Raw genomic sequence first — 72,089 nt, forward strand, 5'->3', positions numbered from 1 at the left:
CACACAGTTATAAAAAGGGTCAATCGAAAAAGCAAGTTGATCATGTAGAGAGCTGCAATTCTACTTTCTACGTAGATTGTGTATCAGTAATTGGAGAAAAGGTCAATGCAGTAAATTTGACACTGTCCAGGTCAATGGTAAATCCACCCAGCTTAAAGTGGACACGGCCTCAAAGTAGAATGTTGTCAGCAGACACATTTGCTAAGGTGAGCACTGGTGAACAACTCAATGTGGCTAGTTGAGTGAAACCTGTTACTAATAGAAGTGAAGAAATTCAAACCAAAGGCTCAGTATTGCTTTCATGTTATTTGGCTAGGAGCAGTTACAGCTTTTTTTCTATGTAGTCCGAAGACCAGTACGCTCATTATTGGGTCTCAAAGAAAGTCTGAGAATTAATTTGCTTTCTTTTACCAAAGAGGTTCATCATACAAGCACATATCCTATTTCCAATTTTACTGAAGCTATTTTCTGAGAGTATGCTGATGTTTTTGATGACAAGTTGGGCAAAGTTCCAGTTGTGTATTCCATGGAGTTAGACCCAGACTTCAGTCCAGTAGTCAGACCAGCATGAAAAGTTCCAGTAGCTATGCAGAATAAAGTCAAAGCTCAGTTGTATAAAATGGTGAAGCAAGGTGTAATTTGTACTGTTACACAACCAACTGAATGGGTGTTGTCCATGGTAGCAGCCCACAAAAAAGGCTCAAATGAAATCAGAATATGCACTGACCCGAGAGATTTGAACAAAGCATTAAAGATACTGCATCATCCAATGTTTATAGTCAAGGAAATCGCAGCTCTAATGCCAAATGCCACTGTTTTTTTTCTGTCTTAGATGTAAAAAGTTCATTTTGGCAAGTGATCCTTGATCGCAAATCCTCATTACTGACTACTTTCAGGACCCCATTTGGCAGATATAGATTCCTCAGGATGTCATTTGGAATAAATTCGGCAAGTGAGGTCTTTCAGTGTGCAATGAAGCAAATTTTTTTCAGGTTTTCCTTGTGCTATAATAATAGATGATTTATTGATTGGAGGTAGTGGTGAAGCAGAACATGACAGAAACCTTAAGGAAGTTCTAGACAGAGCATGTGAAGTGAACTTAAAGCTCAATTCTCTGAAGTGCAAATTCAGGCTAACAGAAGTTACATATGTAGGTCATTTATTTACTAGCAATGGCTTGAAACTAACCCCATTCAAGCAAGCAATATTCTTGAATTGCCAGCACCAGATAATATTCAGGCTCTACAACGTTTTCTTGTTATGGTCAACTATTTAGGCAAATTTATACCTGACTTCACTGAGTTGACAGCACCTTTGAGAGAGCCGACATGCAAAAAATGTTACATGGTCTTGGTTGGAATAGCACTAGAAGGCATTTGAAGACCTTAAGCAGAAAATTGTCACTCCACCAACATTAAGGTACTATGATGTCAATAAACCAGTAACTCTTTCCTGTGATGCTTCAAAATTTGATCTTGGCAAAATTATTCTTCAAGAGGGCAGACCAGTAGCCTATTCATCTAGAACTCTTACCTGAGCTGAAATGCAATATGCTCAAACTGAGAAAGAACTATTGGCAATAGCATTTGCATGTTCAAAGTTTCATGATAATATCTATAGTCAAGCTATTCAGATTGAACCTGATTACTGACCTCTAGTTACTATTCTAAAGAAGCCTATGCATTCAGCTCCAATGAGATTACAAAGAATGATGCTCAAATTGCAAAAGTACAACTTCAAAATGGTCTATAGAAAAGGCAAACTTCTTTATCTGGCTGATATCTTTTCCAGATTACCCCGAAATATAATGGAACATCTTCTTTTAGAGAATTTTGACTTTGACATCATGGAAGTGTGTAATTTTTCTACCACAAGACTTGATGAGCTGAGAGATCATACAAAGACTGATCCAATTTTGCAAAAGCTCAACCACTACATTAGTGTTGGGTGGCCATCAAAGCAATCTAGTGTACCACCTGAAGTGCACATTTATTTTCCTTACAGAGATGAGATGTTGATGTAAGATGACATTGTTTTCAAAGGTCCTACAATTGTTATTCCTGCTTCCTTACAACAGGAATATATACAGATTTTGTATCATGGTCACCCAGGTTCCAAATCTGTCAAAAGAAGGGCAAGATAACTAGTTTGTTGGCCTTTTCTAGTAGAAGACATTGATAAAGTACTTTCTTCTTGTTCAGTATACAATAGTACTAAACCACATTTGCAAAATGAATCAGTTCCTCTAAGTTAAGTTCCTGAACTACCTTGGTCAACAGTAGCCACTGATATATTCGAGTGGAGCAATCAGCATTAATTAGTGTTGGTAGACTCTTATTCAAACTGGTATAAGATTGATTTAAGACCTAACCTAGCATCCACTGCTGTTACCTCCAAGCTGAAACATCAATTCTCAGTCCACAGTAGTCCACACAAAGTTATTTCTGACAATGGTGCCCAATTTACCAGTCAGTTGTTTCAAAAATGTGCAGAAGAATGGGAATTTGTATATGTTACTAGTAGTCTAGAATATCCACAGTCAAATGCACTAGCTGAAGATGCAGTACAGAGTGCAAAGCAATTACTTGAAATGTCAAAGTATGATAATACTGATGTCTTTTTGAATTTACTCAATCTCAGAAACATACCCTGTTATGATATACTTGGCTCACCTACTCAGAGACTTCTATCTAGGCAAACCAGAACAACAGTGCCTATTAGTTCCAGTTTGTTGAGGCATAAAGCTAAGAACAACAGGAAAGTTAGAACCCAATTATTCAGAAAGCATTCTATCCAGAAGTCCTTCATTGATAAATCGAGCAGATTTCTTCATCCATTGAAAGAAGTGACTGTGAGGATAGAAAGGTGAAAGGTTTTGACTGAATTGGTCAAGTAACAGGTATATGTGCCAAGCCCAGATCCTACTTCATAGAATCTGAGGGTGTGGAGTACAGGAAAAATTGCAGACATCTTCTTCCTGTACCAGAACTGATCTCACAGCATTGTTCCTCTAGATCTCAGAGCAATCCAGACAATGTTCCTGTTGCAGATTGTGTCTTAACTTCTATGTCCATTCCTGATGATGTTCCTGTTGTCCCTAAGGTTGAACATTCAGCAGAGACAGTCCCAATTGCTAGACCTAATTCTAATTTCTATGTCACATGATTTGGTCATATTTCCATAACTAGTATGAAATAGACAGCAACCTGGACATAATTGTTTATATGTATTTAGTTGTTTGTAATTACATCACAAAGAATCATTTGTATTTATTGCATGTCAATTAATGTTGTCAACATTGCATGAATTTATTTCTCAGAGAGAGAATGTAGAATAGTGTGTATGTGTTGTACCTTTAAGAAGCATTTCTAAGTCGGCATGTGCATATAAATAGCAAGCATGTGCTAGCTTCAGTGCCATTTTGAGAGTGCAACCAGAGAGTGAGCATGTATGAATGTAATAGCTAGTGTGTTAGCTTCAGTGCCATTTTGAGAGTGCAACCAGAGAGTGAGCATGTATGAATGTAATAGCTAGTGTGTTTATAAGTTTATCTAAGTTATAAGCCTCAATTCTGATGTGTTTGTACATAATAAAGCTGCTTGAGCAGAACCCCCAAAGACTCATCTATTTTATCCTGACTGGATGAGTGACAGGTCTCTTATTCTGATGGTCTTGGAATGGTCAGTCATTGTGGGGTGCACGTTTTAGAGGTATTAATGATTAGTCTATTAGTTGCTACCATTTCCAGAGCAGGAAGATGATTTTTTTGTAAGTTGTTGGATAGTAAATGTGTTGCTTTGTTAAAACTCATAACAATCATGCATTAGAGTACAGTATACAATACAACTGAAGAATGTCCCATGGAGAGTCATTGATGTACTCTGAAAAAAGGAATCATCTTAGTACTGAGCCGATTAAGATGCCAGTATTAGCTGTTCAAGTGTTACATTGTAGAATATCTTGTAAAACAAAAAGTGCTGCCACAAGACCTTGCTCCAGCAAAAAAGTCTCTCCGTACACAAAAGTAAAAGCTGAACGCAAATTTTATTACTAAGCGTTTTCGCCTTGCTAAAAAGCTTGGCTTCTTCAGAGATCAAATAACAAAGCATAAAATGCAATCAAGGAAGCTTAAATACTCTAAGGAAATGATGTCACTGAAACTTTTAAAGAGGAAACACATTTAAAACATTTCTGTGTATATAAAATATTATTATAAATATAAAAGCATACCCATTATACAATACTGTAGGTAAGTACTAGTAAATCTAATCACCCTGCCTACCAAAAACATACTAATAATAATATAAAATATATATTAATACGTATATGTACATAAAAAATATATATACATAGGATTTTCCACGTCCAAAAACACTTCAATGAAAATGACAATACAAAACGTGTCAATTCATGGTGGCCAAAGTCACGAATGATAACTCCTTAATTTTAAAACAGGTGTGATGTTACAATTATCATTTAGCCCAGGGGCATGGAAGGCGTCCGTTCTAAACTGCCATTCCAATTCTTTCAGTTCCAACAATAATGGAAAAGGGCCCCCTCTAATAGATGGAACAATTTGATCGATCGCCATAAAGGAGAAACTATGACCCACAAAATCTACTATATGCTTAGCAAGGGCATTAGTCACATTATTTGTTCTTATAGCATACAGATGCTCATATATTCGGTCACGCAATCTGCGGTCCGTCTTTCCAATATAGAAAGACGGACAGCAGTTACAAAGAGCAATATAAACAACTGCTTTACTATCACAGTTAAGATGCATTCTAATAGTGAATTTCCTGTCCCTCACTGTAAAGGTTTGTCCCACCTTTATGACTTTACATCTGTTGCAAAACCCACACAAGTACATCCCCAATTTTCTATTAAAACTTTGGTGCGAGTTATTAGTCTGCAATAATTCCTTTAGGTTCTTATTCCTCTTAAACACAAATTTAGGAATAATACCAAACTTTTTAACTAATAGGGGATTATCCAAAATAAAAATCCAGTTTTTCTTAATAATAGAAACAATCTCCCTGGAATCAAAACTGAATGTAGTGATATAACTAAGAGATGGATCTAATCTTGTTCCTTCAAAGGGTATGTTGTTGCCATTATCAGGCCTCATTTCATAAAGGGACATATTTGTTAAATCCCCTTCGACCAAATCTATTGACAAAATAGCTCTATAAAAACCATTCTCTCTTTTTATAGTAACCTCATCCAAGATGTCCTGAACAAATTTCAAAGGATAATTTCGCTTTGAAAACATATCAGCTAGAACACTACACTCAGCATAGAAAAAGTCCAACGTACTGCACATTCTCGCTGCCCTAACAAATTGGCCTTTAACAATGGCCTTCTTTTGACCACGTGGATGGTGGCTGGAAAAATGCAAGAATGAATTGCAGTACGTTGGCTTTCTAAAAATTCTTGACCGAAATACTCCATTTTGTAAATCTTTCTCAAGTTTCACATCAAGGTAATCAATTCCTGTTACCGCAAAGGTGTGGGTAAATTTCAAAAATTGCGTAGTAGAATTAATTTCTGACACAAAGTTATCCGCTGCTATTTCATCTCCCTCAAATAAAATAAAGATATCGTCTAGGTATCTCGTATAATATTTAATAAACCTAGACAAATCTTTCGAACCAAAAAGAAAATGTTTTTCCCAATAACTCATAAACAAGTTCGCTACCACTGCTCCACAAGGGGAGCCCATGGCGACGCCTTTTTTTTGCAAGAAGAATTTTTGGTCAAACATAAAATAATTTGAGGACAACACTATATCCAACATTCCTATGATTACGTCTATTTCCCTATTAGGTACCCCTAATTCCAATAATAACAAAGACAACCATTCAAGTGCTTCATTGTGGGGGATAGAGGTGTATAAATCAACCACATCAACAGTGAGAAAATTTAACTCACTGTTGAAGGGTTGATTACTGATGGCCTCTAAAAAACGCCAAGAGTCCTTACAGATAAATGGGAAGTGCCCCAAATATTTAGACAGCATTTGATCAATCAATTTAGCTGAAAAATAAGTAATGGAAGACCTCCCATCTATTAATGCTCTCATTGGGGGGTTCAACAAATTTTTATGTATCTTTGGAATACCGAACATTACCGATATTTTTGGTAATGTTCTATCAATGTAATTGTATGTATCATGATTAATTTTGTTTTCAAGGAAGAAGTCACGATAATACCCTCTTATTCTATTGTATGTACCGTGGACTTCGTTAAGGGATGCTTCAACATATGCTTCCGTTTCCAGAATTTCTAACATCTTTTCTTTGTAAGTGCTATCATTTAATACGACAAGACCTCCCCCTTTGTCCGGTTTGAGCAGTCTTATAGATTTATTACAAAGATTACGTAACATGTCCGTTTGAGCTCTAGTAATGTTGTATTCAAATTTAAATCTATCCTTAAAATTGTTAGCAAATAAATGTCTCAAGTCAACCTCACATGCTTGCTCAAAAACTAGGAGTGCAGGGTGAAGAGGTGGATTAAACACACTTAGGGGTTTTAAACATGACACATTACTAGAATCGTTGATCTCTTCATTAAAAAATAATCTCAAATTCAACTTCCTAATAAAACATTTCAAATTAATCAACTCTGTAGATACATCTCCGGACCTGCTAGGAACAAAGGTGTAACCATATGCTAACAATTCAATCAGTTCCTTTTCGAATTTACAGTCCGTAAAATTATAAATTTTAAAGTCTCCTGTTGAATTAGTCAGAATAGCAGGGCCTCCAGGTCCGGAAAGTGAACCCTTGTCAATGTCCTCCATAAAATTAACCCCTGGTAACTGTTCTTCCAGAATGTCAACAGGGGGACTGACCAATTGGAATTCTATCTCTTGTTGGGTCGTTGGCGTGGATTCCGTTGTTCTAAAAAATTATTGTTATTATTATGCCAGTTATTGTTACCTCGTTTATTATTTGCATAATAGTTCTTTATTCTATTACTACGTCTTGGACCGGTCACAGTAGTATATTCTCCCTGGTCAGGTACATCATTGTTAGAATTAACATCTACTGAATTATTAACCTCCAAGGCATTACTGGAATCGGACCGCAGATTGCGTGACCGAATATATGAGCATCTGTATGCTATAAGAACAAATAATGTGACTAATGCCCTTGCTAAGCATATAGTAGATTTTGTGGGTCATAGTTTCTCCTTTATGGCGATCGATCAAATTGTTCCATCTATTAGAGGGGGCCCTTTTCCATTATTGTTGGAACTGAAAGAATTGGAATGGCAGTTTAGAACGGACGCCTTCCATGCCCCTGGGCTAAATGATAATTGTAACATCACACCTGTTTTAAAATTAAGGAGTTATCATTCGTGACTTTGGCCACCATGAATTGACACGTTTTGTATTGTCGTTTTCATTGAAGTGTTTTTGGACGTGGAAAATCCTATGTATATATATTTTTTATGTACATATACGTATTAATATATATTTTATATTATTATTAGTATGTTTTTGGTAGGCAGGGTGATTAGATTTACTAGTACTTACCTACAGTATTGTATAATGGGTATGCTTTTATATTTATAATAATATTTTATATACACAGAAATGTTTTAAATGTGTTTCCTCTTTAAAAGTTTCAGTGACATCATTTCCTTAGAGTATTTAAGCTTCCTTGATTGCATTTTATGCTTTGTTATTTGATCTCTGAAGAAGCCAAGCTTTTTAGCAAGGCGAAAACGCTTAGTAATAAAATTTGCGTTCAGCTTTTACTTTTGTGTACGGAGAGACTTTTTTGCTGGAGCAAGGTCTTGTGGCAGCACTTTTTGTTTTACAAGTTTGTCTTCATATTGTAGAATATCTGCCAGCTGCAGTGGTGCAGCAGTAGGTTGTCACCTCACAGCAAGAGGTTCTCCCATTCGATTGTCAGCTGGTGCGCCTTCTATAAGGAGTCTGCATGTCCTCTCTGTGGTCGAGTGGCGTTCGACAGACATGCGTGAATGGGCGTGCCTTCGTTGATGGTTGTTCTTCGGGCTGGCATCTCAGCACCATAAAAATCGACTGTCAATCATTAGCGGAACGGAGTTCCACTGTGGCGACACCTAACCAGGAAAAGCCAAAATAAAAACAACAACTCATGTAAGGTAGTTTTTAAACCACTCTGTCACCTCACTTGAGAAGCCTACACCTGTTATTTTTTTCATCAGCATTAATTATTCATGGTTGCAAATGCGCATTTCATACATAGGAACTCTGCACTTGCTAATAGTCCTGTGTCCATGCCATAATAAACATGATTTGATAGTTTATAGACTGGTATAAGGGTGCAGCTTTTTGGCCTGGAGCTATGTTGCATTTGAGTATGTCATATTTTGATATATATTCCATAATTTACTTGATGCAGTGGATGATGGTATTTTGGGTAAAGGATTATTTACTGCATGTTTGAAACGATGTGGAATAGTGTTGGTAGATAGGAAAAGGCTGTAGAGGAAGGATAGGGTCTACTAGAAGTATTGGCTGATATACTGTAGCATTTTAGGGTGCTTAGTATGGAATGAAGCACATGGCTATGTTCAGTGTTGTCCAGGAGGTCCTTCACCTGTTTTTTTTTTATTTCTTTCTTTTTTTTTTTTTTTTGATTTGACTGATGCAGAATGGAGGGCATTTCAGATATTTATGCCATTAGGAGAGCTGATGGTGGCACTGCTGGAACAGGAGTAGGTAGTAGGTAGTCAGTGGATGGGGAAAATTATCCGTTATACGTTTGATGAACTCTGAGTTGACTGGTTTATTGTTAGGAGGTATTTCTGGGGAAAAGTTATCTGTGCTTATATTTTAATCTAATTGCCAAAATTGTTTGCTGAAAGTATTTTGTTTGCATTTTTCTCATGTGTTCTATTTTAAGTGTGCTAGAAGTTATTTTTACTTCCTTTTGTAGTCTCAGATACATTTCAAGATTAGGTTTGTTGACATTGTCTGATTTCCATTCTACTTTGTCTGGCTATATCTGCAGTGAAGCCCCTTTTTCTCTGAAAGTGCTAACTGTATAAAATTGTTGTCCCTCACCTTCCCCTTCCTTGTACTGAACTACTGCATATGTACAAGTTACCATTTAGAACCAGCCTCTCACAACACTAGACTGTCTGCATTATCTGTTGTTTCACTAAAGTCCTTGTGAAGGCATAGTGAAACACGCTTTACCTATCTCTCTTCTTCAATTTCATTGAGTCTGCCAGTATTTTTACTTATTATCACACTGGACGGGTTTACCTACAACCTATTGCAGCACAGTGTTTCAACATACCACTCTAAAGGCAGAATTAGAAAATTATGAGTAAAAAATAACAGAAAATAAATATTTTTTTTTGGGGGGGGTAATCCTCCCTGCACTCCATTGTGAGGATCTCTGATCCTTTACCCCCTCAGTTATATGTACCAACTCCATGGCTGCATCACAAGGAAAAAGGGAACAAAACAGAAACATGCTCCAATGGCTCATGTAGTACAACACATTGTGGTGAATTTTACCATGAAACTCTTAGTTGGAAAACTCACTCATGGCTTGTAGAATATCAGGTTCCTCCATCTTTGTCACCAGTACTTCATTAAGTAAACCCAGCCAGTTCAGTTTCATGATTTGTACATCATCTTTTTATTTATGTCTTAGAACCTCACCGTTATTTTCAGATACAAACAACTCTTCATTGACACATTCTCCATCTAGAGGACATTCCTCCTCCAGGTTGTTACCCGAATGCTCCGTCCAGTGTCCTGTCAAAAGCAGGAGAGGAATTTTTCCAATGCCCTGGCCAAACTTCCACTAGACAATATGACTACCACCTCAGGTATTCCCTGAAAATAAGTTGTTGGCCTAGTATGATTAACTCAGTCAAAAGAATATGTAAAAAAAAAAATATATATATATATATATATATATATATATATATATATATATATGTGTGTGTGTGTGTGTGTGTGTGTGTGTGTGTGTATAGATTGATAGATATAGATATGTAGACACACAAACACATACATGTATTTATATACAAACATATTTATTTATTTATTTATTTGTTTATTTTAGTTTGCTAACTGGGGTACAATACTGCCCTCAATTGATCATTTTAATAAATGTGACAGAAGTTAGAAATTTATAGGGACAGAAGAGATAAACATAAAAGTGCAATGCGGCAATTAAAATTATACAGTAAAACTGAATGTAGTCGTTACAAAAATATAGAGGTAAATAAATAAATACATTTTCTTGTCAAGTCTGCAGACCTAGACATCTCACATAGCATATCAGTTCAAATAATGTGGCTTAACTACACAGAAAAGTGAGTAAAAGTATATGTACAATTATATGTAGGGGTGGAGCCAATAACTATGAGTTAATCAGCATTTTTTGCATATTCTGACACTAGTTGTTTTTCAGCCCATATTGGTTGTTTTTGGTTAATTTTGCCCTTATTGACTGGAATTACTGTTCATTGTAAGTAAGGGAAGTGTGCACCATACAGATTTGCAACACCATATGCCAAATGAGTAATAGTTATGTCATCTTGTCCGAAGATGGACCAACTCAATTTTTTCTTAACTGTGAAGTCATGAGAGAAGTTTAGCACTGCCATCACTAGGATGTTTAAAGGTGATGATTACAATGTTGCATTAAACTCTTGCCTAGCTACAGCTTAGTTGCAATCAGAACATCATATTAGGTCACAGAAAATGTTAATTAATTTCTCTGAGGAGGTGGGTCTATTGGATATCTGGAGGACACTGTAACCAGAAGATGGGGAATTTGTTCTCATATCCCCTTCTACTGTAAAATGTAGTCATATAAACGTGTGGCTTGGAATGGGGAGATTTCATTCTGATGTACACCAGACAGAGGTATTGCCATGTGGTTTATGGTTTTACACACCATTACTCTGTACTGATAGAGCAGAAGCCTTTAGATGGTTCCTGTAGTTAACACTCAGGTAGATCCCTTGTTGTTATTTAGATGAAGAGATGAAAGTCATGTTATTAGAAGGGCAACAGAATGAATGGGGTATAGTTCTGTCAGATTCCTTCCTCCTAAAACCTGGGAGAACCTTTCAAGTTATATATGTATTATTAGCAAAGGAGCTAAAGGTTTCATACTGGAAAAATGATACACCATAGTCATGAGCTTGCAGATTACAGCTAATGATTTTTTAAAGAAACGTTGAATGTCACACTTTAAGGACCTACTATAGTTAGAAAGCACAAGGACATCCACAGGTGATGGGTGCTGACATTGTTAAATCATATCATTTTTTTATTGTCCCACCCTTCTTACATTCAACAATTAACACCTCTTATCCCCCTATCCTGCTTTAACTCTGCTAAGATTTCATGTAAAACTGTAATGTCAACCCTGTGTTATTTCACATTGTAACAAATCTAACAGGAATATGCACCAATTGATTTTTCTTATTTTAACTGACTTAGTTATGTGTGTGTGTGCATGTGTGTGTGTAATTTTACCTTTTCCTTTTTTGAGTGTATTTTCACTGCAGTTGTGGATTGTTTGTCATGTTGTGTAATACCATCGTTCTTCAATAGTATTACATAAATGTAAATGCATTGTCTTCATATTATATTGTTGTTAATGGAGCTTTTCTCCCCAGGACTCCATTGAAAATGAGCTCTTCTTGGCCCAATGGACTATCCCTGTAAACAAACTCTAAAATAAAATAAATAAAAAAATAACAAAATGACTTAGACTAGGAAGCTATCAGAAGGTGGGGCATGGAGATGTCATATTACATGGGATGTGAACATATGACAAAGTGCTATACTATAACTTTCTTCCATAGGTCTTTAACTCATCTCCTCCAGTACAGTTATCTTGACTGAGTACTTTTAACTCCCAGTGGGCGTGGCTTGATCCTTTAAAAAAACAAAGTTATCAGTTTACAGCTGAAACAAATATTCATCTCTGGAACCATGAGTGTTACTAAAAAAATGTAAATGGCAAACTCTTCAGGACAAATGAATATTTACATTAGTGGCATTCATTCAGTTTGATGCTTCAACATGAATTTTATAAGCCCCAAAAAGGCAGTGAGTATTAATTTTGTAATGTTGTATAAACAGCTTATGATATCCCAGTAACTATTTAAGAAGACAGATACTACCAGCAGGATTGTCTTCATGCAGCTGGGAACTTTCATATGAGGCTATGCAGTTCTGTCTGTGTTACCAGAATGTTGAGATATTTAGAAAAATATGAAAACTACTACAATACAATACAGTATACAAGTAATACTCAATATCTCTCTAGTTGCATTAGACAGAGTTCAAATATGAATATAATTTTGTTTGCCATCACACATGCTTTCAAATGAAATTCTCTGATGCCTTGTGTTTAGCATGGTTTTGGAAATATTCATGCAAATATGAACAATCAATATGTGATGCCTAGTGGCGTCAGTAGGAGGTAACTGCAGAAATGCATGGAGGCTCACTTATGTAATGGTATTTGAATAACCCTGTCTGGGACACTTCTTTCTGAATATAAGTGGTGAGAAATGTAAATGACTAGACTGGTTTGTAACTTTATTCCTAGAGTAAGGTATTTATTTGCGGTGGTACAGGATAATCTTGTTTTGACCTCCTTCAATCCCTCCAAGGACAGCATTCTATAGACTACTAGAAATATACTAACTTGTAATGTAATCACTAAATTAGATCAGCAATATCGGCCAAAGAAGAGCACTCTACCTCCTGGTTTTGCTAGATGACAGCTCATCTGGCGAGCATGATACATCTAGACTATTCAAAGCCTCACCTTAGACTGGACTTCTTAGAGCATGATAGTCAGATAGCATTTTTAGCATTGTCAGCATTGAAATGGCATGAAGGAGATCTTGTAACAACTCTGCATTTTTAAGTTTGTCTCGAATTTTGAAGCCTTATGCATTACCATGAGAAATGGATAACCTTTGTTATTCTGTAAGAGGGATACTAGACCCCTGCATTAAGCTTGTTAGTGTGTATAAAGAGTTTGTCCATGCAGTGGTATGTATGACTTGCAAAGCTTATATTCCAGACTCAATACATATATATTTAGATTTATGTGTCAGTCTAAAACTTTTGGGTTAAAACAAGGATGTTGCAAACATAGTGTTAGAAGAGCCACTATTAAATGGCAAGGTACAATGGATGTCACATACTGATGAACAGATACGCTGTTTGTCACATGTACAGAAGGTATGTCTGTCACAGCTTAGGGAGTTAGTTCATTCATTCATTTCTAGCATACAGTAGGATTCCACTAACTTTTCCATGAGGACTTTTGTAAAAAAAAAAAAAGGCTTTGTGTGCATGTTTGATATTTGCAGCATACGAGTCTCAGGAATGATGTGTTGTTGGATGACTTCCTTGGTGAGAGTTACACCTCATCACAGTCAGAATTATGGATGTAAGGTTTGTATTATGTTATGCCGACATGCTGTGTAATTAGACGTTTATACACGATAACTTGTATTATCTCACATACCTTGTTAATCCTTCTGTTTTAATTGTCTGGTCTTTGCAACCTGTCTCCATTAGTGATTAAAGAAACTATAAGCAGTAACTTTGATGATTATCAGTTGTGCAGCTGTCATATTGTATGACATTTGCATTTGTAGTTTGAATAAATAGAATTTTGTTTGAAAAGTTTTTTGTTTCTTGTTTACACAAGTGTCATTTCATCAAAAGACTGTTTTGCTCCATCAGTGCATATTCTCTAAGCATATTATATTTAAGGGGTAGTGTAAAGGACTTGCATCCCTGATTTTAACAATAACTGTTTTTTTCACACTTTAACATTCAAATTTCAATGAAAAGGTTTGCCAAATGTGCTATAATGTATCCCCTTTAAATATAAAGTACAGTGTTTTGTTAATTTGAGGTTTATTGAATAAATACATTACTTTAACATGTTGGTCTGAAGTGCTTTAATCTCTTTCTTGTTTTGACCTGTCACACCATGTGTCTTTGTTTCTATGTAAGGGCACAGGCTATTCCATTTTTACCTAATAATATTTGATATGAATTTGTTTTATGTTTCCTTCATTTATTACTTCATTATTCTGACATACTCTTATAATAAATATCATTTCATCCTTTAAGATCTACCAGATTTGCTTCTTGCATTGTTTTCTCTAAGGCATCAATGATACTTATCTAAATATTTGCTTTCACTAGATGTTCCTCCACCCCCCCCCCCAAAAAAAAAATGTCTGTGGCTTTGATTTATTGAAGATTTCTTTAACGCAGTTCTAAACTAATACCACTTTTGTTAACAGTAACTTCTACTCTTTTGTTCATTTATCATATTTGTTTGTAACTTTTCAATATGTTGCAACATTAGATCTAGATGTATCTTTTTTCTTCGATATAGTGCCAGATGACCTGATGCAATGTCTAACTTATTATCACTTGTCTCAGGAGATGGTGGTTAACATGACTCATACAAGTTCATTTAACTTGGTCTGTCATATGTGGTTGTATTTGAATGTTCACTTTTATGAAATTAACTCCAGTGCAAGACTGCTGCTATGTCCTAAGTTTATTTTAGACTCTCCAGAAGCAACATTAGCATCAAGCACTGGGTCTGCTTTTCTGCAAAGATCAAGAACACCTGCATAAATTAAAAGGGTTCACAATCTTTCATTTTAGTTGAGGCAACATTCATATTACTTTGATAAATTATAATGCCAACACTATAATTTACTGAATCTCTCACTTGCTAGACATATTACCCTGTTACTTGATATGCGTAGAAGCAAAAAACACTTTTCTGGTGAATGGACATGTTTCTATTTGTTGTTTACTGTTAAGGCAGCCTTCCCCAGTAGCCAATGTACCCAAGTAGACTAGGAAAATGCAAAAAGAAACCATCTACCCCTTTGAACTTTGTAGCAATGCAAATGTGAACTCCAGCAGTACCTGTCCATGTGTCTTAGTGCTACAGATGCTAAACTAAACCTTGCCATACCTAATTATTCCCCTTGAATGAATTAAATAAATTCCTATTTTGTGAGTTTCAGATGATTAATGGAACTGCAGGCACACATATAGGAATGAACCTTTTTCCCTATTGCATTCTTATTGATTGCAATCTAGAAATCTTGTTAGTAAATAATGATTTTAATAGAGATAATTTTTAATGTCAGCAAGTTATTGGCATGGGAGGGCTCATTGGAAGAAAAATGACAAAGAATCTTCTATTACTTGACATTGTGTGCAGCCAGGCTTGGAAAGAATACCACAATTTTCATTATGGAAAGCTTCTTCAATTTGCTGCATCAAATTTGAATCAATAATCTGCTAACAATAACAGATGATGATACAGCATCAGAGTGACATTCCTCGAGTTAAATATCTAACATATAGCTGGATGCAAGTTTTAGTATTGTTCTAGTTAATAATTATGCATTAGCAGGACACTATTTTTTTTTCACAACAAGATATGTTTATGCATTTGTCTATATTTCACATGCAAACTTTCTTGTCAATGAATATTCTAGTTGTGAAAATTTTAAGTCAGTATTGCTGCTGACTGCATGATTTCAGGAAAAGTGCTAGTCTTCACTTAAGTGTCTGGTGTAAGTACAAGCAGCCATGCTGTCTTAATTTTCCTTTAGAGAATATAAAATTATAGAAAATTATATTGTGAAATTAAATTTGCACACGCTCTGCACAGTGATAATTGATCTTGCAGTCTGTCTGAATGAATTATCAGCTGGTGGAAAGCAACATATCATACTTTTGAAAATGCTTGTCTCAAAATGCAAATGTAACTAAAGGATTTATTTGCATTATGACACCAACTGCAGAGCCGCTGTTTGTGATCAGCATAAACGATATTGTGAAAGGATCGCATGCTTTGCTCACTGCATTCGATCTTGTAAATGAGTACTGCAAATAGTGATCAAGTAGTGATGACATTTCTGCTGACATATTTAGGTAACCAAAACAAAAGGGGAGAGACTGCTTGGCATGGCATCATTTGGTTATTATGAAGCTGTTCATTTTACATTTCAACACACTGACATTTTTTTTTCTCTGCTGAACATTACCAAAAGTGCAAAATATAAATATGTTTATTTTTATGGATCTGACTGTGAAATCATTATGATTTGTGCTGGTGATTCTGTTTCTGCCTTATATGTACAAACAACATCTTTCTCTTTCTAGAAATGCCTGCAGACTTGCTGGGATTTACAGGAGAAATGTTACCATCTGTGTGTAACAGTGTCTGTTAAATCATATACAGCACAATATTAATTGGTGTTATTGTTTCTAGTCAGCTTTGGTAGAAGGGACTTTATGAAAAGCCCTGGTTAGTCCTTGCATAGTATAATAATATTCTGTTTATATATTTTTCAAACCATGGTCTAAATGAGATTCTGTGAAGAAATGGAATCATGTTTGCTTTAAAATATTAGTTTATAAAAGAGCAAATACTATCAGTCTTCTGTAAAAATTGCAGGATTTTATAGAAAGGCTCTTATAACTTCCAAGAATCATGCCCAGTATTGACAGAGGGCATTCAGTAGACAGGTACATGTCTCACTGCATGTTAGTGGCATAACAAGGTGGATTAAGTTGCTGAGAAAAGAAGAAAAGAGATTTTTTTTTGCGGGGAGAGGGGGTAAAATATTAAGGTGTGGATATTTAGAATCAAGAAAGGATACTGCAATAAAAAATATAGGAGACTACTACTAGAAGTTTGTGTCCATACGATGTGTGCATATGGTGTATGAGTGAGTGTGAGTGTATATGTGTGTGTGTGTGTGTGTGTGTGTGTGTGTGTGTGTGTGTGTGTGTCTGTGTATGCTCATACACATCTGTATATCTGTGCACGTGTGTGTGTGTTTATGTGTATTTGGCACATACGTGTCTAAGTCATTCTTTCAAAATGGTACACAAATTAAAATAATTAAATTGACAGCATTTATCTTATACCATGTTTCCTTTACACAGGAATATTTCATGTTTTTGCATGATCTTTACATGAAGAACTACAGATTTATTTTCCTGACTGAAATCTGCTTTTATCAAAAAGTCATAGTGACAGACACTGGAGAATGGAATGATCCCAGTTCTTGTTTACATTTGACTGTATAGTGTTATTAATATAGTCACTTGTTTCATGTCATGAGCTCTGTGTTATAATTTTGTCCCAGTAGTACACTATTATTTTATTTTGGCATTCAGCTAATAGTGTCAGCAGGCTCCTTGCAACTATATTATTAAAAGTAATCTCAATGTCTTTTATTAGGAATGAACTTCCTGCAGATGGCCTAAATACAAATAAACAAATAAATAAAGACTAGCACTACCCTACAAACAATTCATTAGTGACCTGCTTGTAATCTACTTACTTTTATATCTATTTTCCTTACATATTTCTTCTTCTTCCAGGTCTGTTCTACTTTCCCTGAACTATAGTTTTCATCGCAAAAATGAACATAACAGTGTTGTTGTCTTCTATTATCAGTACATTGTCCTGTGAGACAACAACATTGGAAGTCCTTTTGTGTATTATATCACTTCTGTGCTCTAGTGCCATTGTGTTTTGTACAATGGGCACAGACATTCCTCTATCAATCCTGATTTGAATTAGACGTGAAGTGTATCTGTGAAGTTAAATGTCTTAGTTGTTCAGTTTGCAACCACCCCACTGATGTAAGAAAGTATCTTTGTTTTTCATATGGGTTTAACCAAAATGAACCATTCAATGCTTAACTCTTTTACAGAAAAGCACTACTGTTTCTCACTACAAAAAGAGTTGTTTTCCATTTCACCTTTAATCCTTTCTACTTGTCTGCATTGCTATTTTGCCCAAGCCTTATGACGTACACTCTTATTTCATATTGGTTCAAGTGAGTAATGCTGCTGCAGGATAACTGACACAGTTACCACTTTTTTTCCTCTTCCCTAAATGTTATTAGAATTCCTTTTCCTTCTATGGACTAACAATAGAGAACACAGTTCCTACAATGATTTTCTTTTCCTGCCCTGCCTGTTTTTCTTATAGGTTATCTGATTCCTAAGTTACTTTTAGACAGATATTTAACAAACATATGTAGCCTGTCCATGCATGTTAGGAAGTGTTGTCAGTAGGTTTACCTCACTTCTTGATATGGGCTGTACTACTAATCCCTGGGGCAGATTTCTATGAACTCAACCAGTCATCAGGATATGATAAGAAGGAGGCAGTGACATTATAATGTAGAGCAGACAAATGATGCTTATTCCACAAATAGGGAACCATGGGTAATAAAGGTACCTGTCCAAGAAACCCTATTTAAAATACAACATAAATTGAGAATTTTACAGCAACTGCTTCAAAAACTTCCAGTGTTTCTTAGATGAAGATGGCTAGTAAAATAGGACCTTTCTTAACTCAAAAGGCAAGACAGATATGGCCAGTTAGGAATCTATATGAGATGATCTGTCCAGCTGCCTAAGAGAATACCCTTTAATACTGTTTGTTAGGAAACGCTGATGTCTTTCAAATGGAGATATGTGTTTGTTAAGATATATATGGATTAGAGCATCATGTTTAAGGATCAGCCTGATAAGAGAGGAATGGAGAGGTTTAAGACCTCTTTTGCGGTTAGATCAGCATATCTAACAAATTAACTTTTCCTAAAAAATACACTATAGGGACTGAAATGGTCTTAGTTGATATGTGGAAGACAGAAAGGTGAAGGCCAGCTCTGGCAAAGCAGACTGGCATTGCGCCACATGCTGAGACACATTGAATCCCCCATGAAATGACATAAGTTAAAAATAGACGGTCATTAAAAGATCGGTCAGTCAGCAATGAGGATTAAGGCTCAGGCTCTGAGTTATTAATGAGATGATTCATGTAGTGAAGGGTACACAATTTGATTCATTCCACCTCCATTTGCATAGTGTATGACTCTGAGCAAGTTAATCAACCAGCAGTGCTCCCAGGTCACCCTGAAAAGGGTAACTTTGTCCAGCGGGCTTACCCAGTTAGCAAATAGATTAAAAAATAAATAAGTATTTTGTTTTGAAACTGTGACATCATTCTCAAAGAAGACAAGAAACTGTTCAAAGTAAGTATCTACACTGCCTCAGACACCTGCATATTGAGGTCAAACACATCACTTTCCATCTTTTCCAGGGTGGAGCTATTACAGTCACCCAAAAAGGAGTAACAATGAGAGTGCACTCATATTTAGTGTGAGGGGATGTAAAGATTCTGGTGAATCCTAAATCTGGGTAGCAGACTGATAGGTGATCTTGACCCTATCCCTGTACAGACCGGTGATTTGAGTATCAGTCTGGCTAACTGTACAGTCTCCTAATATCAGTACATTGTCCTGTGTGGCAACGGTCTTGGAAGTTTAGTTTTCTTTGAAAGTGTAAGTAATAATGCGTTACAGTGCATAGTATTAAAGTTTATATAAGGTATTGGTGACTTAGGTAATGATTTCTTAACAACCTTGAAAAAACTGTGTCTACTCATAAAAGGTTGCACTATTGTGTTGAGTTACTGGGGAGAGTAGTGTGTGAGTGTTTTGACTACAAATTTAACAAGAAGTCACACCTCTCACAAAAAGTATCAGTAAATGTTAAAAGACAGTAATGATCAGTAAGCATAAAACAGTTACTATGCTGCATAAGAGTTGCTAAATGTAGGATGTTGCCAATAAAAGGAGATGAAGCAAACTGAGTTCAAACCAACATAGACCATTACATGAGCAGATATTATTGACTGCCTATCTTATTAATAATCACAAAGACCCCCAACTGTCCAACAATTTAACAAATAAACCAGATCACAAGATTTAGTATGAATTTGAAGGACATATGTAAAACAATGAGAAGCACAGAAAAAGTAGTCTCATCTTTTAATTCGAGGTCAAGAGTGCAACACTAACTATCGTGATACTTTAAGTAAAATATACCTCCAGGCATGCTGCTATGCTTAGCACAACAGGTACAAACCTAGAAGAAACAAGGGCAATATACAAACAAAACCCAGTTAGTACAACAGGACTCCAATAAGCTCAGTCTGTCATATCTCAGTAATGAAAAGTACGTGACCAACACAACTAAATTTTTTACATATTAAGCAGACACCCACCCAAACGTGGAAAGCAAAAATCACCAACAAAGGAGCAAAAGAGAGCAATTCATAGTTAGTTATTAGGCTTGTGGTCCAGGGGACCATTTAGGAGCCTATCGCAAATTCCCAAACCCTGTCAGGTTAAGTGACTTACTCAAGGTCACACAGAAGGAACATGAGACCTGAAAGAATAAAATCCGGTACCATAAGAACTACAGTCTTAACCCTCTGTGCCAAATGCTCAGACAATTTATTTAGGAAAATTTAGGATAAACAACAAATTCAGTCAGGCAAAAATGGAACCATTCTTGTTATCACTAGGAACAACAACCACAGATACTAGGCCCAATATCAGCAGCAGTCAGCTTCAAGTCACTCACCTCCTGTCTTTTCCAAATCACCCAGATGAAACAATGGCAGATCATAACAAAACCCAAACAGGAATGGTCCCAGCACAGAACTCTGGGGACTCCACTGGTGACTGGACTCTTTGTGGAGGTAACTTCCCCTATTATAATTTCCTGCATTTTATTTTACCAGTTAGTGCAGCTTATACAAACTCAGGTAAAAAAAAAGCACAATCTAGAAACATAATTCACAGCAGGGCTCCAATAGTTAAGTGCTGTAAAGCCTAAGCTAAAAAAAGTACTCTTAAGCCACTACTAAGCCTTCTCAAAGCTCTAAAACATATTTTGCCAAAAAGGACACTGCAACTTGATATTCAGGAGTCATATAATTTCCAAATGACTCCCTCCTTAGAACTGTTGTACTCCATACCTCAAAAGTTCGAATGGCCTCTGAAAAATGGAATGATCCCTGTTCTTGTTAACATTTCTGTATAGTGTTATTAGTATAGTCACTTGTTTCATGTCATGAGCTCTGTGTCATAATTTTGTCCCAATAGTATACTATTATTTTATTTTGGTATTTAGCTAATAGTGTCACTTAATGCTTCACGATGTTTAACTCTTTTATTAATTTTTCAAATTACCTGAAAAGTAATTCAGCTGTTTTGTCTTCTAGTTTCTATGCCTATTCATGTTAACACACATTGCAAATTATGTCAAATGGTTTCAACTAACAGCTCATCATAAATAATAAAAATAAATAAACACCAGCCAACAGCACCATTACTGTTGTTATTGTCAGCAAGTCCTGTATGGCATATTACCACTGTTTTTTATCTCTTTTGGGTTTGCTTGTGTATATACATGATGTATGTTAAAACTAAATGTCTTCTTGTTTTCTGTTCAGAAGACATCCTTTACAAGACTGTGTCCTTGTTTACTTCAGACAGATTTAAATTGTCTCATTGTCTAATATTTATTTTCTTGGGTCTGCAGCACATCATTTGATGGTACTTGCATAGTCTTCATGCTGTGGCCTTTCTTCCTGTATTAGTTCTGGTGAATATAGTCATCAGCTATTTTAATTTTATAACAGTTATAGCTCTGTTAGCCTGCGGTATCCTACAATCCTAAAATCATCTTGTGACTATATATTTTATTTAAATTATTTCCAGCAGTTAATATATTTTTCCATGTTTACTTGCAGTGTGTATAACCATAACCTCTACTAAACAAAGGATCTCATAGACTTCAGTGCATCTAGCACATGCAGGTAGTTAATGCAGACAATGTTACAGGATGTGGTGAGGCAGTACACCATTCTTAGGTCTGGTACTTGCTAACTCAGGATGAATGCACATGAAGCGATTACCAAAAGTAGGACAATGCACAAGTCAAATGGAGCAGCTTCAGTCATTACAAACACCGAAGTGATTCAGACATGCACAGAAGTAGGTAACATTTTGATTATTTTTGCAGGATCCTAGTTAAGTACTATGCTAGCTATTGTTTTTGCTTGGAGCTTTTCTCCCCGGGCCTCTACTGAAAATGGACATATATCCAGCTAGACTAGCCCGGTCAACAAATGTAAAACAAATAAATAAATAAATAGCTGCCCTTGAAGGCCATTTTAAGTTTAGACAGTTTCCCTTTCTGTGCCCAAGTTAACCTATCCCATTCAGCTAGAGATTGGCCTTACCCATACCATGGCCGAAAATTATATATTACCCCTAATGAAAATAACTAGGAGCTAAGCTTTGATTGCCTAGCAGTAACCGAGCTGCAGAATTCTGAATAAGCTGCTGCAGAAGCGTTTCACTGTTAGTGAGCCCCAGGAACAGGGTGATATGTGGGCCACCAAAAAAAGGTTAGTGAGCTGATATGCTTTCTTGCCCTAGTATGTACAATTATATGCCACATATTTGTTTTTTATCATAAACTGGAGATCATAATGCACAACACCTATACAGAATGAACGGTACAGCTAATAACATTTCCACTGCTCATGAAAACTGGATTTCTATTTGTACTTAAGCTAAGGCTTTTTATTTATTGTTATTTATTTATTTATTTATTTGTTTGTTTGTTTGTTTATTTATTTATTTATTTATTATCACAGAAAGAAACAAAGTAAGAAAGAAAGATGGAAGGAACAATTTTTAAAAGTAAAATAATTTCTCATATGAGGAAGGCAGAATATATTTTATCACTGATATCTGTTTAAATAGATATTACGTTATTGGTCTCTGACAAATGATTATGTTATTATATGTTTCTTAGTCCTGCAATTGTTTTCTGGAATCTTCTATAATAGTTTAACTGGTGCACTCTAATGAATGTCTAGGCTATTTGCAGAAACTACAATATTCATTGTCATGGTATGCTTATATGGTGTAATGTAATAGTCATTGTGAATGAGATCTGACAGCATATCTCTCTCATCAACTAACTTTACAGTAGTACCTCCAATGGAAGTATCTGTTTAATATGATAATAGTTTCATGTTAGCTTATCAAATGGTATAGATGTGATTATACAGGTTTATTGTTTATAAATGTGCAAATACAATAATCTGCTGTGTTTGCTGAAGGAAGGATGTGTGTTTATTTATTTATTTATTTTCATGTGAAGAGGTTAAAAAGTTAGTGTTAAGGAAAAAATATTGAAGTAAGTCTTCGCTATATATTTTCTTTTCATGAGAGTTTAGCTTCATTCGATGTGTCAGGAATATAGAAAGAGTGGGGATCTATAAGTAATCTGTTACAATGAGTTTACTGAATGGCTTCTCAAGTGACAGTGGAAATTATTTAGTCTAATTAAAAGATGAAGAGTCTGAACAGAGTAACTATAGCCTTTTCAAAGGTATTTCCTACATAATCATCAAAACATTCTTTTCATGTGTGCTGTTCGCCATATTTACTGTCTAAATTTGATATGAATACAAGTGTTTAATGTTATAAAAATAAAAATATTAAATAATGTAGTGAGTGAGTTAATATTAAGATATAATAATTAATGTCTTCTGTAAAAAACACTCATAAAAACAGAAATAATAAATCTGGAAGTCCTATTTCACAGAGTAGACTGTTAACTCCACAAATAAGGTTTCTAGAGTGCTATGATGAAACAGCATTACAAAGCAAGTTGTTACAGGAAATCTGAAGCCTGAAATGGTATATAATTTAAAATTACATCTCATTAAGTCCATTTTTCCTTGCTGCTCTTTTTCAGACAGCTAGGCATCTTATTTTTCAAAGATTAGCCTTTGTTTAATGCTGAGATGCTATTATTTGCTTAAGTGATACACATTTCTCATGATGATACAATGTTTAAATCACCATAAAAGTATATAAAGACACAGAAGCTAATTATGATGCTGCATGTCTGACAACTTAGTGCTAATGTTAAATCGATCAGGGGCAGAGCTCAGCAGTGTCAATAATGCTGCAATGGCTCATAGACATTATACTTACAAAACCAGAGAATTGCAGGCAAGCATCTTTACTAAATCGAATCCTTACATTTACACCCCACCAAGTGCTGCACTAAAGTTCTAAGTATTCTATCTACGTCTGTGTAAAGGACAGAAATGAAGAGATAATGCTGCAAAGTACCGGTCAGTAATCAACCAGAGATTTACCAAAAGACTATAATTTCACTCATTCTTGACAATTTTATTTGCAGTTTTGATTAGCAGATACATTATGGTACCATATATTTCTTTGTATGTCATAGAAAATGTGAGGAAATTTACAAAGAAATGTAAGATTCCTACTGCAAAACAAAAATGTTGATTTTTATAGATATTAAATGTCTTCTGGTGTCATTTTAAGGGGAGTGGGGTGCAATATTTGTCAGCTTGGAAGGAAATGGTCAACAGACCATGCTGCTTTCCCAGGGATGGTCTGCACCTCTCCCCTCTAGGCTTTTGAATACTAACTAAAACATTGTCCTCCCCCATAGTGGCTTTTTTAGGCAATGCCAAACTGAAAGTACTTCCAGCATAACAAATCAAAACCAAGAAAATCTAAAGGTGTTACAGCTCAATGCTAGGAGTCTAAACAAAATCAACTATCTAGAAGCTTTCTTCACCCTAGAGAATGCTGATGTCTGTGTGGTACTGAAACATGCTTTAAATACGTGGAGATCACATTAACAGTGCAAGGTTATAATGCCTTCCACACACTTAGACCAGCTACTACACAGGCAGGGACAAAAGGTGGAGGAGTCTTGATTTACATGAAAAATAAACATACCTCAAGCCTGGTCAAATGGGACAATGCACTTCAGCTTCTCCACATTCAAATCACCATAAGCAAAATCCAATACCACTTCCTTGCAAGCTATAGCTCCTCCTCTATGACCCAGGAAACCCATACCATGTATTTAAATTTATTGTAAGCACTCACCATCCAACACAGTACCATAGTTATGGGTGACTTTAATTGTACCACTATTAACTGGGAATCTTATATGACAGCAAATGTACAGGCATGGAGATTCATGGATTTTGTAAACTCCCTGGACCAGATTGTCAATACAACAACAAGAAGTGTAACCATACTGGATCTGCTCCTCACTAATATGGGACAGTGCTACACACCTCCCCCTTCTTTGGTAAGGTCAGACCACAAAATGGTCTTCTATGAAGTAAAAATAAAACCTGGAACCCCAGATAACCCTGGAATATTCAGGAACTACTCTAAGGCTAACTTCCTACTAAGTGAGAACCTGGCAAAATTTAAGCCCCCCATAAACCATGAGAACACTGCTGCCTATGCAGAACTGTTCACAGAAACCATATACAAGCATGTTAATAGCTGCATACAGGCACCTGTATCCATCAGGGAGAAGTACAGAACTATCTCATAAAACAAGCCACCATGGTGGAATCATAACATCAATAGGCTGTATAACAGATGGAAGAAAATCATGGCACAAATTAGGAGGTGCAGCACCCAGCAGGATAAAAGCACTCTCAAACTAAGCAAACAACTCAGAACACAAATAAAGTCTACCAAAGCCAAATGTGAGGTCAATTTGCCGCCCCCCCCCCCCCAGTCCAAGGACAACCGCATAGCATTATTTATCTTTGTCCGCAACCTCAAAAGACATACACAATTGTGTGAAGAGCTCATTGTAAATGGAGCCACCTACACTGAGCCATAAGATGTAGCAAACGTACTGGCCAACAGATTGAGTTCCAACTTTACCCATCTCTCTCCATCAAAGTTCCCTCAGTAAATACTGTCAAATATTACTTCACCTGCTAGGGAACAGGCCTTAATGCTTCCTCTAAGGTCAAGAGCACTACATCAATGGACCCAGACAATATCCCAGGATGCCTTCTAAAAAGCATGTCATCTATCAGGCTCTCAGAAATTTCTGTTTAACTATAGCCTCCAAACAGGCTTCATGCCTCATGAATGGAGAACAGCAACAGTCATAGTTCTGCACAAAGGTGGGCCATCTACATGCCCTGCAAACTACAGATCCATAAGTCTCACTAGTCTCATATGCAAAGCTATGGAAAGAATTATCATGGGAATGGTCAATAGTGACATAGGAAGCCTCCAGACATTGGAATCAACCCAGTCTAGTTTCATGAAGGGCAGGTTATGCTTAATCAACCTGGTGGACTTCTTTGAGAAGGTCACCAAAGCAATGGATGAAGGCAAAATAGTCCTCACTGCCTACATTGACCTGACCAGGGCATTTGATACAATCCCCCCACTCGGGCATTATTGACAAACTTAACAGGTTAGGTACAAACACTTATATCACTGAGTGGATAGCCAGCTGGCTCACAGATAGGTCCCAGGAAATTAGAATTGGGGAGTCCACCTCTACAAAGAGGTCAGTCACAACTGGAGTCCCTTAGGGATCAGTCCTGGGACCACTCCTTTTTTGCATTTACTTCTCTGAAGTCAACCCCAATGTCAGTGGTCTCTGGCTGACTAAATTTGCAGATAATTGCAAATTAGGAGCTGTCATTAAATCACCCACTGGCACAAATGTTCTCCAGGAAGGGCTGTCATAGACAAACAACTGGTGCCAGAGCCATGGACTAAAAATAAATGAGAAGAAATGCATTTTGGGACATCATCTACCCCTGGAAAGTATCATATTGACAACACACCCCTAAGAGTTGACCCAGTAGTCAGGGACTTGGGAATAGACATAGAGAGTAATCTAGCCTTTGACCTTCTCACGTCTACAGTAGTGAGGAAATCATTCTATGTTGTGCAACTCATAAACAAAGGTATGACAACTAGGTCCAAAGAAGCCTTTGTTCTACTGTATTCAGCATTCATCAGACCTGTCACTGAGTACAATGACCCATTTGTTATGTACCTAACCAGAATTATCCAACAATTGGGATGTCCACAGAGGTTCCTCACTAAAAAAATACATGGCAGAAGTAACATATCCTATGCAGACTACCTCAAGGCCCTATCCCTATATTCTGTCTCCTACAGACAGTTGAGGAGAGATCTATGCCTGGCATACAAGACATTGCCAGACCTCACTCTGATGGACCTCCTGCATATCTGCAAAATAAACAGCACCAGAATTACCTATTCTAAAGACTTAAACCTTGCCTGTGATATAAATAGGACCTGCTGGAGAGACAGGTATGTATCCAATAGACCACCCTTTCTTTAGAACATGGTCCCATCCATGTGAAGGAGAGATCCTTCCTAACCAAATTCAGGTGTAGGGGAACAGGGAATGTATCATTGGTTTGGCACCTCTAATGTCTCTAATGAACACAGGCAGCCTGTAAATGTTTCATCTCCCAGGACCTTGCTTCACCTTCTAAGCCCCTGCTTACACTTATCAAGGGTACCAGCACTTGTCAAGGATTTGCAGGGCTAGGCTTAAAAAGGCATTTGTGGTCATTAGATTAGTACACACCTATGAACCTATGAACCTATTAAATCTGAAAATAAAACAGTAGGATACTGCTGGCTATAAGCTGCCCATTTATTTTATATAAAAAGTACTACATTTTTAGTCATACAACTAAAACCTAATATTCAGAAAATATTTTAAAGGCTACATCAAATAAATATTTGTCAAGTAGCCTAGCAATCACATTGCAGTCTTCACCCATCTATCCTCTGGCAGGAGTTATTCATGTAGTTAAATCCAATGCTTTCCAAAAAGTTACTCCTATTCATCACCACACACACACAACTATAAACAATACTTCTTCTTACTCCTACTCAAATGAATCATATACTGGTTATATATTTCTTTAAAGAGCAATGTTTTAAAACATTAACTGAACTTTAGACATATTTGAGTTCTACAAAATAACCCTTCATTTTATTTCCTCCAGTTAAATAAATACTCAGTAAAAACTTCAACACTGTGACATATAATGAGACTGGCTTTGCACTGTCTTCATTTTCATTAACAAACTAAATGTTATTTTTTTCCACCCATATACACTAATTAAACTGAATAAAAAGAAAGAAAAAGAGTGTAGCTATAAAGGACCTGGTTTCACAAGGTAATGCTTACCTGCAGGACCTTATTTTTATTTTCTTCCCCTGCAAGCACCACCTTGCTAAGTAGAAAAGGAAGTTCCATCACCGTGATCAGTGCGTTTGAAACATGAGGTCTTGATTGTTTCACATTTAAGCATACTGTCAAAGAGATAACAATGAAACTTATAAAGCAGTCTATGCTTGCAAGGCAGACTGTTATCATGGTTTGATTTTCCCACACTGCAAAATATGTATTGCAGAGACAGAAACAATGCTTTTTTTTCTTTCTTTCTGGAAGAAAAGATGACAATGCATAGTGTATGTAGGTAGGAAAAAGGCTGCATGTTTAAAAAACAAGAAGCATAAGAATTTAGAAGTTCTGGAAGAGGAAGAAGAGAGTAGGATCAGTATAAAAGATGTACTGGAAAAAAGGAAGAAAGGGACTGAATTTATAGGGTGGTTAGTGCACCCAGAGGATCATGGATGGTTGAGTTTTTTAGAGGCTTTTAGACACTGATTTTTTTTTTCTTTTTCTTGGTGGGGGGGTTGTTGGTACACCATGTAGCAAGTCTAACATAGGCTAGATTTTGCATGCATTGGACATTAAAAGAGGTGAGTGAGTCTTCATTCTGAAGAAAGATAAATGAGTGCTTAGGGAGTGGGTTGGTAGGACTGGGAGAATTTATATGGAGCTGTGAGAAAGGAAACATTTGGGGAGTTTTGAGAAACAGCAGACAGAATCAATAGTGAAGGTTGTTAGGTCAGTAGTGATGGTGCATCGAAGGAAGTTTAGGGGGTTGGGGGAGTGTTTTAACTTATAGAAGAGGCTAGACCTAGTGTTTATGCTGCAGAAGAAGGTCATGTACTTTGATGGGATGGAGCAACAAAGAAATTAAAAAAGTAAGGAGGGTATCAGGAAGATGGATGTTAGTAGAGTACATCTGTTGGAGAGGACTATAAGCATATTAAATGGAACTATATATGTGCCATGGGAGTGTGGGAAAGATTACAGAAGTTATGGATACAGGAGTATGACACAGGAGTATTTGTTTGGTCATTGTGGCTGTTGTCTTTATTTCTTTTTTTATGTGAGGATCAGAAAAGAAACTGAGGATAGACAGAAGGAAGGAGAAAGAATGGGTCAGAAATCTGTAGAGAGAAAGTAAGGAAGAGAAATTGTTGAGAGATGTAGTGAGGGAAGGAAGAAGGGATGTAGTGGAGAATGAAAGCAGGTTGATCTGGGAAGATGAGGAAGGGTGAATTGTGCTAGTGTGGTAGGAAGGGAGAGTGCGGTACTAGTCAATTTATAAGGCTGTATGTGAGTGGGATAGCTTGAACAGAGAGGTAGATTGTCATGGCATTTAGAGTCAAATAAGTCATAAATGAAGAAATTACTAACCTTCAAGAGTATGTATGGTACAGAGAATGACCCCATCTAAGCGGTTTGCAACTGGGTATCAGTGATAGCTTATTTCAGTGTCCTTTTAGGGGTTTCATCATGATGCACACAATATCTCAGAGCAGGAATGAATGAAAGAAAACATTACAGATATGAAATTAACCAATCAGAACAAAATAAGGGTCATGCTACTAAATGCTAGGAGCTTAAACCAAAAATGGCACTCTCTGGAAGCATGTCTATCACTAGATTATGTAGATGTCTGTGCAGCTACAGAAACCTGGTTCAAGGACTTAGAGAGTACCTCAGCCTTGCAAGGCTACAATGGCATTTAGACTGCAAAATGAATGTGTGAAAACCAAAGGGAGCAGTGTTTCAGTCTATATTAGAGATACATTCACCTCACATCTATTTAGACTGAACAGCTCTATGGAGTTACTCAAAGTCCAGGTTACAGTAGGTAAGACCACCATTCAAGTTATAGCCAGTTATAGATCCCCCTCCATGGGTCATGACTCCCATAAAGCCTACTTGACCAAACTGCAGACAATCCAAATTTTACTGAACACACTGGTTATGTGAGATTTCAATTATTCCACCATCAACTGGGAAACCTACTCTAGCCTTAACTCGCTAGCACAAAAGTTCCTTGACTTTGTTAATTCTAATGCCATGCAACAAATTTTCCATACCCTGACAAGAGGATCAAACATTCTGGATCTGGTCCTCACCAACATGTCAAAGAGGTGCACTGCCGCAACTGTTGGACACTCATTAGTTAAAACTGACCACAAATCAGTCACCTTTGAGCTGACACTAACACCAGAACTGGCAAAGGGTGGAATCAGACTAAAAAATGTCAACAAGGCAAACTATACCCTCATACATGAATGTATAAATGCATTCCAAGCCCCACCCCATGCTAGAAGTGGTAACTACACCAAAGCTTACACTAAAGCCATGTACAATCATTTGCATAAGTGTACAAACTCGGCTGTACCAGAAAGAATCAAAGCCAGCACACCAAGTAAAAACAAGCTGCCATGGCAGACATCCAGCATCAACAATCTTTACAATAAAGACATAAAGTTGCTGTCCAAGAAAACAAAAGCAATGCCCCAACAATGGAAAGGCACCCTCCTCAGCCTCAACAGGCAAATAAGAGAAATTTAGCAAGTACAGCCAAGGATAACCATAAGGCATTCCACAGCTATGTGCATAACCTAAAGGGTAATACCCAAGCATATGCAGAAATACTGGCCAATGGTATCACACACACTGACCTCACAGAGATAGAAAACCTACTAGTGGACAGGTTTGTTGAAAATTTCACTCCATTATCCTCTCCAAACTTACAACAAACCTTCCCTCAAACTGCCCCTCACCCAACATATCTGAAGAGCAGGTCCTCAATGCTTTGTCCAAGGCAAAAAACACAGCCTCTATGGTACCAGATGACATTCCAGGCTGTCTTCTAACCAGTCCAAAACACGAACTAGCATCACCATTAAGCACCCCTTTTCAATCATAGCATAACCGTAGACTTTGTTCCTGCAGAATGGAGAACAATAACAGTTATTTCCCTCCACAAAGGTGGCCTAGCAACAGACCCAGGGAATTACAGACCCAAAGCCTGACCAGCTTTGTCTGTAAGACCATTGAACTTATCATTATGTACCTCATAAATAAAGACATAGGTGACCTCCATACTCTGGATCCTACCCATTTTGGCTTTATCAAGGGCATATCCTGCCTGTTAAATATAGTGGATTTCCTTTAAAATGAGACCAAGGCCATTGATGAGTGCAACTCTGTGCACACAGCATACCTCAACTTGGCAAAGGCTTTTGATAGAATCACACATTCAGGCATTACTGACACACATCAAACTGAATGTAAACATCTTCATGTTAAGATGTAAAAGAATAAGTCGGATGTACCACTACAAGCACGAATGAGTAAAAATCCTTTAATAGCTTCTAGAACAAGTATTGTAAAAACACAAAATCCCAGCACAAAAGGATTCTTCTTTCAAGTAAGTAGGATAAGCGCTTTCAGACATAGCCTTCTTCTGATTCTTAATTATAAAAATATATTTTCTCATTTAAAAGGGTAACATCCAATCATCTACTAAAACACCAGCCAATGCCTCCTTTTTTGCCAAATCAATTCTCTCTATCACTCATCCTAGCACCAAGGGAGTTAAGACAAGCCTCCTTTCTTGGCCAATTAAAAAGCCTAAAGGTGTTATCCTTTCTAAAATGGGTTTTAGCGGAACTATTTCATTCAGTCCTAGAGGGTGATCAGCTTTTAAGCCCATAATCCATTTAACCTCTATACTTTCTGTTATATTTTGCATGACGCCACCTCTTTTATTTTACTTTACCAATTCCAATGCCATAAAACTAAAGGTATGTCAAGGAAAGGTCATATTGTGGCTTGTTAAAGCATTGGTTTTAACACAGTTGTTTATATCACGCAAATAACAAAGAATCCTTTCCTTAAAAAGCCTATTTATCACGACAATAAAAAAAGCATAACAACATTGGCAAGTTACTATGTAAACTATGTTCTTGCTGTTACAGTCAACAAAACCCCCATAATAAAATACTCTTCCTGTAACTGGGTGACAAAACTTGCGGGTGTTTATAAACAAGCACACCTTACATCTGCCACATTTATAAGTACCTTTTCTCGTGTCATTTTTGAGTTGTGAAAAGCCATCTTTAAAGCACAAGAGTCTTTTTAAATCCGTCTTGTTTTTAAAAATAAAACATGGAGCATCCCCTACTATGCTTTTTAGACTGTCATCTACTGTGAGAACAGGCCAATATTTTTTTATAATCTCACATATCTGTAGAGTATCCGTGCTTGAAAGTCAAGGCACATCCAAGTTGTTTATCACCAGGTGTTCACTGCTTTAAGCACTTTGAGTTATGCCTAGAGAAATATGGATGTCCCTTCCCTTTTCTTATCTCCACGATCCTCTTAGAATCTATTTTAATATCTGTACAGTTATATCCTCTGTCTGTAAAGTTATCAATCAGTTTCTCATGTTCCTGCATAAAAATCTTGTCATTTGTGCATAATCTCAAGACTCTGAGAATTTGATTATCCACAATATTTGAAAAAACTTGTTTTATGTAATACATTATTTCTCCAGGTATTTTTTCTTTGAAGACTAGTATCAATGCCCACTGTTGGATCCAAATGTATTTTCACATCAAGAAACTCTATTTTTATATTCGAGGTATGTACCTCAAACTCCAGAAATGTAGTAGTACTATTTAAATAGCTAGCAAACTCAAAAAGGAGTTTCTCGCTTTCCTCCCATATAAGGAAAATATCATCCATAAAATGCCTCTAAAACACTAGAGTCTTGTTCCAAAGGTTAGAAGCACTCAAGACATAATCAATTTCCCATTGAGCCAGCACTAAGTTTGAATAGTTATTTGCACAGGGATTGCCCATGGCTACTCCCCATCTTTGCCAATAGAAACTGTTGCCATAAGCAAAAAACACTGTTGTCTAAAACCAAGTCTAGGAGCATGCAAATCTGTTGACTGTTAACAGATTCAGAACAAGTAAACCTCTTTATGGCTTCTATGTGCAGAACCTTCACCACTTATCTATTAACTACTCCATTCTTAACAAAGTTTTTAAATTATTTATTTTTCCAAACAATGTTATTCAGAAGGTTTTTTTTGTTATACTTCACCTATGTAAAAATGTTAAATATGTTCCAATATGATTGCATGGGAATGTACTACTGTTTTTGTTTTTGTTTATGTTTTATATGTGGAGCTTTTCTCCCCGGGCCTCAGCTGAAAATGGACCTGTGTCCAGTCGGATTTTCCCAGTCATCAAATGTAAAATAAAAATAAAAATAAAATAAAAAAATAAAAATGTCATAGTCATTAGGTATCATTGCAAACAAACTATGTATATCCATAGTGACCATCAAAAGGCCTGAAAAACTTTCATGAGCACTCATTGATACAATTTCTCTAGAAATTGAACAGTATCTGTCAATACTGTAGTCGCTCGTGGTAGTAGTTTCTTCAAATCATCTTCAAGGTAAACAGAGGTTCTGTGAGCTATTATCTTCCTGATACTATGGGGTAAATTGGTGGATTTACTAAATTCTTATGTACTTTCAGTAGACCACTCAACAAAGGTATCTGGGGGTGTGCAATCTCAAAATAATCATAAAGTTCCTTTGTTATACATCTAGTCAGTAACATATCTGTGAGAGTATCTTGCACTTTATGTATAATTCTGTCAGCATCCACTTTAGAAATCTTCTTATAAGTGTTGGTGTCACTTAACATTTCTTCCATTTTAGCTCGATACTTATCAGAGTTTATAATTACTATACCTACCTCCTTGTCAGCTGGTTTGATTACAACATTATTATTCCTTATCAGTTCTTGTAAAGCCTTATTTTCATTGGTACTCAAATTATAAAAATGTTTATTTCTATGATCTTGTCTGAGGATAGCTACCTCATTTTCACATAGCCAAACAAAGGTTTCCACTGCCGGATGGGGTATAGGTATAAAGGTGCTCAGTTTCTTATAACATGCCATGACCTTTGACTCTCTATTTCCAAATATATGTTTCAACATAATAATCCTTCCGAAGCACTTGATATCAGTAGTGAACTCACTCAGCCTCAAATGGAGAGAGGGTATAAAGCTTAGGCTGTTTTCTAATATCCCAGCTTGTTCTTTACTTAAAGAATAGTCAAAGATATTGAATATCAGTGAGGCAACATTTTTTTGTCTAATTAACTGATTACTTTTCTCCTTTTTCTCTCTTTGCTCAATGACCTATTTGTTTGAGATGGTCAATGTTTGATAAAAATCAGTAAATTTTGAAAAGTGGGAGCATAAGATGCCCCCTCTTTAGGTTGTGTGCCTATATCTAATATTAATGGTGATTTGGTTTGAGCCTTGTTGGATTTATCTCTTGTCTGTTCCGTAGCTCCACCATCATCATTAACATGTATTATGTTCTTCCCACTACTAATCTCAGACATAGGTGTAGATATATCTTTCAAGCCATCATTCTCTGATGTATTCACATTATTTTCTTTATCACTTCGAATATCTCTCTTCTTACTTTCCAAACTTGTATGAGGGATGGATTGATTGCTTTCATCCGTGGGTAGTGTCATGCTTTCATTTAAACATCTACTACTACTTGGCCAATCAAAAAGATTGCCCTTTTAAAATCCAGGTAATCTCTTGCAAGTTTCTGAATCTTGATATTTCTCAGCTTGCTGTAATACAAATTCAAATTACATTGTAAGGCCTCTAATTTTGTAATGCACAATCGAGATATGTCCATCCCTTCCAACTCAGTTTGTCTTTTTCTTATTAAGTTAGCAATCTCCTCTTCATCAGGTTTAAAAAATTCTCTCAACGATCTGATGTATCTAAAGCTTGTTTCAATATTGATAGCTTGCCAACAAGCTAACAAATCTGGATATGTGTTGCCATAAGTAGGCATACACTTGATTTGTAGCCCTCTAGGCATGGTCTGATGGTACATTCAGACCTCTAGATGGAAGTGCTGCCATTGTAATCTTTTTAAGCAATACACTGCATTCTCCACTTCCATGAATATTTTATCAAAAGTCTCCAAAATAGGAGCTTTGTCGACTTTCTTGCAAGATTCTAAATCTGAATTCAATGACAGCAGGAGGTTAATGGGACTCACTATAATCCTCGGCATGGTTTTGTTAGCCTGGTTATTCAACAATAATGTGTTATTCTGAGTGTTCTCCATTGTTGGCTTTTCAAATAGACTTTCCGTCATGTGCAGCACCAGTTAAGAAAAAAGTGCAAGTAAAAACAAACAAACCTGTGTTTTGCCAAAGGTAATCCAACAAACAACGTAAGCAGTAAAATAATAAGTCAGATGTACCACCACAAGCACGAATGAGTAAAATCCTTTAACAGCTTCTCAAACAAGTATTGTAAAAACACAAAATCCCAGCACAAATGGATTCTTCTTTTCAAGTAAGTAGGATAAGCACTTTCAGATGTAACCTTCTTCACATCCTTAATTACAAAAAACATCTTTTTTTGTTTAAAAGGATAACATCCAATCATCCACTAAAACACCAGCCAATGCCTCCTTTTTTACCAAATCAGTTCTCTCTATCACTCATCCTATCACCAAAGGAGCTGAGACAAGCCTCATTTCTGGGCCAATTAGCCAATTATAAAGCCTAAAGGTGTCGTCCTTTTAAAATGGGTTTTAGCGGAACTATTTCATTCAATCCCAGAGGGTGATCAGCTTTTAAGTCCATAATTCATTTAGCCTCTATGCTTTCTGTTATATTTTGTATGTCACCACTTCTTTTATTTTCCTTTACCAATTCCAATGCCATAAAACTAAAGGTATGTCCAGGAAAGGTCATATCGTGGCTCGCTAAAGCATTAGTTTTAACACAGTTGTTTATATCATGCAAATGACGACATCTTTTCCTTAAAAAGCCTGTTCATCAGAAATTTTGAAATGCCTTTTATGCTATAAAAGTAAGTATGCTTTGAGTGTTGCTTCACAATGTGCACAGACCTATAGTTGTAGGACTTGCAGTGTATATCAATATATAGATTAGGAGAGACTTTTTATTCACCCTGCTACCAAGAAAGTTTGTACTTTTTTCTTTTTATGCTGATTGTACAAGTAAGAATCTAGTGTACTTAGCTAAGTGCCAAGCCTGCCTGGTCTTTTATGTCAGCAAGACCAACCATTCCCTTTGTGAACGTATACATGAACATCTTTGTGCAATTCATAAATTAGATAGGAATAATGCACTAGCAAAGCATGCATCTCGTCAAGGTTCTGGTCATACTTTTACTTTTTTTAGTGGTGCAGCTGATTTCAGAGAGTATGAGAATGGGAGATCTTACTAATGAAATAGGAGTGTGAAATGAGATGGATTATTTTGCTTCAAGCAGATAAGGGATGTGGTCTGAATGAGACTGTACCTTTAACACCACATCTGAAGTCACGTCACCTGTTCAAATGGGTCTACTATGTTATACTGACAGTCCACAACACCGACACCCACAACACTGACACCACAAGAACGAAACCGCAAAAACACGAAAGCTCACATGCCCGAAAAACCACAATACCGACAGAAAACAAAACGTTCGCTGTTCCACACAACACACACATAGCACAAGCACACCAACAACCTAAAAACCTACACTACACCTTACACACAACTATCTATGCACTAACCTTAACCCAAACCCTAACCCTAAGGTCCGTCACTATCGCACACTTACCTTACCCGCACCCTAACCCTAACTCACTTAATCCACCCCTAACCCTCAAGTCCCTCACTATCGCACACTTACCTTACCCGCACCATAACTCAAAGTCCCTCACTATCGCACACTTACCTTGCACACACCCTAACCCTAAATCCCTCACTATCGCACACACCTTACATGCACCATAACCCTAAATCCCTCACTATCACACACTTACCTAGTCGCGCTCACACGTTTCCCATGTCGGCGTTTTCACTGTTGGGATTCTGAGTTGTCAGTTATCTGCTCCATCAGTCTTCTGGCATCAGTGATGTCAGTGTCGATCTTCCAAGCTTTCGTTCTAACGTAGGGAACCCGTTCAAATAGCTTTGGCAGTTACTTTGTTTCAAGTTGTGTATTTAAGCAGTGTATTTGTGTTATTTTTATGGTCTGATGAAGCATCCCTTGAGATGTGAAACTGTTTACCTAGTTGTACAATTAAGTAAACCAAAGGTCCTTCAGTTGCAAGTACCATTAAAAGCTGTCCCTCCACAATAAATGAAACACCACAATATTAATTCACTCTTTATATAATATAGTGGTGTTTCATTTATTGTGGAGGTGCAGCCTTTATTGTTACCTGCAACTGAAGGACTTTTGGTTTACTAGTTTGAGTTTTCCCTTTGGTTGTCCATCTGTTGTTACTACTTGTACAGTTAAAGTTTTATTTGTTTTTTAAGCCATGATCTTGGGTTTTCTCTGCATATTTTTTACCTTTAACATATAAAAACGCCTAATCAAAGCCAGAATCCCTCAAAATGCAGATGGATTGTTGAAATACAGTAATGGTTTTCTTATTAACTTATATACTTACAGTCTAACGTCCCTGACACTGAGTCAAAACTTAAGTCAATGAGCTCTTGAAAGTCTATCCTCACAGTACAGGGTTGAGGGTAGAAGAAGAAGCTCCTAAATATTGATTTTATTGGCATCACAGACTCAAAAAAAAGTGATTGTTCCAGTCTGAACAGAATGACAAGAAAGTGCCACCTCATCTATGACCTCTAACCTAGAAGGCTAAATTACAAAGAAACTGTGGGAACCAACAGCTGAAAAATAGGGGATTGAAGTATTGTCTTACCCAGTCGCTGTAATAAGAGCCAGACTAACATTACGCAGCAATTCTGGAAACCATTCTGCAGCTGTTGTGGGTGAACTTGGCATTTGAAAAAAAAAAAAAAGACATTAAAGAGGTCAGCCAGCAACAGACTAGCAATATCTGTCTAATATGAGTGTCTACTCCCCTGGGTATATGAAATATGCAGGATGAAAATTTAGCCTATGTAATTTTTCATTCAAAGGTGGTACCTTGTCACCACAACAATCACTATAGACCTTCTCTTGCTTCCCCTCATATGATGCCACAGGAGTTGAAATTTGAAACTTGATATACAAGTAAAAGATGTCTGATGACAGGTTCTGAAGAAAACATGTATGAAATACTGAAGACCCATTCAGTATTTTAGAATGTCCTGGACCACTTTAAAATTTTTAAAAATAACAACACTGTACGAATAAACAAAAAGGGGTGACTTGTGTCTGCTATGCAAGACATCCTCTGACCCAGTAGTGATGGATTTACTGCATATCAGCAAAGATAAATGGTTTCAGAATTACTCAGTCTGGGGATTTAAATCTCTTCTACAACAACAGCAGAATGGTTTGAAGGGACAGATATACCTTGCAGAAGATACCACTGCTCTGGAATAGACTCCCCAGCCACATAAAACAAAGTTTGTCTCTATCCATATTCAAGCGCAACTTGGATCTATGGATGGGAAACAGAAAATTTACCTCAGGACTGCCCCTGTGATACTAATGGACAGAGACATCTCCTAAATGCTTTATCCCATGCATGGGTTCCCTCAAATTATCTACGGTATGAGCCCAGTTATTGTCAGCTATTCTATTTAAGGGTAATATATATAATTATCAACCATAGGATGGATAAGGTCAATTGCTAATGAAATGGGATAGGCTAATTCAAGTACAAAAAGGAAAGTTGGCTTGAAATTGCCTGCAAGGGCAGCTAGCCAAGTACTTACTTATGAACCAATAAAAACAACTCCCATCAAAAGATCTACAATGAATCAGCAATTCCGTTCATTTAAGACAACCACAAAGTAACTCTGTTAAGTATTTATTGAGTCCTTGAGTGGACAGTAGTAAAATAGCAAACTGGCAAACCTAATAACTGGAAACTCCCAGCCCCAGAATTAGGTAGGACTCCTAGATGAAACTGAGACAGAAACAATGAATGTTGCAATAGTAACCAACTGCTAGTTGACTCAATTGGCACAGATGGATAAAGTCCTGTCTGTGGCTGAGACTGCATTCATTAATTTCTTTTGGTGACTGTAAGAGGTGCAATGAGAGTGGAGAGGACAGGAGACAGGAAGAAAGGTGAGGGGAAGGGAGAGAAGAGGAGATTATGGTAGAGCAGTTTAGGGAAGAGGAGAGGAAAGGAGAGGAGAGAAGAGGAATGATTCAGGTTAGACTACTCACATGTCCTTGGGAAGAGGGTTAGGAAGCATGTACCTTGATACATTTTTGTAGTGTAATCCCTAGAGTAATCCAGTGATCACACAGAGGTGTTGTCTACAAGGCAAGCAGGCCATAATTATACTTCACATGAAGGCAAGGATAACAGCCAGAAAATCCATTGCATGGCAGCCTCTTGGATGCTATGAAGACATACTGTAGATTGTGGGCATGCAAACAAACATTCAGTTCTACTACATGTAGAGGATGGTTCTCACTCCTACTTCACTGCAGGGAACAAAAGAACCATAGACCCCTCACCCTAGGTAACCAGTGAGTCCATTGCATGACCAGGGAGTCCAGTTTAAAAAGGAATTATCCAAATGTGACAACATCATTTTTAGATATTAGTCATATTTACTTATAAAACTGATAGACTAATAAGATTAAGAAATCTATAACTCTAATATATGCCATCATTTTTTATCTTAACTTGTTTTATCACAAAATCATAAGTTTTATGAGTGACAAGACAGTGCTTTGAGACAAATCATGTATGTTCCAGAAAATATGTGCCACACAAGACATCACTGCATATGGTTTATAAAACATCAACACTAATTAGTGGAAGAGACAGGGACATCCACAGGAAAGAAAAGGATGCTATTTCCCAAGCCAGATTATGTGCTTCACTCCTAAATATTGAGCGCATGAAAAAATTAAATCTGTTCATTAAATGTGTTAATAAAATCTGTTGAGTATGCCAAACCCATGACAATATCACTATAATTTCTTGCATAATGTAGAAAGGCTTCCTGTATTAGAAAAGTCATTCTACCTCATGTGTTATTCCTCATACGCAGTCTTTCTTAGTTTTATTTTATTTAACATTTGTTTACCAGGAAAGTCCAACTGGGTAGGTACCCATTTTCCACAGAGGCCCAGGGAACAAAACTCCAAAGACAATTATTATATTACATTAGCTAATTACAGAGCAACAGTAAATGTCTTCACATACAAGAAAGAATATACAATAATATATAGCATATCATTTTTACATATATTAGATGAAGCATACTTCCACATTGATTACAGACATTGGATATCACTAAGCAGACTATATACATGAGACAAGTCATCTTTACAAGTATATGATTTGGATCAGTATGATTCTGCTTGATAGTTAAATCATTTGTATATATTATAATGCACTTAGTATACATATCTTAGAGTACATCGTTGAGAGGGGAGGGGAATTACAGGAGAGGGAAAGCAGGTGATAGAAATGTATGTGTTTATTAGTAAACTGTGGGGTATGGAGAGGAAAGAAGGGAGAAAGAAAAGTTAAGGACTGTATATTGATAATAGTAGTGTAAGGTATAGGGAAAAGAGGCAAGGAAGTATCAATTGTATAAAATATAATATCACAATGGAGGGTAATGTTGTTACAGTTACAAATAAAGGAGCTATTTGATTAACTTAGTATAGAACATGAGCAGAGTGTGTTAAATATTTGAGTGTTGTGTATGTCCTTATAGATATGGGCATAGTGTTTCATATTTTAGCCATGGACTGAGAATACAGAGAATACCCTGCTGATTTAGGTGGTTTATGAACAGTGAGTTGAACTTGGTTACTTAATTGCATGGGCCGTTAGGGCAATGTTTTTGTAGTATAGAATTTTAGACTGTGCAGATGGCTGGATAATGAATGATTTTCATGTCTGGTGGTTGGCTAAATATATTTTAGGTAGTTGGGTAGCTCTAGCTAGTTAGGTGTTTTCAATGCAGTGTATTGGTGAGTAGGGCAATGAAATTTAATGCAAATCAGGTTATTTTATTATATCATTGTTCAAATTTTTGAGTAAATAAGATATGAAGATTACTGAAGATGAGGGCTCCATAAGGAAGCGAAGGCAGAAGATAACATTTTGCAAGGGTGCATCTGGATGTGGAGGTGAGTAAGCTTCTATCTCTGCAGAGTAAGCCTAGTTTATGGTGTGTTTTTATGAGAATGTGTATGCTACCCTGTTGAGGAAAAAACTGTCACTCTTCTACTGGACTGGCAGTATCTGAATATGTTACAATATTTATGTTAATGAAATAGGGAGATACCTGTTTAGCTTTTATGTGGAACACTACATGGCAGACATGAATACTGACTTTGAGAAACCTATTGTACCCCAATTTAATGCCAGTGTAGGAATTATTTGTTTGCCTGTGTACTCCAGCAAGGATTCTATGATACTACTATAGAAGAAATGTTGAAGTTAAATGCATTATTCTATTTTATTTATTTATTTTTGTTTTTTGATCGGGTAAGTGAGCTGGTCCAAAGAATCTTTTCAGTCATGATGCAGGCCCTTTTAGGGCAAGACTACTCAAGTAGCAGGCCCTTTAAGGGCAAGATTACAGTATAACAGTTGTTAGTAACAGATTTACATATGCTATTTTATACAAGAATTTAATTTGATAGTATCAAATTTCATTTGATGTACAATTGTTTAAGTTATACAATTTCTGTAGGCAGTAACACATTTCATTTGCATTACAAAATGGTTAAGTGACACAAATAAATATAAATTAATATAATTATATTATATGGCTTGCTCTATTCCTTAAGACTGACTTATTTAGGAAGAAACAGTAAGATAAGATTATACAATTATATTATATGGCTTGATCGTTAAGCTCTACTGAATTCTCCAATTATAGGCCAATAGCTATACTCTCTCCACTTGCAAAGATTATGGAAAAATGTATTCATAGACAACTCATGCACCACCTAATCCAGAATCACCTTATGGCAGACACTCTGCATGGCTTCCATCCTCATCACAGCACTATTTCAGCCCACCTAGCCTTCACCAACACCATAAACCATAATCGCAACAATAATTATATATCCTCAGCCCTCTTCTTGGATCTTTCCAAGGCATTCAATATGGTTGATCACCAACTTTTAATCCACAGCCTGCAAACATTCTGTCTAGATACTAGAGCCCTTCAATGGTTTCAATCCTACCTGAATGATCGACAGCAAGCTGTCCTCTGGCAGAACAAACCCTCTAACCTTCTACCTACCACCCTTGGAGTACCAAAAGGCTCTACACTAGGGCCCTTGCTGTTCTCCATCTTCATTAACGACCTTTATACTGTCATCCCAAAAGTCAGTTGTATCCAATATGCTGATGACTCTACTCTGATTTGCTCAGCCACATCTCCAATAGAGTTATGGTCAGCTACCCAGACCACCTTTAATACAATAGAAAACTGGCTTTCTGAACCTAGTCTGATCCTAAATCCCAAAAAAACTAAAATGCTGTTATTTTCACCAACACGTAGGTCTACCGCTTTCACTTTTACCATAAATTCAGATGATGGCATGATAATCTCCCCTGACCCCTCTACAAAACTATTAGGTGTCATCATAGACAATAATCTAAAATTCGACCTACATGTTAACCAAACTATCAAAACCATCAATAAAAAACTAGGGCCACTTTACAGAATAAAAGCCTTCCTAACCCCTCCAGCTAAAATTGCCATAGCTCGCTCTCACCTTCTTTCAATCCTTCTGTATGTGTCTACTCTCAAATTTAAACAAGACTGTCCTTAACAAACTCTCAATTTGCTACAACCACATTGCCAGGTTTGCCACTGGGCTGCCTTTTAGGACACATCATTGCATCAATCTAAATCAGCTTGGGTGGCTTGAACTACCCAGCCTAATCCAGTACAACCAACTGATTATGGCCTATAAAATCATCTATAATCCGGACAATACTCCTGCACTTAAAAATATTATCAGCCCCTATAACAATCCTAGACCACTTCGATCCTATAACAAACTATTAATTCTGACTAGCAAAATTAATAACACAGTCAGGGACTCTCTCTTTGCAAACTCTGTAAGTAGATCCTGAAACTCTCTTCCAGCTGATATTACCTTACTTTCCAACTTAGGTCAATTTAAAACTAGACTCAAACAACATTTGTCACTTAACTGGCTATGTCAATGTATCAAGCCTGGCTAACTCTCTCTAGAATGTGTAAAAATCTGTTAACCAGTTTACTGTGTAATTTAATTTAATCCTGTCTTGCGCTCAGGATTAACTCTAACCTGTGGAACTTGTTTAACTTGCTTACTTATGTAATCTCTGTAAATAGTCTGTGATATGTAATGCTGGTATTATGTAATGCTGTATCTGCTTACCCTTGGAGCTTTTCTCCCTGGGCCTCCACTAAAAATGCAAATGCATCCAGTCGGACTATCCCGGTCAACAAATGTAAAATAAATAAAAAATTAAAAAAAATATATATCCAGTAACATACTAAGTTGTAAACAGTGTAAGCATAAAATATAGGTCAAAAACTGCTAACAGACTATGAGATCTTTAGAGAAGAAGCATTACTTACAGTAAGTGCAGCCCTAAGGTAGCTCTAATATAGTAACATAACTTGCAGCACTACACCTATAATTTGATTTTTCTATATATAACATATACAATGTCTCACTGCTGTGGTTATACAACAGCTTTGGGTATTGCTCATAACACTAAGGATAGTTAGGATGGCAGAAAATATTGATGAAGATATTAACCATTGTCCTAGAAGAATTTACAAGCTATTTCACTTTAGAGATATTCTGGTAAGGATGATATGAACTATTATAGCATATCCTAGCCTTTAATTTTAGGAATTAGGCTGTTCCATAGAGCACAGTCCAATAATGAGAATGCATAGTGTCAAATAGCTGTTTTGAAAGGTAGTCTACTCAGAAAAGATCACATTTTCTTGAGTGATTGTTTCTCAAAGGTTATGCCTCCTCTCTTACTGGTACTTTCCTCTTTAAATGGGGACAGTACCCTTTCTTTAAGATTTTGTATATTAGTGTGCCCAGTGGCTAGGAGCATCTTTTTGTTATTGGTAGCCAATCTAATTTCTTTAGAAGGCTGCAGTGTTGCATACATGGATTGACATGTATTGCAAATCTACAGATTTTGTTGTCAGCAATCTGCATGGGAAGATCATAGTGAACTGTCTGCCTGGAGCCAGGACCCACCAGATCACACATGCACTTAGATCTTTACCTCACAAGTACCAGTATAAAATGGTCATAGTCCATGTCAGTGTAAATGACCTAAGACATACCTCACTGGATTATATAAAGAGAGACACGATGAAGCTCTCTGAATATGTGTCCCAGGCAGGTATGAATCTAGCCTTTAGTAGCAGCCTACCTTCTTTCCTACTACTGACAATGCCACAGTACCAGCAAAAAATGACTAACTACAGCAATTGGCTTAATCCCTGGTGTCACAACAAGAGGATCCAATATACATCAGCCTGGGGAGACATGATCAACAAACCCTGATTCTTTGCCACAGATAGTTTGCACTTGTCACCACGTGGCTTCTAGATACTGGCAGAAACTTTATCTATCCCTATAGTGCCTTTTCTGGGTCGTGCCAAGTTGTCAACCCCTCTAACATATGAAAAATCACTCAAAGCCACCTAAAGGTACTGCTGCTCAATGCTAAGAGTTAAATAAAAAAATGCACTCACTGGAAGCACTCATCTTGGAGAATGCAGACATATGTGCAGTCACAAAAACATAGTTCAGAACCATCGAGAGGACCCCAGCTGTCAAAGGCTACAATGCCTTTCATACATTTCGATCTCCCTGAACTCAGCATAATACAAAGAGAGGAGGTGTCTCAGTGTTCATAATGGACAAATACACCATTAAAATTGGTCTAAAAACATGATTTGATTGAGGTGCTCTATGCACAGCTAACCATAGTTGCAACCTCCATTCATATCTTTGCTAGCAACAGATCCCCTAACATGAGTCTGGAAAACCATTCCTCCTACCGAAACCTACAGGAATCTCTTAACATTCAGCATAACACCATGCTTATGGGTGACTTCAACTACCCCTCCATAAACTGGGAGATTTATATGACCCATAATTCACTTGCTTAAAGGTTTTTGAACTTTGTCAATGTAAACACCCTGGAAAAACTAGTTAGCTTCCCAATTAGAGGTAAAAATATCCTAGAGCTGGTAATCATGAACACAGAGGGATGTTGCTACTTCCCATGCATTAACCCTTCCCTGGTAAGATGTTACCACAAAATGATCTCCTTTAATATTAAAACTAACCTAGAACCCCCATCAAACTCCAAACCTGTTAAAAACTTTGTTAAGGACAATTACCTCAAACTAAGTGGCAGCTTATTAAAATTCCAAGCCTTCAAAACTCAGATGACACTGAGGCCTACTTTGTGCTGTACACAAAATCACTGTACAACCACATTCATAGCTGCAATAAAGGAGGCAGTACTTGCCAGAGTCAAACCTATGATTACTGGCAAAAATAAATCAACTTGGTGGACGTCTAGCACCCAGTTAAAGGAACTAGACCTTCATCAACAGATAAACAAGAGGCATTAGTGTGACAGATTAATATCTCAACTTATGACTCACCTATGAAAGAGCCTTCTACTACATGTCAATCAGAGTAGCATCTTTGCCACCTAAAGCATTAACCTAGATAATGCAACAGGCAGCATCAAATTCTTCACCTGACCTATCTTGTCTTGACTTCCTTGAGGCTAGAGGGAAGTTTTTTTTATCTAGGCTTATCTGCAGTCTAATTGCCTAGAACTTACCTACGAACCTATGAAAACCAGTACAAGTTGCGATCCATTCTGAATGGTACTGTAAGGCAAAGGCAAACTTATTTGGCCCAGTGTATGCAGCTGAAGGAATTTGAAATTCAGGCTGACCACAAACAAGTTTCATATTTACACAGAACTGATTGATATGGCAACCAGGAAAAGGAGTCTGGCTTAAAGCAATGTGAAGAAATAGTGGCAGCAAAATAATTTATATGCTCACAAGCAGTAGCTAAGCAACTCGGAGTTAAAACATAAAGTACTTAAAAGACTGGTGTACTCCAGAAAGATGTAAAATGAATTGCTATACAGGGCCAAAATCTGGATGTTGCTAATTTTGAATGACATGTCTTCTAACAGCTATTGCTTATGCATAGCTCTATATTAAACAACAAAACCAAGTCTATACAATACCATATTACTAAATTTAAAGGGAATCATATTCAAAGAACATCTATACTAAGACAATAAGAAATATCTTTTTTTTTTACTTTTGAAAGGCAGTGTAATGTGTTTTAATGTGCTGAGGCTAAGACCTATATTGATTGGAATATGAGGAATATAAATCCGAATGCTGACTCTAGGGCTCAGAGAAGAGTTAGAGAGACTTCAGTGGAATTAGTAGAAGCCAGTCTCCAAAAAGCAATGTAAACTAAAAGAATGCTAGTGAAAGATTGATTCTCATTTTGTACTTTTGTAGTGTTAGAGAATGAAGCTAATGGTTACAAGAAAGAATAACACCTGCAATGTGACAATCCTGCTGATCTAGTTGCAACTACTGCAGAAAATTGCAAGGAGAAAGGAGATAAAAGCAAACAGAGCAACACATACCATAGAACTTGATAGCTATTACATCTGGTCACACAGTGACTATATGAAACAAAATGCAATAGCATTGAAAAATAGTTCCCACAATTTCTGGAATAGAATACTGATATGCGAAAATTACATGATAATTATAAAATCAGTAACATCAAGCATTTAAAGCTAAAAGAATGAAAATAGATTGTTTCATATTTTAACAAATTACTGTCTCAGAAAAGAAAATCACAATTGTCAAGTTTGTCAGCACTGAGCCAAGAGTATTGGACAAACGAGGAGCACACACATGCTTGTTTAATAGATTTCTGGCTACAAGGAACAAGGAACAGAGATAAAAGTCCCAAGTGGTAAAGTTTTACAGAGGTCATGTGACTTGCAAGATGACCTCATAGTTCAGGATTCACAGATGTTCAAAATGTCCACAGAAATGTGTCTGAGTGTATGTCTAGAAAATGATTTGTTTTGGAGCATTCACTATAAAAGAAAAAAAAAAAATAGTACACTTCAGAATGGTGAGGCTAGGAACTTGAACGGTGTTGTGTCTTTCGGCTTTTCCCGGTTAGGGTGTCGCCACAGCGGAACGCCGGTCTGCTAATTATTGGCAGTAGATTTTTACGTGCTGAGTTGCCGGCCCTGATGCACAACCTTCAACGAAGGTACGCCCATTCCCACATGTCTCTACACAGAAGACGGTCTAGCTGAGAATTGAACAGGACAATGTCTTACTATTAGGCGACAACACTACCGCAGCACCATCTTGTTGCCGAACTGTCAAATATCAGATCAAATGAAAATTGGCAAGTAGGAAACTTTTGAAACTGATTCATGTGCTAAAGTTTATTTAAGATGTTTGAGTTAGCAACCCACAGGATGGAAAGAACACAATCCGTCTAAGTGAAGTGAAAAAGACAAAGGTAGAGAGCACCATGATGGAGACCCTTGTGTTTTCCAATCATATTTGGTTTGCTGAATGGACAAAGTAAAAATGGTGAACAACAGTCCATTACCCAGGCTGTCACTCATTCATCTCTAACACATAAAGCAAGAAGGCTTGGAGTTTTATTCTGATGCTTTAATACATACAAACAGATCAGAAGGGATAGCAGCATCTTTAAATGCAAGCAATCTAGTTAAGAAACAGAGCTTACATACATACATACTTACATCTAATCAGCTAACCACAAAATGGCAGTCAGGCTCACATATTCTCAGTATTTATACACTTGTGCAAGCCCTTGGATAGCTTCTTAAAGGTATATACACACATATTGATCTATACAGACTAAGTTGGGCTGCTGAGTAAGGAAATCAGGTGAACAGAGGCATCTAAAATATTGTGACTGGATCACCTTAAACCCATATACCTTTAAGAAGTGAATCTTCTCAAAAAGATGATGATAAATAAAGTTCTTTACGAATAAAGTGATATAGTTGCAGAGATTCCAGGGTGAAAAAGAGAATGTATATTTTTTAATGGAGAGGAAGGTTTAATGTGGAAGATCAGTATCACAGGAAGTTTAGCTAACACAAAACATACTCATTAAATATTAAAGGAGTTGGTACAGTGTGAATTTCCCAACCGGATTTTAGAGTGGGAGCTGCCAGAATCCTGTGAATCCCCAGAATTTGTAACCATGGCAATGTTTTGCTCATATTAGCTGAGCTGACACACTAGACAGGCAACTTTTGTTGCCCATCCTTATTTGTAATCACTTACTTCTGTGAGCCTCTCTCTCAGGTTAAAGCTATCTCATACCATGGACCAACCACTTGGGATAGTCAACCTCCTGTCCTAATAAAAATTCAAGACTTTTCTTTGTTCATTCACCAGTTACTATTATTGCTAATGAGATGCAGCACATTGGTTTTGATTATCAGCCTGCTCTACCTCTGTGGAATATTTTCTTCATATTCTTTCATTGTCTTAATCACCTTGCATCAGACTGTGATTCCTTATCTCTGTTGTCACATCTGTCAAGGTCTGTGTACTTTTCAGTCATTGCCATTACAAAGTTATCCCTCCTGCTCTACTTTTTCTTAGTTATTCCCTACTCTGCCCTATACCTTTCCTCTATCTTACCTTACTATATCCTGCTCCAACCCTCTCCAGGTCTTATTGCATCTCTGTTTATCCTCTTTCACTCATGCTAAGAATTCACATCTGCCTATGTGCCATTAGTTCCAACTTAAATCTAATATCTATAATATAGATGTTTAAAGTATTTGCAGTATTAACAATTTATGTTATCAGGCAGCTTATCTATCAGTGTTGTCTTGCACCATTCTTATAAATGAAAGTGACAATAATACTGTACATAATGAATAGAATGAAACACTCTAGCTATGTGTGGATATGCACTTATATTTGTGCTAAATGTATTCTCAGCTGTTACTTTTCTTGCTGTCATTCTTAATATGTGTCATTCATTAGTTCTACCAACTAGTGATGATATCCATATTTACCCCAATGAAAAATATTCATAGCTACCTAATACTAATACAACTGTTATTCCTGGTCACTTGCATGTTGCTGCATTGTACAGTATCTGTTATGAACATACATTTATACAACTGTCTTGTGCAGGACAGATGAATGTCTCTAAGGGGCATGTAACTATAATTTTAGCATGGATCATCACTGTAAGGAGTCCATTGAATAAGGCCAGCAATGCATTTAACCAGCAATAAAATAAATAAATCTATCAGTCATGGTAGCTGTTGAATGAGAAGGTGGTAAGAGAAGCACCCCTTTTAAAGCTTGGCTAAGGCACATATCTGAAGCAAAATGTTTAGACAAGATGGTAGGACAGGGGGATAGGGATGCATTGCATAGCCTTAGGACAATAGAAGATAAAGTTTGACTTAAGGGTGGAAGTAAATAATTTACTTCAGCTCACTCATCTGGGGGTAGGGGGGTTTGGTTATCACAGCTGGCAGATTTGCTCCTCTGCAGGTAGATGCCTGCATGACAACAATGGCTGCAATACTGCATAACAGATAACAAAACTTAACAATCAAAACTATATTCAAAATCAATAACACATTTTATACTTTACAAAGCCATTGATACTTTTCTAACAAATCATTAAGTTTATGCCACAATAAATATTGATGTGTAAAACTTGACATTCTCATATAGGCAGTTTGTAATTCCATATTGCATACAGTCTTAGCTAAGCAAATAAATTCAATAAAAGAGTGAATGTTGTTATTTTTCCAATTTATTGTAATATTTTTCTAGCAGTTGCAAAAATGGCCCAAAGGAGAGGCACTTGTGTTTAAGGAATGGAATCTGGAATTGGAGAATTGAATAATATCAAAGAATTTGTAACATTGCAATTGTCTGACTACAAATTTTTAACATAATTTCTAAACACTAACCAAAATGGAACAACCATTTCATATTCAATAATAAATACATAATCAATTTGCAACTAGAATTTTACCACACTTGCAAAATTTAGTTATCTCTATTTTATAAATTACAGCAACCTTATTGGGAGTTAGAAAGCTCATATTTAAAAATTTCCAAGTATATATTCCCCAATATATTGAAGAAGTAGTTTTTGCTATTGATTTTTAAAGATATTTTTTTACAAACAAGCCAAAAACTCACAAAACCAAGTAAAAAATCCCAAAGGCAGTCAACAAATGTAATAACAGCTTGAAGAATGACTGTTGACTATATACAAGTACTGAAAAGGTGGAAGCACTACTTTAATACATAAAACAATAAAATATATATTTTTACTCATATCTGAAAACACTTCTGTATTAATTTTCATAGAGTAATTCCAATATGATGAATTGAGCAATGTGAGCTCATTTCTTAGAATTGTATATATTTTTGATAAATAAGATTTATTCCTAATCACACCACTATTTATATTAAAACAGTCTAAGATTTTTAGGATAGGGGGTGCATTCAAGTTTAAGACTATTTTTGTTGTATTATTGATAAGTTCTTTAAAAGTTTGAATACACAACCAACTATTTGTATTAATATCATATTTGGCCAACAGATATTCAGGTGGCTACACTGTAGAGCCATCCAAAAATTGGTGCCACAAATTTAATTAATTTTCTTTTAAATCTAGTAAATTACTTAAATTAAATGATTCTAAACAATCACAAGTAAAACCTATAAAAAAATTAAAATTAATAGTTCTTTAACTAAATAATTACTTTCCATGATACCCTTGAAATTAGTTAAGATATAATTGGCAAAAGGGATAGAGATTAAACTTTTTCTATCATTCATATAGAAATTTTTCAAAACCCAGTATATTCCATTTACAACATATTGTGAATTTATATTTGTTTCAAAATTATAATAAGGTGTTAAAATTACTTCATGTAACAATTTCTAATTTGAAACATATGAAAGATTTAACCAATGGCTAACAATATTCATAATAACAGACTTTGCATATATTTCAGTGTGAGGAAAACCTATATCACCATCTTTGTAACTTTTGACATGCCTATCAAAAGCAATTCTTGGTTTTTGAGGATGCCACAAAAACTTAATAAAGATAGAATTCAAATATTTAAAAGCCTTTTTAGATGGCAGTAGAATGAACTGCTGCATATAAAATAAAATTTTAGGTAAGATTATCATCTTAATCAAAGTAAGTCTATCTTCCATAGGCAAAAAAAACTGTTTATTCCAATTATTAATACATTTTAATAATGTGTCAATTAAGTTTTACTAATTTACTGAAACCACATTCTTCCAATTAGAAGTTATAATAATTACTAAATACTTAAATTGTAAATTCTCCCAATTAAAATCCTTATAGACTTTTAAGAAATTATTTATCTTCTTACTAAAAAAATGGTTCTGTTTTATTATAATTAAACAAACATGAAATCTTCTCAATGTATTTTGAGTAAATAATATCTTCTAATGAAAATTCAATGTCACCACAAGTCAATAAGGTGTCATCTGCAAATAACTGAAGTTTAGAAATATAATTATTACCCATGAAAAACTCATTAATTCTTTTATTAGATCTAATTCAATTAGCCAAAGGTTCTATTGACAAAGCAAACAGCAGAGGAGAAAAAGGGAAACCGTGTTTAGTGCCCTTTAATATATTAAAGGAGTAAGATAAATAAGATCCTATTTTTACAAAGGATACTGTGTTTTCATACAATTTTGTTAATAATTCTGTAAATACTGAGGAGAAATAACATTTTTTGAACACTTTAAATAAATGTGACAAATTAATAGAATCAAAAGCATTATCTAAAGCTAAGCTAACAATTTCTATTTATTGGCAACATCAGTTAAGGAAAGTAATCTTATAATGTAATCCTGCACTATTCTATTTAGGATGAAACCTGTTTGATCATAGTCAATTAAGGCTTGCATCATATTGTTTAATCTTTTCACTAAAATAGATATAAATAATTTGTAATCAATATTTAAAACAAAAATAGTGTGATAAGAAGAACACAATTTTGGATCTTTATCATTTTTCAAAATAGGTGAAATCAATGCAAATTTCCAAGAGAGGGGGATGTGTGACAAATGTTTGACTTCCTCAAAAGCACTTAATACAACTTTAGTATGTTATCTGGAATCATCTTATAAAACTCAGGTATTATACCATCCATCCCTGGAACCTTACTTACATTTAGGTTTTTAATTTATTGTTTTAATTCTCTAAAAGTGAATGCTCTATCTAATTTTGCATTTTGCTCTTTAGTTAACTTAGACTTTATGTTTTCTTTTAGAAATTCATCAGTCAAATAGTATTATTGTTATTAATTAATTGTTTTCTAAAACCTTCTAATATTTCTTTTATATGTGTTTTTTTTAGTTTTTTAAAATTTGATATGATATCTCATTAATATGACTTGATTTATTTAATCTTTTTGATCTTACAGCTAAACTATGCATATTTTTTGGGGTTAATAGAATTGGATTGTAGCTTAGGTTTTTCCATATTTATTGAACTTTTATGATGTAGTATTTACATGAATTTCTGATTTAAATAATTCAATTTAGAAATTGTAATCATCTCATTAGGTTTTAGATTTGATTTCAATTTATCAACATTAGCTTGTAAAGCATTTAACTCTCTATCCCTCTCCTTTCTTTATAAGGATACCAACTCTTAACTCTACCAAACAGATACACTTTTAATGTATCCCAAAAGATAACATCTGTGACTTCACCATTGTAATTAGTCTCCATACAGATGTTTAATTCATTAAAAAATCTTTAAATCCTTTAAATTTAGTAATATATGCAGGAATACTCTGATAAAAAAACACAAATCAGTGTGTTTCAAAGAAATATTAAAGGTAATAGCATTATGGTCAAACAATGGGCAGTAAATTATTAGAACTTTGTTAATTTTAGAATAGGCCACTAGAGGTAAGACATTATCTGTGGTTGTTTGTATACCAAATCTAAATGAGTAATGAGTACAGTTAAGGGGTTTAGACAATTTTAAATCCTAAATATGTCTTAAATTCATTGAATTATTAAAGTGAAGTAAGTTTTTGGCTGCTGCTACTTTAATTTTTTAATCTCCTGCCAATATAATTTCTCCTTTTGAATGTAAGGTTATAATATCCAAATATTATCTTGCACATTTAGAACCAATTCCAGGTATCCAGTAAACATTAGCAAATGTATAATACATGCTATTAATTTCAACTACTACTAAGCTTAACATGCCATTTTAACAGAATAGGAGTCAATCACTTTAGACATTATCAATGCCTTTTCATATAGTATAAGAGTGCCTCTTCTTTTTGAACTAAAATAAGACCCTGCCAGAATTGAATGTTCTTTGCATAATAATTTCTCTAAATCCTTAGTTAACAAATGTGTTTCTTGTAAAAACACAATATCAGCTTTATTCACTTTTAGATTTTTAATTAAACTACCCCTCTTAATTGGGTTATTCAGACCATTAACATTTATTAATATACATTTATATACCAACTTCAATAAAGTAAAACAACTTCAGAAAAAAAAAAAAAACTTTAATATGGTTTGATGTCAATAACCTTTCAATTTTGACAAAATCTCTTATGAACAAGATCATGAAACTAATAACTAACAAAATCATTATATGTATATTAACATCATGGAATAAAGTAGTCCAGGTTTGATGACATAGTCATACAAGCCACTCACCACTATCCCTATAATACTACCAAATACTTTATCTATTGCTACTACTTCTATATCTAAACTAAATAGCATAATGTATACTATATAAAACGCACTCTCAATTTATAACAATTTTTGTAAGCAAACCTCAACATAAAGTAAAATATTACTATCTTAACATAGTAATAACCACTATATATATTATATTAACCTGCATAAGATGATTATATTACCATTATTAGAGATATGTTAAGCATTCATCTCTAACTTCAGAATAACTTAAGTAAGATCTTATTATAACTCAATACATGTGTACTGTGTTTTAACTCTAATTAAAATAGACAGTCTATCACTAGGACTGACTTTTGTCAAGTTCATAATTAGAGAGAAAATAAAGAAAATTAAAATTATATTATTCAGCACTACTCATCCTGATCACACCTATAAGATAGGCTTAAAATAATACAGAAGCTAAATCATAGCAATGTTAGTTATATTATGTTATATAGTGCTAAATCATATGACTGCATAACTCTCAAAATCCAAACAAGGCACCCTACAGTTTTGCATTAGCATATAAGTAATTTGTACATAAATAATCATCCAGAAATATTTGCTAACCATATATAAAATATATGATTAACTAAAATAAAACATAAATTTAAATAATGACATTATATCATTAACTCTGTAATGTCTCCCTCCCTATTCCATTGGTATTAACATAAATATTGGTAGACCTTAAAGTTATAACCCCATTTACAGTTAAGTCACAATATATCCTAATCTCAATCCTCAGCTCCATCTATGATTATGGTGACAGCAAAAAGCAGGGATGAGACAGAGAAATTAACTAAAATCTAATTTACATATCTAGTGCCTATATTTCATTTAACATTAATTGTTATGAATAATGAAATGTAATGAAAGACTCAAAACAAAAAGCTCTAGCATATATTTTGTATGTACACAAAATGAAAAAATAAACTGCTATACATAATGCATGCAGTGAACCAAGAAATTATGTAAAAGCAATGGGTGCATTTTAATATATAAGTCACATTATACCCACAACATTCATAACTCTTTATACAGTCATACATTTTCATTCTTATAGAGCTCCTTTTTACTACTAATGCATTAATAATAGCAATAACTATGTCTGACTAGATTCAGTGTGAATTAGATGTAAATAGATATTACATTCTCTACAAATTCTCTTTAGGTCTGAATATAGCAAATAAACATCAAGTGAACCAACCCCCAGTAAGGAAACCTCCATAAAAAACTTCTCCAAGGCCAACTTCATGCTATTCAAGTCAGAAGCTACAAGCTTCATGACACCCATGCAGATGGGAACTGAAAGTTCGACTGCTGAGTCCTACACTAAGGCACTGTACAAGCACATCTACTCATGCATGAATCGTGATATCCCAAATAGAACCAAGATGCTCTCCTCCAAAAAAAGGAAGCCAATCTGGTGGTCCCCTGCCATAAACAAACTTTACAACAAAAGGAAAAAACTGCTACAGAAAACAGGAAAATCCCAAGATGCAAAAAACTCCCTTACTTGCCTCAGTAAGAAGCTGAGATCCCTCCTAAAATCCTCCAGAGCTAGTTACGAAAATAAAATTGCCAAAGATTCCAAGGACAACCATAAGACATTCTATAACTATGTCAAGAATCTAAATGGCAATGCTCAGATCTGATCTGAGCTACAACAGAATGGCATTAAATATACTGATCCCAAGGATATTGCCAATATCCTGGCAGATCGATTTAGTACCAACTTCACCCCCCTCTCACCCCCTAAATGGCCCATCTCAATACTGGAAGATTGCCAAATTCCAGTAATAATGACCACACAGGTAAAAAATGCACTCTCCAAAGCTAAGAATAGAGCATCCATGGGACCAGATGACATCCTGGGCTGTGTACTACATGAACTACAAAATGAACTGGCACCTTACCTAAGTGCTATGTTTAATCATACCCTCACCTCAGGCTTCATGCCCACTGATTGGCACACAGCTACAGTTATCCCACTCCACAAGGAGGGATCCACCTTGGATCCTGGGAACTACCACCCCATCAGTCTGACGAGCCTGATCTGCAAGGCCATGGAACGTATTATCATGGAACTTATAAACAAAGACATTGGCAACCTTAAAACACTGGACCCCACCCAGTTTAGGTTCGTGAAGGGCCAATCTTGTCTCCTGAACCTTATTGACTTCTTCAAATCAGTCTCCAGAGCCATGGATGAGGGTAAGGCTGTCCACACAGCCTATCTGGACCTCGCCAAGGTGTTTGACACCATTCCCCACTCTGGAATCATAGATAAACTTACTAAGTTGGGCATTAATCCCTACGTCAGTCGATGGGTTGGCAACTGGCTCACTGACAGAACCCACACTGTAAAAGTAGCTAACTCCAAATCCAGCTCCAGACAAGTGACAAGTGGAGTACCTCAGGGTTCAGTCCTGGGACCTCTCTTGTTTGGCATCTACTTCTCTGAAGTACAGGCCAACACTAAGGGACTCTGGCTAACAAAGTTCACAGATGACTGCAAACTGGGAGCCATTATTCAATCCTCATATTATGTGGATACTCTACAAAAGGGCCTTACAGAAACAGATGCTTGGTGCCAGAGCCATGGGCTCAAGCTCAATGCCAAGAAATGTATAGTTATCCCCTTTGGGAAAAAACATGTACCCGTGAATTATCACATAGGTGGCATTACACTAAACACCGAAAGTGTGATAAGATACTTAGGGAAACAGGTGGACAGTGGTCTCACCTTTGATAACCACATCGCCACAACAGTCAAGAAATCCTTCTATGTGGCACCCCTCATCACTAAGGGCTTTTCATCCAGAAATAAAGGAGGTCATTGTCCCACTGTATTCATCCCTCATTAGACCCATTATAAAATGCAACACCCCATTTGGTATTTACCTCTCAAGACATCTGCAACAACTGGAAAGGCCGCAGAAATACCTCACTAAAAGAACCACAGGCCTAAAGCAGATGCCCTATGCTGACCATCTTAAAAAACTCCGGTTATACGCATATGGTCTACTCTGAGGTGATATCGTCTTAACATATAAGGCCATGTGAAAGCCAGAGCTGTTGAACATGCTACACTTAAAGAAATCCCAATCCCTCAGAGCCACATGCTCCAGGAATCTAAATCTTGTCATCACAATAAACAAAACATGCTGGAGGGATAGGTTCCTCACCCAGAGACTCCCCAAACTCTGGAATAGACTGCCCATATATGTCAAGCAGAGCACCTCTTTGGCCCTCTTCAAAAGGAACCTTGATGATTGGATGGGAGAAAGGAAATTCACGTCAGTCGCCCTGCTAGACAGGGGTTCAGGGAAGTAAATAGTGTGGGAAGAAATAGCCAGGGAATTGTTATGGCTAGACTTGTATAGGCCCTAGGGCCAATAACCTAGTACCAACCTATGAACCTATGAGCTCACTTCAGTTATAAACTGATACCTACCCACCTTACATGAAGAAAAGTTCAATTACAGCATAAAATGTTTCTTATAAGAAAATTATCTTTTCCTGTATTTTATAATAATGCAGAAAATACATTAAGTTTCTCATTCTAAAATCAATTTTATATCACCATCCAACTGATTTATCATGTTATCTCATGTAATGTCTTGAAGCTCTAACCTCCATGTTACTGAAGAGGAAAGGTGAGATTTCAAAAGTCCCGTCATGCTTCCATTAATGCAACAATCGATTATGTCAGCCTTCTTAGTTAAAATAGAGTCTCACAGTTATTTTAAAACATTATAGTGTGAAACTGGACAAATTCAAATCTTTAAGCAGCAGAAAGAGCTTGCGACCGCAGCGTTGAGCCACAAGTAATTTTTGTATGAAAAACAAGCAACTACAATAATGAACAGCCTGTACATCTGTTTCATGACATTAGAGCATTATTATTACCCGACCACCCCTGCATTCAAGTAAAAGATAAAACAACCACATTTTTATTTATATTTATGGAACTATTCATTCTTCAAGTATAGATATATTAACTGAAACCACTTATATTTTTAAACTACTTGAAAAAACCCCAAAGAAAATCAAATACAACTTATTTAATAAAACTTCTGTACGAGACATTTAGATGGATATGTTTGAATAATGTATTAAACTATATGAATATATAATATCTTTAAAAGAAAGGAAAAGAACTACTGCTGGTATAACTGAAACATAGTACATGAAGGCACACTAATCTTTGTTATTAAGGAACCTTTTAGTGTTTAAACCAAATCTTTAAAATATCTAATAATAGCAATGGAATTTTTTTCTTGTGATTCTTTTTTTGAGAATAATGAAACTGTGAATGCTTACTGTCTATTACCGACAGATGGGATTAGCATAAAAAGTAATTATATACCTCCTTTTACTAATGAGGCAGTGAAATGTTTTTCCAGCATAGTGAATTATTCTATGCAGGATATTTTTAAAAAAAAGGAAAAAGTGTCTTATAATCTAACTAAAAATGAATGGGAGGCTTTAATGAAGATGAGATGTAGAAACGATATATTTAATCCCTCAGATAAAGGCAATAAGTTAGTTATAATGACAGTAGAACAGTATTATAAGATGTGTATGGATAATTTAAATAATGAGGAAGTATATAGAATTGCTATATGGAAGGAATATGAAACAGCCTTGTCAGCATATAATGAACTAATAAATAGGGGTTATAGACTTGGCTATTTTACCAAAAAAGACATAGAGAGGAAATTTTCCATAGAAAATTGTACTATGGCCAAATTTTACTGTCTTCCTAAACTACATAAAGATAGATCTAATCCCCCGGGTCATCCTATAGTGTCTGCTTGCAACTATTTTCTTCATAATATAGGAATTGTATTGCATGAATTACTTTTACCAAAGGTTGTGCAGTTGTCTTCCTATATTAGAGACACCTTTGACTTTCTGGAGAAAATTAATAAAATTCAGTGGAATGAAAATAGGTACTGGATAGTAGTAGATGTTAAAAATTTGTATACTAATATTACACATGAATTAGGGGTGGAAGCTCTTAAATTTCATTTGGGTGAAACTCCACTTACTTATTATACAGTTTATTTAATACTGTTTTGTCTTAAAAATAATTTTTTTGAATTTAATAAAATTCTTTATCAACAAATTAAAGGTACAGCGATGGGAGCAGTTTTCGCTCCAGTATATGCAAATCTATTTATGGGTTATTTTGAAACCAAATTTCTGTATAGAATGTGCTTTTTCAGAAGTCATGTAATAGAATATTATCGTTACATAGATGATTTAATCTTTCTATGTGAAGGGGGTAGTTTGGATGTACATAATTTTATTCATGACCTAGACTGTAATAATTTTGGTATAAAGTTTGATGGAGCTCAGTGGGGAGATAAAGTTACATTTTTGGATGTAAATTTGCATGTAAGAGATAATAAAGTAGTAACATCAGTACATCATAAATTTGAAGGTGTGAATAATTTTACTAATGGGACTAGTTGCCATCCTCCACACTTAATATCAGCACTCCCCTATAATGAATTATTGTGAATTTCAAGATTAACTAGTGATGAACAACAAAAAGAATTAGAAATTGAGTTGACTTGTCAGAAATTTATCAAAAGAGGTTATAGTGTAGAAAGTGTAGAACAAGCTAAAAATAATTTGAATTTTAATAATCAGATTCATAAACAAGTAAAATATAGGGCTAAATCAGATAAAAATGTGTATAATCAACAAGTGGATAAAATGTTTTTTGTTACAACATATGGAACATATACAGAGAAATTAGTAGAAATTGTTATGTTTTATTGGATACATTTGTTACAAGATCCATGCTTAGGTGAATTGTTACCTCAAAAACCTATGGTGTCTTATAGACGTGGAAAAAGTATTAAAGATATGCTAGTTCATGCTTATTTTATTTTTTCTGCTGCCAGTCTAACTAAATGTATTTCTGATTATGGTTTTAAAGCATGTGGTCATTGTAGTATATGTAACCAAACAGTAAATTCTTTTGACTGTATAAATGGAAAGAAATTTAATGTGAATGGTAATTTTAGTTGTAACACAGAGGGTATTGTATATGTACTCAAATGTGAATGTAATTTATTTTACATAGATGAATCAAAAAGAAGTTTTCGAGTCAGGTTCTTAGAACATCTGAGAAATATTAAAAATGAAAAGGTAGAAAGACCTTTAGGCTTTCATTTTAAAAAAAATATCATAACAGTGATGGTAAGAATTTAACAGGTGCAATTTTGGAAAAAGTTCATTGTGTGAAAGGTATGTGCTTGAAGAATAAACTACAATGGAAAGAAGCACTGTTTATTTTAAAATTTGACACTTTACACCCTAAGGGGTTAAATAGAGAGCTTGATTGGAAATGGCTGCTGTAATTAAGTGTTTTTTTAATTGTTTTATTAGAATAGTTTTTTACCATATAAAGGAATGAGAAATGGGTTTTGTCATACTCTGTTAAAAGGCTTATGCCAAGGCGCTGGAGAACATCAATTGTTGGTACTATAAAATAAATTCTTTGGATATACTGGCTGAGTCGTTTCCTGGACTATTTTTCCTTCTTGGTGGTTTAATACACATTTTTATTTATATTTATGGAACTATTCATTCTTCAAGTATAGATATATTAACTGAAACCACTTATATTTTTAAACTACTTGAAAAACCCCCCAAAGAAAATCAAATACAACTTATTTAATAAAACTTCTGTACGAGACATTTAGATGGATATGTTTGAATAATGTATTAAACTATATGAATATATAATATCTTTAAAAGAAAGGAAAAGAACTACTGCTGGTATAACTGAAACATAGTACATGAAGGCACACTAATCTTTGTTATTAAGGAACCTTTTAGTGTTTAAACCAAATCTTTAAAATATCTAATAATAGCAAAAAGGAAAGGAAAAAAAAAGACAAAGAAAAATAAAAAAATAAAAAGAGCAGATTATTGAAACAGTTAAATTAAAAGCATTACCTTGTACATTCTGCCATTTCTCTGGAGAAGAAAAAGTATTGTTTCAGAACAATAAAGAAACAGCATAAATAAAATATATGAAGTTATCACTTTTCTTTAAACTTTTTGATATTTTTATCCTTAGTTGTCCATCCATTTTTGGTTGTTTGTCTCTTTAAGCTGTGTAAGGACCAGTCCATTTTTTCAATTTTGTCCAAAAGACTATTCTTCTGCATAAAGTCCAAAGCTTCATCAACTGTGTGGAAAGTTTACTGACCATCCGGCAGAAAGATCTTGATTCTTGCAGGAAACAAAAGTTGAGATTAGGTGTTGGACTTCTTTATGCCTTTAATTAAAGGAATGCAGGTTTTCTTTTTAAATAATCAAAACAGTATAGTCATTGTCAAATATAATGGTGACTCCTTTCATCTTTATTGGAGATCTGGACCAAGCAGATTTTAAAACTAAGTCTTTGTCTTGAGTTGAAAGAAATTTAACTATTATAGATCTAGGATTTGATTAACTAGTTTTTGCAGCAGGATTTGAGAGAGATCTGTGAGCTGTCTCTCTATGCCATAATAAAGTGACTCTGGCAAACTTAAGATACCTGGTAACCAACTGTTCAGAAATTGCAACATGTTGTCACCTTCTTCTTTCTCAGGTACACTGTATAGTCTAATGTTGTTTCAACTAGAGCTACTTTCCAAGTTATCAACCTTCTCCAACAATAAGGTATTTTGGTTTAGAAGAAATTCAACACGGTTTTCATTCTCAGTTTGTCTGCCATCAAGGTAATTTACTGCTTCTTCAATAGTTGAAATCTGATCTAATTGTTTGTTTAATTACTTCATTTAATAAATCAAGTTTTTCTTACAGTCTTCTTTTATATTACCCATTTTACTTTCTAACTTGTCCATGTTGACTGAAATATCCTGGGTACTTGAAAAAATGGGTTACAGCCCCTTTTTCATCAAACTTTCCTGAGAGGAAGCTTTAGAGTGACTCATGACTGGATCTGTCTAGAGAAATTCTAACAGGATTATGACACAGAAAACTCACAGAGACTTGTTTTTTTCTTCACAAAAATAGCAAAGAACTACCTTCTTATACTTAAAATATGACTGGGAAGAATTTTCTCCAAACTGCAACAAAATATTCCTGTCACAACAATTGAAGAGAAGCAGAGCAAAAGTCTTATGCTGCTAACTGGTCACTATCTTGGTCACACCCCTAAAGCTATCATTACACTGTCTTTCTGACAGCACTCACTAACTGCTTTATGGATCTGAAAGCCGGAAAACATTTTCTGTAACTAGTAGTACATGCAGCATAAAAAGCTCCATGCAATACTGAGAATTATTGTCAGGTTTTCCATCATATCCTTTAATTATGTGTTCTCGGCATGAATGCTAAGATTCACTTCGCGAGTTTCACTGTTGGGGTGAATTTCTTGGGATCCATGTCTCAAACACATAATAAGCTGATTATGATCCTTGACCCAGCCATAATCCTCTGTGTTGTTCCTGACCAGTTTGCCTCTTGTGACATCAAACTGATGGTTGCCAACACCTTTCTACTTCTTCCAATGATTAGCTACTAATTGAAAGGGGAATATATATATATATATATATATATATATATATATATATATATATATATATATATTAGTTTATTGCAGCTTATCACTGACATTATCTTGTAAACCTATATATTAGCACCACCCATCTTTTCTAACTTCTGATGAGAAGAGATATTGTTTCTTTAGTTTCAGGGCATTCAATTTCTCCTTTATGAAATGCATGCTTCTGGCAACTTTCTCATGGACTTGTTCAAGCAGTCTGATATCATTTTCTTTCTTGCCTCCAGAACTGCACTCATTGCTCAGAGAGAAACCTAAGTAGAACTTGACAAAGTGGAAACATTACTTCTTTGTTTCTGGAAGTTCCCTTGTCTTAAGATACAGCTTCTGTTGATGACTGACACTGCCTTGTCACTATGGTGAAGTCATGAGGGTTGTTATTGCTCTAATTCCATGAGTGCTCTCCTTGACTTGAGACTTCATATCAGCACTCCTGATCCCCAGGTGAAGTAGTTTGTATGTCTCACTACACTAAACTTCTTCTACCACTTTTCAGCCCATGTGCATACCCTTTTTAGATTCTTTCCTAGTCTACCCCATCTATCACTGTTGCAGTTAACTCGGTGTTATCAGAAAAAAGGTAAATCATACTCTGTTTCTTCATCTATGCCTGAAATAAAGACCTTGTAGAGTACTTGTTTCAGGACCAATCCTAGAGATATTCCTTCTGCCACTTTTGATGTACTTTACTTTGTTCATCTCATCATAATTTTCTATATCTTACCATACAATTAGGTAGTGAACATATTTATTAATTTTATCTTTACTCTTAAGCATTTCATTTTTTTCTAGTAACCATCTCTACAAGACTGTGTCAAAATCATTGCTAAAGTCCTAAAAGACCACATATACTGGTACTTCTACTTCAAGCTCTGTTACTAACCATTCAGAAAACTGTTTCATGCTTGACTGACACTTCTGGCCTTGATTTGATCTTGTTTGGCATGCTGGAAATTGTAGTTCAGTGTGTAAGTCACAAGTGTTTTTCCTTTTTTTTTATTTTCCCCACAGATGACCACCGATACCCTCCTCATTCACCAGATCAACTGGACCTACCTTAGCCTCCCTGAGACACCTCAAGCCTACCCTTGTCTGGGGCTAGTTAGGAAGTAGAGGATGCTAATACAGCTTTATACTGTTAAAGGGAAGAGGGTTCTAACCCAATCATCTCAACAACAGCTTTGTGAGCTCCACTATGACTGCCTTTAGGATGTGCATGAATGTTTCTGCACACACACACAGCCTTCCAACCAAACAGTATGCTGCTTGCAGTGCAGAGCTCACTCGACTGTTATTGCTGTTATTGTAGTGAGTCTAGGCTGCCTCCTGGGCCACTCACTCTGCTCATCTACCCAACAGGTCCCTCCAGTTCCTGTGCCACTAGTTGAATAGGAGTCATTTGGGGTGCAGTCAGGGCTTTATCCCTCTGCACCATGAGGCTAGGAAAAAGTCACCTGTCTTTCACTCAGGATTCCATCCATGGTTTTCCCCCTCACTATTAGCTTTTTAGGCACCTGGATTTTCCATGACCTCAGTTTACAAGGATACACTTGCTGCCTTCACATTCTCATCTTTTCTTCATGGACATTAAAGGAGTATGACGAAACTTTGTCTAGAGTCATAAAGATCCTGGGAAACAGCAGATCTAATCCCAGTGGTTTATCATGTGTTATGGAATCCAGCCCTTTTCTGCCTTTCAGTTACTGCATATGTTCACATCCATAGTTTCATAGTTTCATAGTATAGTACTAGGCTATCTGCCCTGGGGCATTTGTAAGCCTAGCCATAGTGATGTGGCTTTTGCCACCCCATGAAATGGTACAAAAATGTACAGATAAAATCTAGAATACTGTGCCTCTGTCTAGTAGTGACACAGTGAAGGTCCCCTTATATAATAGAATTAGTTTACTGTGCCTCTGTCTAGCAGTGACACAGATGTGACCCCTGGGGTAAACTTACGATCTCCCATCCACTCATCAAGATTTCTCCTGAAGAGATTCAGTGAGGGGCTCTGCCTAATACGAACTGGGATCCTGTTCCAAAGCATGGGAAGCCTCTGGGTTATGAATCTATCCCTCCAGCATGTCCTATTCATACTTGTGCCGAGGTTTAAGTCTTTAGCTCTCGTGGTCCTGATGGATTTGGATTTTTTGAGGTGGAGCATGTCCATCAGATCCTGATTGGACATGGCCTTGTATGTCAGGCAGAGGTCACCTCTGAGCAGGTGGTATGCTACTGAATAGAGCTGAAGTTTCTTTAGTCTGGCAGAATAAGACATATGTTGGAGACCCTTGATCCTTTTGGTGAGGTACTTTTGTGGTCTCTCCAGCTGTTGCAAGTGCCGGGTGAGGTACATACCAAATGGGGCATTGTACTCAATCATGGGTCTGATGAGGGAGGAATATAGGGGTACAATGACATCCTTGGATCTGGATGTGAAACCCTTCATGATGAGGTGTGCAAGGTAGAATGTTTTTCTAACCAATTTGGCAACGTGGGTGTCAAATGAGAGGTCGCTGTCTACTTGGGTCCCTAGGTCTCTGATTACTTTTTCTGTACTCAGTGGGTTGCTGTCTATGTGATAATTTGTGGGTATTTTGTTTTTTCCAAAAGGGATAACTATACATTTTTTGGCATTTAGTTTAAGGCCGTGACTACGGCACCAGTTGTCCGTTTCAGTGAGGCCTTTTTGTAGAATGTGTGTATCTGCTGGTGTATCGACTATGGCACCTAGTTTGCAGTCATCTGCGAACTTTGTCAGCCACAGCCCTCCCATGTTTGCTTTAACATCTGAGAAATAAATGCCGAACAAGAGGGGTCCCAGGACAGATCCCCGTGGGACACCACTTGTGACTGGCTTTGAGTCTGACATTGCTCCAGCGATTTTAAATTTATGGGTTCTGTCCTTTAGCCAGTTTGCAACCCATCTAGTGACATAAGGGTTTACTTTTAAGCTGTTTAGCTTATCTATGATGCCTGAGTGGGGTATTGTGTCGAAGGCCTTAGCCAAGTCCAGGTATGCTGTATGGACTGCTTTGCCCTCATCAATGGCTCTAGTGACTGTTTCGAAAAAGTCAACCAGGTTTAAAAGGCAGGATCTGCCCTTTACAAAGCCGGACTGGGTAGGGTCAAGCGTCTGTAGGTCCCCTATGTCTCTGTTTATGAGTTCCATAATGATTCTTTCCATAGCTTTGCAGACCAGGCTAGTCAAGCTTATGGGGCGGTAGTTTCCAGGGTCTGTAGAGGCACCCCTCTTGTGGAGTGGGACCACTGTTGCTGTACATCAGTGTTCAGGTACATATCCTGAAGTAAGGCTAAGGTTAAATAGCATTTTTATGTGTGGGTTTAGCTCCCCTTGGAGTTCACGTAACATGCACGCTGGGATACCGTCAGGTCCCATTGATGCTGTGTTTTTTGCTTTGTTTAGGGCGGTTCTCACTTGGACATCTGAGATGACAGGGAGATTACATTCAGCTGGGATAAGTATTTCTTCTTTTGGGGGTGAAGGAGGTGAGAAATTTGCACTGAACCTATCAGCCAGAATGTTAGCAATATCTGTGGGTTCAGTGTATTTTTTGTTGTTGTGAACCAACTCTGAGCATATCTGAGGGTTTCCGCCCAGGTTTCTACATAGCTGAAGAAGGCTTTGTGGTTATCTTTAGTCTCCTTAGCGATTTTTCTCTCAAAGTTTGCCTTGGATGTTTTTATGAGAGAACGTAGTTTTCTGCTAATGTTGATCAGAGATGTCTTCCCTTCATGGTATTTCGCTCTGACGTGCAGTAGCTTCCTTCTTTTGTTATACAATTTGCTTATGGCTGAGGTCCACCAGACAGGACGCTTACATTTGGTGGAGAGGGACTTGGATTTGTTTGGGATTGCATGATCCATGCATTCTTGGAGATGTCCATAGAAAGCATTTGTGAAGGATTCGGCATTGTGGGATGTGGTATCCACTGGCACAGTGGGCTTAAAGGATACCATCTCAGTCTTAAGAAGAGTGAAGTCTGCTTTTGAGAAGTTTTTCACTGTGGTCTTTTGTGCTGGGGGTGGAGGTGGGATATGTATATCCAGGGTGATTAGTTTGTGGTCAGATCTCACTAGTGAGGGGTATACTTCTGGTGTGGAGCATTTTGTCCCCATGTTTGTGATGATCAGGTCTAGTATATTATTTCCCCTAGTGGGAGAGGTGACTAGTTGTTCCAGTGCATTTGAATTTATGAATTCCAGGAACCTTTGGGCTAGGGTATTAGGGCTAGAATAATGTTCCCAATCTATGTTTGGGTAGTTGAAGTCTCCCAGTATGATGGTATTTTGTGATACATTCATATCCTCCAATGTCTTCAGGAAGGCTGAGTGGGGTTCTTGAGATTGGGAGGGTGGTCTGTAACATGCTACCAGTTGTATTGCAGTTTTGCCTATGGTTAGTTGCACCTGTATGGTCTCTGATGCTTCATGTGTTGCTACTAACCTGGAGGTGTGGGTGTCCTTTATGAATATGGACACTCCCCCTCCCTTTGTGGTTCGGCCCGGGTTTTGGGGCCGAAAAGCATGATACGAGGTATAGCCTGGTAGTGCTGGGGTGCTCTCAGGAGCCTTGAACCAGGTTTCAGTTACTGCACAGACGTTGATGTTCTCCATGCTGAGGAGTGCATCAAGTGCCTGCATCTTGAGATTTAGACTTCTGGCGTTGAGCAGCATTACCCTTAGTTTTTTCTAGTTTTGTTTTCTAAGGAGGTGGGTTTGTCTTTTGAGCCATGTCTAAAAAAGGCACTATGGGGGTGGCAAGAGCCTTAGCCAATATCCGGAAGCCCAGTGGTGACAGGTGTAAGCCATCCCTTGCGAAGCAGCGTGGCTTGTCCAACATATCATCCCAGGCAGACAGACATTGGATCCCCTTAGAATGACACCAGTACTTGAGCCAATTGTTAAAGCTGATCATCTTGTCTTTGTATTGTGGTATCATTCTTGGTGAGGGCAAGATGCTGCTCAGGGTCAGGGTCATACCAGCCTGGGCTACATAATCGGAGAGCTCCTCTATGTCTCTTTTCATGTAGTCCAGGGAGGTACGTCTCAGGTCATTCACACCAGCATGGACAATGATGGAGTTATATTTGTACTTGCTTTGGAGTGACCTGAGTGCGTGTGTTATGTGGTGGATCCTAGCTCCCGATAGACAGCTCACAGTCACCTTCTCCTTGTTCAGCCTGGTCAGTGGGACATCAGTGTGTCTGACTATGGAGTCACCTATTACTAGTGTATCAGGCAAGGTGTTTGGCCTTAAGGGCTGCGATTGGTTGACACACTGATTTACTGAAGTATGTGTTGCATGTGTTTTGTTTTGAGGTGGTGGATTTTTGGATGTCTGCTTTGGGAGCCTCTGTTGTTTTGGTAAGTTTTTTATTAGAGCCTCCGAGTATGTCTTTGTGTTTTTATGTGTTTGGTTTGCAGTTGTGGTAGGTCTATGTGGGAGTGGGATTGTTGTGTGTGTGATTGCCATCTCCTCCTATCTGGTCATGCCAGCCTTGAGTTGAGAGAGTTCAGCCTCCAGTTTGGCTATATAGTTGCATCTCTCACATATAATTGTGTTTGTTGGGAGGAGGAGAGGGTTGTCTGTGTACATGAGACAATTGTAGCATTGTCTCAAGATGCCCAGATTGACCAGCTGAACTGGAGACGATGCCAGTAATCTACCACTCAACATGCTAGAACAGTATAAGGGAGTGGTATACCTTTAAGGGAAGTGGGTATTCACAGGGGTGGTAAGTAGATGTAGTGCTTTACTTAGTACGAGAGTGCTTACTTAGTAGAGAAGTATTGAGAACAAGTGCTAGGCTTATAATACAGTGAGTATTCTGGTTATACTAAGAGTAGAGCTTCCTTAAGGGAAAATTTGAAGAGCAGACTTGGCGGAGCCAGAAAAGTTTAACCTTGTTTAACGTGTTACGCTTATGCGCAGTCATAAAAGCCGCAAACGCGGATTTTAAACAGTGAACTACAAAGAGCTAGGAATGGTCCCAAACAACCAATTACTACAGCTTCTTGTGCTGAGGTCACTTCCCCCAAGGACAGGTAGGCTGCTCAAGGCTACCCACTCCCACTGGTGAGCAAAGAAACTTCCTTCTATCCAAGTAAGGTAACGGACAACACAGGAACTACACCACAGCCCAGAATACAGCAATGCCTGTAAACTGGTCTAAGCTAGTCGAGGAAGGCGGGAAAACAAGGATTATTTTTTTTGTTTTTTTGTTTTTTTGGTAGAAACACACAGAAAATGCAGAGACAGTGATAAATTAGTTACACAGGCTAGCACACTGACATACTTCTTACACTGACATACTTCCCTTGTTTTCATTTGTAAAATGTTCATTTGATAAATGCCTCTTCTCTTTTGCAGTCTTGTGTGATTGGCCTCCTGTATTTGCTCAGTCTGATCAAGATTATCCCTCCCAGACTTCTTTACACATAAAAATAATCATTTATACCTTATATTAACCCCATCTACTAATTTTCTTTTGGCTTCTGTCATTGACTCTTCAGTCTTCTTTATCATCCTGCTATATTATAATTTGTCTCATGCCCACCTTTTCCCCTTCCAACTCTAGTGTGCTGTTTTGATCTAATCACTAATCTCAGTCTTTAACTACATTAGTTGTCTCATCCTAATACCTTGCTGCTTCATCCCAGCTTTGGGAATTTGATCCCTAGCCAGTTCTGATAGTTTCTTTATTCCCTTGGATTGTTCCCAGCCCACTAACTGAACTTTGAACCTCTTCTTATTCTCATTCCAGTTCACTCCCCATAGGTCTCATGTTATCTTCTTTGTCTTTGTACTTCTGCTCTTGTTGCCCTCCCCTTAGTGCTTCTGCCTTTATTCTACCATCCACTCTAAAATACAGAGAGGCATTGCCACTGTTGATTATTGATTCTTTTACTTGGACATTCTTTGTTTCCTTCTACCTTGGTTAAGACAAAATTCAGAAGTCTGCCTTCTGGCACAGTTGCATATAAGCCTGGCTCAGCCTCACACAATCCAAGACCTTAATCAATTTCTACTTCCTCCCTGCTCTGCAGCTCAGAATCTCCCATTCTGCTCCTGGCAGAGTCGGGACCATTATAACTATAATTCTCTCTTTAGTTTCTCATCCTCTTGTTTTAGCATGCCAAAATGATAGTAAGTGGATTTTATCAACATCAGTACTCCTTCTTTCACTCCTTCAGCTTTACTGCCGTGGCGCTTATTATAAATTTTGACCTTACTTCCTGCCTCATCCCATTCATGCCTTGTGGATAGTTGTGGATCTTTCACTCTTATCACACATTTGGAAAAATAAACAAAATTTGAAAAATAAAAGTCATCCAGTTAGCAGAATAAAGAGTGCTCACATTTTATCTATACAGAAAGCAACCAGTGAACTCTGCTTAATAAATGCTTATACACAAATACTTACTTGCTAAAAGTAAGCAACCAATCAGATAAAGCTATGTCAGGCATCACACATTGCAAACATATATGACGTTTCTTAGGTTTATCTTTTGGTCATTGTATTTATGCTTTACATACTGTTGTAAAATGCACAAATTATATACTAGCCTTCATATTACTATAATAATAACGTTCAGTGTGTGCTCTGCTTTTTTTTCCTCACTGGATCACCACTAAAAATCAACCTCAGTCAGGTGAACAATCATAATTAACTAATTAATTAATAGCATTAAGCCCTTATATTCTGTTTTTGGAAACTTGGATCTTCCATAGTCTACTGGGTTGCCAACTACCATTTTCTATGTGAACACTGGAAGATGTGAGTTACAAAATTAGTATGCTTATTTAAGCAATACGCGACAATGTGGTGTGGTTTATTGAAGATTTACCCATGGTTGGTGTGGTTTAATCACGAGGGCGAAGCCCGAGTGATTAAATAAAGGAAACCGTGTGTAAATTTCAAAATACCACAACCACGGATTCACTTTTGCTATTATACAATGACATTATTTAAGAAAAAAATACTTACTTTTCTTAAATAATGGCTGAACCAGAACCTACCAGACATTGTAGCTGTCTCTGAGACTTGGCTAAAACCGTGCATCTCTCACTCAATAATCCTACCCCCTGGTTTCCAAGCCCTTAGATATGACCACTTGAATAGAAAAGGTGGAGGGGTAGTCTTGATATTCCCTAATCTACTCCCCATTATTCCATACCCAAATCCCATTCCTCAGTTTAACAATGCTCAATTTGTAATAGGTGTACTGCAAATGAATAATCATAAAAGTATCTGCATCATATCCCTCTATATTCTCCCAGGTAACAACACCACTACTTTAGAAGAAATCCTCCAATGGGCCTCAACTAATATTAACCTAGAGACCTGCATTCTAGGTGATGTTAACATAGACTGGAACAAAATTAACAACCAGAATCCTGTCATATCTGTCAATCCATTCAACTTTACTCAATTTACTAACTCTATCACTAGACCCAATAAAATCAATTCTCCAGGATCTACTCTGGACTGGATCCTAGCTACCCAGCCTAACAACATCTTAAACTCAGGCATCCTTCCTGATTCTATTAGTGACCACTTGCCTGCCTTCATGCACCGAGCAACCCACTCTTCCCCTCACCAGCACCAGTATATACATACACATATACATAACCTTACAAACTTCAACCCTACAACCTTCTCTAACACCATCAAACAAACTAACTGGAATAATCTAAAAGCACTTCCTCTAGACAGAGCCATCGATTACTTTAACTCTACTTTCCTAAATGTACTCAATACCTAAGCCCCACCGTGAACTAAAAGAGTCAAACCCAACTCCATCCCATGGTTAACTAAGGAAACCAAAAAATTATGCAACAACAAGATAAATGCTGGAAGCTTTCTCAGCACAATAAACATCCTGAAACCCTTCTTAAATATAAGCAACTCTGCAACCTTACTATAAGACATATAATCAAATACAAACAATCCCACTATATGAAACTCCAAGCCAACCACTCCAAAAACCCCAAACAATTCTGGAACTCCATCAACTCACTCCTTAACCCAGGCACCAAAAACAACCCTTGCCCTGACACTACTAAGTCTGATCCAGAAATTGCCACTCTATTCAACTCCTTCTTTACCTAACTCTATAGCTGAACTAACTAAGTCCTTCTCAAATACCCCGCCCACACAAGTTAGTCATTCTACCCAAGCCTCTAAACCCAACTCTCACCCTTCCTTTGAACTTAAACCAATTTCTACCTCCTACATAAAAAAAACTCCTCAGCAAACTAAAACCATGCTCCAATGCTCCAGACATCATTCCTTCTAACGTCTTAAAAATTGCTGCAGACGGTATTGCCCTCCCCGTTAGCATCTTAATCAACAGATCCATACAAGAATCTTATGTCCCAAGCTTTGTCATGCTACCTTTATACATCCTCTCCACAAATGTGGTAAAAATAAAAATACCTCAAACTTTCGCCCCATAGCCATCCCCTCCCCAATATCAAAAATACTGGAAAAATGCATTCACACCCAACGAATGCCCTTCATAACCAAAAACCACCTTATTTCTCAAACCCAACATGGCTTCTGTCCTGGCCATATCACTAT

The sequence above is a fragment of the Protopterus annectens genome, chromosome 1.part2 (genome assembly GCF_019279795.1).
Source record: "Protopterus annectens isolate FY-2018-M chromosome 1.part2, PAN1.0, whole genome shotgun sequence".
Lineage (NCBI taxonomy): Eukaryota > Metazoa > Chordata > Ceratodontiformes > Protopteridae > Protopterus > Protopterus annectens.